The sequence below is a fragment of the Oreochromis aureus genome, linkage group 17 (genome assembly GCF_013358895.1).
Source record: "Oreochromis aureus strain Israel breed Guangdong linkage group 17, ZZ_aureus, whole genome shotgun sequence".
NCBI classification, from domain to species: domain Eukaryota; kingdom Metazoa; phylum Chordata; class Actinopteri; order Cichliformes; family Cichlidae; genus Oreochromis; species Oreochromis aureus.
The window spans coordinates 10,169,625-10,226,993 of NC_052958.1; the positions used below are offsets into that span (position 1 = coordinate 10,169,625).

The 57,369-nt window shown below is 39.6% G+C and overlaps 1 protein-coding gene across 6 annotated transcripts; it reads left to right on the plus strand.

Moving 5' to 3' along the window:
- The first annotated feature begins 1,293 nt into the window (after window positions 1–1,293).
- ptpn12 (protein tyrosine phosphatase non-receptor type 12) lies at window positions 1,294–55,012 on the plus strand. Of its 6 annotated transcripts, XM_039601124.1 has the most exons (19): window positions 1,294–1,592; window positions 1,739–1,887; window positions 25,212–25,320; window positions 26,839–26,915; window positions 27,062–27,157; window positions 28,773–28,811; window positions 29,108–29,179; window positions 29,341–29,400; window positions 30,231–30,373; window positions 31,144–31,210; window positions 31,289–31,366; window positions 33,072–33,170; window positions 35,917–35,999; window positions 42,972–43,161; window positions 44,290–45,247; window positions 48,347–48,418; window positions 49,410–49,460; window positions 51,272–51,355; window positions 51,687–55,012. In XM_039601124.1, the coding sequence occupies exons 2-19, from the start codon at window positions 1,786–1,788 to the stop codon at window positions 51,746–51,748; spliced, it is 2,442 nt and encodes an 813-aa protein (XP_039457058.1). In that variant the 5' UTR covers window positions 1,294–1,592; window positions 1,739–1,785; the 3' UTR covers window positions 51,749–55,012. The 6 variants fall into 6 exon arrangements, with proteins under 6 accessions (XP_039457058.1, XP_039457059.1, XP_039457057.1 ...); XM_039601125.1 differs by having other exon boundaries at window positions 1,294–1,887; window positions 51,272–51,359; XM_039601123.1 differs by having other exon boundaries at window positions 1,294–1,887.
- The last annotated feature ends 2,357 nt before the right edge of the window (window positions 55,013–57,369 follow it).

The following is a 57,369-nucleotide window of genomic DNA, read 5'->3' on the forward strand; positions in this document are numbered from 1 at the left end:
TATCTATCTATCTATCTATCTATCCATCTATCCATCTATCCATCCATCCATCCATCCATCCATCCATCCATCCTATGGCTTCATGGCAGGGTTATTTATTTGAGTTTTAGGATTATTTGTTATAGTTATTCTCTCTGATTTTAGACCACGGATAGTTAGATATTGAAAGCCAAGAGATTTCAATACACGTATGCAAATGTATGCAAACGTTTACTGATATACTCTATTTTTCTAAAAATGAATGTGATCACTGATTTAAGAAAGTGAAAAATTAAAAAAACATCCAGCAATGTTTTTCCACCGATGTGAAGAAACAGAAATGCACGAATATATACACACTCACCTCCACTTTATTAGGTACACCTGTTATAAAACAAATATCTAATTAGCCACTCATTTGGCATCAACTTAATGCATGACAGTCATATAGACATAGTCAAGACGACCTGCAAAAGTTCAAACTGAGGATTAGAATTGGGAGGAAGTTTGATTCCAGTGACTCTGAATTGTTGCTGGTGTCACATGAGCTGGTTTGAGTATTTCAGAAACTGATGATCTACTGAAATTTTCAAATGGGGTTTATGGAGAATGGCCTAAAAGAGAGAAAATATTCAGTGAGTGGTATTTTCTGAGAGCAGGTTATAGAGAAGGTTATAGTAATTCAAATTACCAGCACAGATCTAGAAAGGTGTATCTGTACATTTTGATAAACAGTTCCCATTAAATTAGTATTTGTTAAGTAGCGCTGACACGCAGTGAATTGCAATATATACCTATACTCGTAAAGTGCGAAGTACTACAATACTACTGTAGGATTGAGAAATAATTTGGTTACTAAAGTTTTAGACAAATGAAATTATGTAAAATTTACACTAGGGTAGGACTATATCGTTCACGAAGATATAAATAAGTTTGTTTTCCCAATTAAATGTAATCATACGGATGACCTATTTAGATATATATAATTTAGTTGTCAGACTGTAAGAAAAAACATTTTTTTATGTGAAGCAGCATATCATCGAATAAAAACAAATAATTTTTAAAGTATCGATAAAAAATTACAGCAAAACAGTAACGCCGTTTATTTAAACGTTACGGTTTTGGATCGTAATTTATCTCACCAATGACGATTAGCGTCAAAACGACAGGCACACATTCTATCCAATGAGAACACGCTACTGGGTAGAGCGACACCCAGTTTAGCCACTTGGATTTTAATTCCTGGTCAGCGTTAGTCAATCAGATATAAGTATATCCTGGAAGGGGCGGGCCTAATTGTTCCTTGGCTTTACCCAGTCCGGATGTTCCCCAGTAGCGAATAACGAGCAGCAGTGTGTGAATGTGGCAACCGAGGTAGACAGGGAGGGGTACATAGGCTGGCCAGACCCAGGCTCTTGTCTTTTTTCCTTTATTTTTCTTTTCTCGCATAGCCAAGTGTTTACAGTTCGTGCACCGCCGCGGTTGTGAAGTTCTTTACGGGGCAGAAAACCCGGCCGCTGCTGCTTTTCTCTGGGACTAACCGCTGTCGTTGTGAAAACAGTCCAGAAGAAGGAAAGGGAGAAACAACATGGGGCGATAATAAAAAAAAAAAGGTGTTGTTGTGAGCGGACGATGACTCTCTGGGAGGACCCGTGAAGCTTATTTATTTTTATTTATTCCCCTCCCTTCCTTCTTCCCTCTTTCCCTGTGTCCGTTTTTGTTTTATTTTTTTGTAACATTTCCCCTACCCCCCTGCCAGTTTGGGAGATTTTTTTTAAAGGAAAAGGCAACAAGAAGATTGAAGAAATGGACCAAGCCGGCATCCTGAGAAAGTTTATCCAGGGGGTGAAGGCCATGAGCGAGGGGAACGATGAGAGGGGAGAGGATAACTTCGGCAGCGACTTTATGGTGGGTCAAAATTAACAGGCGCCTCTACCTAGCCTCTTGTATCCTATATCTGTCTCACATGTACCCTCTTCCCTTTATAACCTCCACCTTTTCCTCCATACTGACCCTTCATATCACACCCAGCCCCCTCCCCGTCTCCTGATTCTCTGTGTATCCCCCAGGAGGTGAGGCAGGGGCGGCCACACTGCCCTCTTCCTTTTTCCTCCCATTTCCAGGCTTTACATGGCGGCCTAGCATTGTCTTCCATGCCACAGAAATACAACCGATTCCTGTTTCTTTAAAATTTAAAAAAAAGGGCAAATGACAAAGACGAGATATATTCTTGTCTCTCTAGCTCTTGGTTATTTATTTATTTTTTTAATGACGTTGCTGGAGCAGCTTGTAGGTATATCTTTTATTGTGGCTATATGCTTGATTGAGACACAGTGCAGTGATTCATTGTCCTCATAAGCAGTAAATATCCACAAACCTAAGCTTGATTGCATGCTTTATATCCTGTGGTTTTCCCTGTGTTTCAGTAATAAAAAAACAAAACAAAAAACAAAACTGTCAGCTATTTATAAAATGACTTCAATTTTAGTAGAAGTTTTAGCAGGTATCTATTGTGGTCATTCATAAATTTGGCCACTTGCAAACTTGTATTTACATTTCCAATTTAACGGAAGCAAATTACAAAGAGCTCCCCAAACACTGGACCCATATAAAAAATGACCATTTAAACAAGGGTTGTCAAACCTAAGACTTGGAGGCCAGGCAAAGACGCCAATCAGAACCTACTCCAAAGTTTGGAAGACATGATTGAGGGTATAAATTTTGGACTTTTAACAGTATTTTCAAATGTTTTACAGCTTTATCTTTACTTATAAAGGCACCCACATGGCGATTCAAGCTACGGCAAAGATTTTAAAAATTAAATGCTTGAAAGGTTCCAGTTTTGTCTATTATAGAAATTTATGGTTGTTATATTTGTTTATTTTTAGGTCATTTATGTGTGCAATGGATACACCTAATTGTAGCATGCCATTTTACAGGTTTTTGTCTTACTATTTAAGAGTCATGCTGACAGACTTCTTTCATTTACTACAAAAAATTATTTTTCTATCATGCAGTTTTTTTTTCTCCATCTATTAAGATCTCTCGGGTACAAACATGTAGTTAGGTCAAAGTGGGCTGTATCTGGCCCACAATGTTAAAATGAGTTTGACATCCCTGATTTAAACTAAACCTTACAACAGCATTACTTTTAATCTGGTAACTTTCTTACATGTGGAGAGGATCTTTTGAGATTAGAGATGCTTGCTGTTGAAGTAATTTTGATTACATATTTTGCGGTGACTGCTGACCCGCAGTCATTAGTTTGCCTTCACTACATAACTGGATGTCACTGTGTTGAAAGTCTGGACTCAAAATAGGACCAAGGCTTGTGAAATGGTTTAAAATGCCACAACAGGAATGTCACTCCTATAACAACATTTCTGTCATTGAGCCCACTTTAATTTAGATATGTTTAGAAATGTTCCGGTGGAAATTGATTTACTATCTTAATTTACAGCAAGTTTACGGTTTAACAGGTTTAGACTTTCCTTCATGAGCAGCCTTATCGTCCAGCTTAGTTTCATGTTAATCATGTTGCAGTTTGATTATGTGGGAATTAAGCTCCTCAGCACCAGAATGGTTAACTTTTCCCCCCACACACAGACTCTCCTCACTTCCCTACTTCATGCAAGCTGCTTGCTGGAGCTTGTAACATTCTTTCTTGGCCCATTTCATAACATTTTGTCCTGGCTTTAAAAATGCAACTCTTTGGCACACTTTGGATCGAGGCCTCTCTCTCTCGTTCAGATTAAGTACATAACAGTTTCTGTAATAAGCGAATCTGTGTCTAATTTTGTGCTCATGACTTAGCCTTCTATCTTGTCCTTTGAGTGAGAGTTGCAGAAAACAAGGAGCTGGGAGATGTTCGACAAAAAAAAAATTGAGTTCTCAGCTATGTGAGAGGCATTAAGGAAGTGCTTGGTAGACGAGAGTTACGGAGCTGGAACTAGTCTGCTTTTGGCTTATTTACAGAAGATTAATTTCACCATACATACCCTCTTTAGATGAATTTTTACGCAGTAGACTAAGTACAGTGTCCATATGTTTGTGATTTTATTGCCTGCCCGTTTTCTCTCGCCCTTAAATTCTGTTTGTAGACTCAACTGGTTAAATGCAGGTTCTTCTTTTAGCACCACTATACTTGTCATTCATAGGTTACACACGTCCACGCCTTGTCAAACTGCCTACAACAACCACACGTTGTACAGGAGGAGAACAATTTTAAAGCTTTTAAAGCTGAAAGTGTTTCTTCCCATCAGTTTTTCCAGCAAAACACCCCACCAAGCGTTTTTAGGCTATTAAATGTGGTGTTTTTCAGAAGTTGTAGGACACTACTGACTAGTTGTCAATCTTTAACTCTTGATTATTTGTGTGATGTCTGTGGTTTCCTTTCAAATGAACTTCATTGGCATGAAATACAATATATTTCCTGTTAGCCTTAGGCTATCACACATGTCTCTAGACAGTCCCTTGACAATCATGCAGCTCATATAAACTTAATCGCTGGGGCATTCAAGTGCTTCCATTAAATCAATTATCCTTTATCTCGTTAGTCATGGTAATCGGGGTTATTTTTGTACATGCAAAGTTACTGAATGAGGCTTATGAAAATTGGGCTTCAAGCTAAATTTTCTTCACAGCTGGCAGCAGCTTGTGAATGTTGAGATTCAGCTAAATTATTTAGCGAACGCACCAGCTTGCAGTCAAGAAAATTTGTCCTGATTGAGCACAGGTGGGTTGTGTGCCAGTGTACGAAGCATTGTTGACGCTCACAAGCCGCAGCAAACATGTAAGTAAATGTCTTAGCCAGTTGCTGCTAGTCTGTAGCGTTGATTTCAAGTCTTGTGTGAGGCTTTCAATTGCTGGAGTCAAGCTCGCAATACCACAAGCACATGGGGTGTGCTTCTCTATGAAGTGAGTCACCAGAACACCCTGACATAACACCCACTTTAACTGCCTATTGTTGTTTATATATAGAATGTGTTTTATTGACATAATTACAGGCTCTGGTGGGCCAAAGAGTCAGAGATTATACGTTTTCTTCAGTAGTTGTTTTGCTGTTTGATGCAGTGGGGAAGCTTCAGGTTTTTCTTCCACCTGGGACACTAATTGGAAACTATCGTGGGGTATCTTGCCATGTTTGACCTTATTAGAAAACTTTACAGTGAGCTGTTTCAGTGACAGCCTTATAGAGGCAGATTACATGGGATGTATGTCTGCATACTTATGAAGTGGAGGTTAAAGATGTACATTGAGAATTGAATGTTTGCTCCAAGGACCTACATTATTTGTAAATATGACTGAGCTCTTGAAGAGCATTTTATGTCAGCTCTGAAGCGATTCACCTTCCATCTGTCATATATAAACTATTGCAATGGTGAATACCCTACTTTTGGCTTTGTATGATGTCAAAGAAGTAGCACAGAGGCTCCACCTATCTGGTGTTCAAACCATCTGTTTGCTGAGGTACCCAATCAGAAGACTGTTGGCTGAAAGGGAGAGGAGCCAGTTAATAAGCTCAGACCAAGTATAGGATAAACAAGGTTGTTTTGTTTTTTTTTTGGTTTTTTTGAGTCATGGAAAGCTACTCTACTAGAGCCCAAGGAAAAAAAAAAAAATATGGAGGTGGTAATGAGCATGATTGGTCCATTTTAAGGTTAAGCAATGTCATCAGTAAAAGGTAGATACATTTTTACTGTAACCACTCTTGCTTTGTAATGGTGACTTAATCCAAAAAGTACAAATGCAAAAAAGGTCAAATATGTGCTTTTATTTGGACCATCTGTGCAGATGCAACAATGGCAATTGTAATTGTTTCACAAAAAGGGGGGTTATCAGCTGTTTCTCTCAACCCACGACTTTTCAAACCAGCTATTAGTGCTTATGTAAGAGAGCCAGATTTATTTATTTATTTACTTTTTTAATAGCCTGGTCAACCAGACACGAAGGGGAGGAATTAAGATGAACCATCAAGTTTACTTAAAAAAAGAGAAACATATTTAAATTGATTTATTTTTATAGTATAGGCTTTATGTGGGCATAAATTATGATTTAAAGTTTCTCTGTACAACTTTCTGAAAAGCCTTGTTGAAGTTGACCTGTTCTCATCATTTGCAGCTCAATATGTTTTTTTTCTTGGGCTCTACTTAAAAAGCTTTGCATGATTCACAACTCTAAATTAAAAAACAATATATATATATATATATATGAATAACATTATTTATATGGTGGTTCTCTACATGTACTTTAACTTACAAACCTTTTGTGTCATATAAATGACTAAATATTTTTAAAAGCTCCCTGCAGCAGCTCATAGGTTCTCTTCAGCTCCACCCTTTTCGACTGAAACTGGCAGTTCTTGTGAGCTCTGTTTGGGAATACAAAGTCATTTTCCACCTGCTACAGGTTCTCCTTAGAGTTATAGACCAGACCTGATCTTCAGAGCAACAGGGACTGCAGTTGCCAGCTACAGTCAAAGATGGGTGAATGGGTACGTTCAGCCACGGGCGCATGTCTCTGGGGAGTCCGGCGATCAGTATTGATCAGCACGATCATAAGTGAGCCTAGCTGGTTAGCTGTGACCTTTCAAAATAAGAAAGCAGGGATTTTCCACTTGTAAAGTGATCATGGAGTGGCATAGTTCTCTCATACAGATTGCAAAATGTAAAATGCCAAAATGAGTCTTCAGATTTATTTGGGCAGGTATTATTGCGTAGTGTACCTAAGTAAAGTTTCTGTGTGGGAAGCAGTAATTTGGATTTTCCCAGGGAAAAAAAATCATTTTAACTACAATGCAGAAAAGGCTTTTAAAAGGAACTGGAAAAAAATATGACAAAATGTTTTGCCTGAGTAGGCTGGAGAAGATCACAGACTTGCTGTGGTCTTGCTTTAACTCAAGGCTTAATATCACTCAATGCTAGCAAGCTGCTCATCTGTTGAACTAAAAGTGAATTGAAGATAGAGCTGGGTGATAGAACGATAACGATATGTATTGCGAAATAACTTTTTCTCGATAGAAAAATGAAACTATTGCGATAGACATCTCTCTCTCTTCCTGTCTTAAAAAAAAAAAAAAAGAACAGCCAATCCAAATTAAGTAGCGCATAGCCGAACCAATCACAGCCGCAGCATCACGTCACGTGACTTGTTACGTACAGCACAAGTGCCAAGCCGTACATGTGTATTTGTTTGGGAAGGAGCCAGCTGCCGTGCCGGCCGGTTAATGGAGAAAATGAGTTTGCCCGCTAGAGAAAAACCAACCGAGAGCTTGGGGGACCAGGTTACCGAAGAGAACACAGATGACGGTTCCAATGCCGGAGAGATTGTCGAAAGGAAGGGTCAGAGAAGTTCCGTAGACTAAAAGCGCTAATTCGTCATCGAAAACAACCAGGAGAATCCCTGCGAAGCAGCAACAGTCAATTGAGTCGGCTTTCTCTAGCGTCTTACCATATGACAAAAAAAGCTAAGAGACATAGCGACATAATGAATGCCATGGCCTACCGTCTTGCTAAAGACATGCTACCAATAAACACGGTCGAAAATGAAGGATTCAAGCAGCTAATTGAGGTAATAGCTAAGCTATACAACAAGGAGAGATTGAGAATTTCCTTTTAGTTCTCAGTTTATTTGATATTGACAAAAGTTAGTCAATTTTGTCTGTTCTTCTGTAAAACAAAGATTTATTTTTAGAATTAATATTTTGTTTCTAAGTGGAATTGACAATTTAGTAGTCTGTTTTGTTTGTTCTATTTTGAAACTTAAACGCTTTAGCGGCTACCTTTTGTGTAGTTTGCAATATTTGCCTTTATTTATCTGAAACTGAAGTCTCATGTTCTTTAAGTACATCTGCCCTGTTGAACTTATTATGGGAAATAAATATTTAAATCAAAACAAGCTGCTGATTATTTACTTGTGAGCAACGGCACATTTAAATCTTACAAATATAGTTATTTGGCTTATATCGTGATATATATATCGTTATCGCCTGAAATGAAAAAAAACATATTGTGATATGAAAAAATCTTAAATCGCCCAGCTCTAATTGAAGAGCACCTGCTTATCTTTTCTGGAATTATTTATTTATATTTTCTTTTACACCATGACAGCTCCCTTGACAGGGTCAATGTTTTAGTATTCACATTTAAAATCAGATCGGTTCTGTTTTGCTGCTATGACTTGATCCTTAGATTGTAATAATCACAGTCCCTTACCTGGAAATAGCTGTGTCATAAATAATTCTGTGACTAAAGTTGCATCACTGACTCACAAATCTGGCGTTGTGAAATGAGCTCAACTTCTACATGGCAAGCTCTCACTGGTTTCCTGGAGACGATTTAGTTTTTATATGTAACTTCCTGTGGGCAGAGGAAGGATCCTATTTAAAGTAGTGCCTCCACTTTACTTCCTATTTAATCGGCCAATCAAAACTTCTAATTGAAAGTATTTTTCATTTGGGCTTAAAGGGAAAGGAAGACATTTGAATGGGTTTTGCAGTCAGTAGCATTTTTTTTTTTTTTCAAGCGCATTTACCCATTACACGACCTCTGTACAGAGAACAGTTGCACTTTGACTACACTTGGTGAGGAAGTCTGATTATAGACTATAGAGTTTAGCTCAAGGCAGGTTGATTGACAAAGAAGCTGCAGGGGTTTTAGCTTGTGACCTCTGTGTTACAGGGCACTGGGCCACCATGCAGCCTGATAAAACATTTAGTGAACAGTTCGATCCAAATGCCTCATGGGGTCGTATGCATGGATTTTTGCAGAGCTTTCCTCTGTAACAGTGCATCTCCAAATGCTGTCAGACATCAGTTGTGCAGAATCAAACCAGAGCTTCTTACACTACTGGAAGTCTGTTACAGTCTCCACTCAGTACAAGGAAAAAGTTGAAGTGTGAGTTATGGACTGGGTTCGCGTGATATTATTTCTAAATACACTCTCATAAAAACACATGTACCTGTTTTGGGAACACTGGACTTAATTTTGTAGTCTAGACGGGGTTTAGAAATTGGAGTTCAGCCTCTCTCTGTGTGTTTTCTTTCCTGCAAGCAGATTACTCTGAAGGAGCACATCAAAGAAAGTGAAAAAGTGCAAACACACATGCTTCTCTATGGTGCTCATCAGGCCACAGACATTAAACGCTCAGCAAGGAGATGAAAAAAAAGGAGATGTGACAATGTGTGTGTGTTTGTGTGGGTTTATGATTGTGTGTGGCAACAATTTCCAGTGTCACCAGGGGGCTTTCCCTTATGTGAAGTGTGTATATGTCTGTTTGTGTGTGTTCGCATATTAAGTGCAGAATCTGAAAGCCTTTTTTGCTTATGTATAACCCCCACACACAAACACACAAATGCTTCAGCAGGGATTTGCACAGTGTGACTTCTTTTTGAGACCGAAAGAGGACACACTGGCCTGATAAGTTATATAAATGTTAACAAAAAATGACCCATCAGTCTTAACCAAGGGGTTACCTCGGTGAAAGTGGCAGAAACTCAGTTTCCTTAAGGTGCCATCCTGAGACTGGCAACACTTATTCAGTCTCCACAGACTCCCCCATTAATAAATATCCAACTGTATCCAATATCCAAGTGGGGTGGATTTTTTTTTTAAAACTAATTTTTTAAAGCTAATCCACCTGGATAATTGTGTTAGGAGTATGGCTATGCTGATTGCCAGGTGTCCTGCTCAGAGTCTGCAAGACCTCATCCACAACTATTAGACATTAAACGTTTCACTAAGTGTGTTTTGTTGGAGCCTTTCGACGCATTTTTAATGGAGTATCTCATTATTATGGGTTGTTGTGTGGTACAGAACATCCAAGAAATTTGCTTTAGTTTTATTGAGTGAAATTCAGGCATTTTAATAGTCTGTTACGTAGCACTATTTAGTCGATATGCGTGTCTCTGTGTTGCACCTGGATTGTGTATGAATGCACCAAGCTAACTAGTATTAGCTGATAAATTAGCACTCCCTCCATTTTATCCATTTAAGGTAACATCTGGCTTCTAGAAAGTGGTGGTGGTGGAAACGCTAGCAGGCGGCATTGCAGTGTCTATGTCCATCTTTTATGTCATCTGTGGTCTTAACCCAAGGTTTAGGGCTGGTGTCAATATTTTAAATGTTTATATATACATTTTTGGGGGGTTATTTGTAGCTTTTATGTTTGATCAGATGATGTAGAGAAGACAGGAAATCTGGGAGAAAGCCCTGGGGGCAGACGTGCAGTAAATAGCTATGGGGGAGAATCAAACCCAGACCAAACCCTGTGTGATAAAGTGCTTTTCTTTCTTTTTTTAAAAAAATTTGTTGAATACCAAAAAAATTTTTTTTTTCTCCTGGAAAACTTTTGGAAGTGAGGTCATTAAGCAGTCTCCATTTTGTACCAGTCTACTGCCGGTTCAATGTAGAGTATGCTGGGCTCCATCATGCAGGTACAGAGAATTTTAAATGATGTTTCTACCATTTAAAGCAGAAAAGAATGAGTGATAGAACTGGTTTATCTTATCAGGTGCTACTTTCTGATGCTGTTGTTTACGACGGCTGTTTAGCAGTGGTTTCTTAAACTTGCGTAAAAGAGCTTCTTTGTTATCTGACATGTGGTCTGTTTTTTGCTTTGATTATTATTTTGTCAGAAGGCATTTTTTGCCAATGTCGTCTCACCATTAACTGATAACCTGACTTCATTACCTTATAGATATGTTTACACAATCCAGTACACTTACTCTCTGCCTCTGGTTGAGCTCGATTGCTAGTCTTTCTAAGATAGTAGTTTAGTTTTCAAGTGCCTCTTTAATACTTTCTCTGAACAGGCTGAGGGCTGTTGACATCCCCAGTCTAACTATGACACAAGTAGCCTTCTTGATACAGTCTGCTTCATTCAGAACTTTCTGCACTTGTATATTGCAATTGCAATTACAGAGTATGGGTGTCACAGAATCTCATAAATTTTAATTTCACCTGCATAAAGCCAAGGCAATTTTCTTTTAATCCACAGAGTGCATGTACACTGTAAATCCTAAGTTTGGAGAAGTCAAAAATTAAGGAAGCTGATTATTTTTTAAATTTTACAATCTTAATGTTAATACTGAAACAATCATTCATTACTCTTGCATTAGAAATACAAGCGAGTGATTACTTGGGCTTGAGCATCAGCCATGCAAATTCTCCTCCAAGATCTTCCTCTTCTGTCAGTGAGCCGTCGCTAACCCAACTGTCCCGCGTCGCTCATAGTGTTACAGCTTTGCTATTTTAACTTGAATATAAATAAAATGCCACTGGAGCAACTGAGCTGTAAACATAATAAATATAGCACAGCACCAAATGACAGAACATGCATAATATTTTAAGTCCACAACTGGATACTGCAAATTCACAACTTCCCCAACAGGCAACAGAACAGAAACAGAAGTTGCACACTGGTGTTTATTTTTAATCAACAAATAGTCGATAATTAAAAGTTACAGGTACTTGGAGAGAAAATGTCACAAAAATCTCAAATATTTAAGTAAACATTTAACAGTTTTTTTTAAAAAGTAATTAACACATTTATAATGACTTCTTTGCACTTTTTTGGTAAGAAGTTTTCTAATGGCTGCTGTAAATTAACTTTTATAAGCCTGTTTGTGCGAATGGGTCCAGGGGGGTTACACAGCAGGGGTTTGCTGCTGTTTTTGTCTGTGTGGCAATCACCATCAGCCCGCCTCGTGTTATTACAACGAGAAACAAGACTTCCCAATTTCTTGTAGTGTCACAAGCCTCCTTCGTTCTCAACCGCCCTTTCCCGTCGCTTAACCCAAAAAAGAGCCTTTTGCCTCTAAGCCGGGTGTTTCTCAGAAGATGTAATGCAATATTTTTGCTTCGTAGTTGGTGTGTGTGTGGTATGTAAGGATAAAAGCTAGCTGACCCACCAATAACCCAGAACATCTTAATTAATCAAGATAAGTGACCCACACAGTGAAACATTCAGGAAATGATGACCTGGGTGTGCAATGTGTGACTAACGTGAAAGGAAATGGGGACGAGTCATATCGTTCATAGCACCTCACCCACATTCATTTACCTGCACTCACACTTATCCTGCTTCTGCCCTGCTGATGTATAGTGTATTATGGAAGAAAATAATCCCGCATTTCATTATCATTATTAATATCATATCCAAAATGTCATATTAATCCACAGAATCGCACAGCAAAGTGCAGATTTGGTCAGCAGCTTGACCTTTAATATAGAGAGTGAATACAGTATCTGAGTAGGGAGCTGATTAATACGTGCACATAGGCACCAATCGCACACGAAACACACAATGAGCCCCTGTCCCAGATGATTGGGATTATGAGGTCTGTTCACATCTGCTTCCTGCTGTAAGCTTTGATCCAGGGTGGGAAATTACCAACAAGCCGATACCGGTAAATGCTAACCATTTATGAGTGCATGCAGTTGTGTTGTACCTGATCTCATTGCTTTTTGGTGTGAATTATTTCAGTATCACCTTCCTTGGCAATGCTGTGTTGTTGTTTTTTTCTTTTAATTTTTTATTATCTAATAAGCTTAAGAATTGGGTTAAATTTCAGATTACTTTTAGAGAAATGGAATAGAGCAAAGGCAGAGGAGAGGTCATGCTGTGATAATTAAGTTCACTCTCACTCAGCTTCAGACCCTAATATGGTCATATATGTCAGGCACAAAACTGTGGCTGTGAGCACAAAAACCCCACCCACCTGCTGTTCAAATCTTGTTTGTGAGGGGCAGCCAATAAGAAGAAAGGATGGAGGAGCTAAAAGAGCCTGTTCAGGACAGAATATGAGCTGAGGAGGCCCTTAAGTGTTCATTTTGAATACACTTAACCAAGAGCTGAAAGTTGTAATTTAACCAGGTCATTCTGCTATGTTTTTCCTTTAATTACATATTTATTGAAGGTTTGTCTCCCAGGGTTTTTTTTTTTTTTTGTGCCATTAAAATGTGCATGAACCAGCTAAACATCTAAACACTATTACAGGAAATCTTTCTACATTCAAAAGTTGTCTTTAGACTATTTAATTTTCCACTTCCTTCATTGGGTTGTCCAACTGTATTCCAGTCTCTTTTCCTTCCGCTTCTGCTTTTATTTTGTTTGGCCACTTTTGTTTTGACTTTTGACATCACAAAGCCACTAACACGGTGACTCATTAAATCGGAGGAAGAAGTGTGAGTAGGTTTTGGTGCATGTCTGTCTACAATGTACTCTGTACTGTACATGCATGGGTGGCATTCGCGGTCCCAAAGGAAGTGGGCACTCAGGAGTAATAGCGGTTTAAAATGTGTGCTCAGTTCAGCACAGGTGCTTCCCGCAGTCCATTTCAATCATTTTAACTGCATATACAAGTTAAAATCGCATATAGAGTTACAAAATATTTACTTGAGATTACTTTTACATTACATGATGCTTGTGCATCGTCATGATGGACCTTTGAATTGCAAAGCACGGTATACCCCACTTATTCAGCCAGATACATTAGAACTGAAAATGAAAGTGACAGGAAAAAAGGAAGGCCTGATGGCTACAGAAAAAAATCATTCTGCTTTGTGTCCCTAAAAGTCACTCTTGTCGCACCACTGTTTTTCATTGTCTGATTGTTTATGCACTGATTCTGTCAGTGCTCCACTGACCTATATTGGCCAGTTGCCTTAAAGTGTAAACGAGTGCACAGTGCATATGAGCGTGTATGTTGAACTTGGTTTCTCATGCTAAGTTGGTTGACGTTATCTTTGTTGAGATCTTTGACATTGAGGTCCGAACCCCTGACTCATTCCAGTGCTCAGGGTGTGGTTTGATGTTATTTCCTCTGTTAATGAGCATGATTTATAAGCTCTGTTTAACTATACAACTAATTATATTTTTTACAATTATTATAGATGTTTATAGGCTGTAAAACCCCTCACTACACACTTTATACACTTTTCTCAGACAGGGATGAACATTTTCACACTTTTCTCTCTTGTTTAAACACCCTCAAAGTTCAAACCTTCGTAGAAAATAAGAATCAAAAATATAGAATCAAACCAAAGGCACCCACAGGTGCCTTTGACAGTGCAAAATGTTTCATCGACATTGTGTTTATTGGGGAGAAAACTTGCAAACATACAGTAATAGCACCTCAGAGTCACACTGCTAGCGATAGAAGATTTATGTAAATTTGACAAGCTGAATGCATTCTGTACTGTACAGGAGACACGGCACGAGATTGATTGACAATGGTCTTAAAAAAAAAAACAAGCTTTTGAAATATTGTTTTAATCTACTTATTTTCCTCTATGAATTGCCTAGAGTATAAAATGTTAAAAAATACCAATAGATAGTTTCTCTGAGATAAAGGTGGTGGTTGAATAAGCCCGTTTGAGCTTTTTAAACCAAAAGATAATCTGCATAAAAGCTGTATATTGTCAATTTTAAGACGATGAAACCAGGGAATAATTGATGTTTTTGCATTTGAAATGAAGAAATTGTTTTATCTGATCAACCACACAGTTAATAATTTGATTGTTGCAGTTTTGAAATGAGCTCATCTCATAGCAGCATAACAAACAGAAATAGGTTCTGGGTCTGGAAAGTGAAACCAGCACTGAAGCCATCCTTTTAATGGTGACTCCTGTGCTTGGAAAAAGACTGCTGATTACTTGATGCGCTCGTTCACTAATTTCAAGTAATGCTGAATACAACATAATGGGCACTGTGTAAATTATAGTCACTCAAGGAATGAGGGGGGGTTATCCAGAGTATGCTTGTTGGCTAATGACTTGTCAGTCACAAATCAGACAGTGAGCTTGCAGTTTCTCAGCCATTCGTCATCACGTATGGTTTCAAAATGGCAACGGCAAAAATGCTTATCTTGACAAGGATTGTTTAAAAAAAAAAAAAAAATCAATACTCATCAATACTAACAAATTAATAACAGTTAGACACTCATTTGTAACTGTGTCAACAGTGCCGTCTTTGCCTCCCACAGTAGATGCACAAGACATAGTAACACTGCAGATAGGCAGCCCCTCCCCTCACTTCCAGCTGAAGTTGTCATTTTCAACACTAAACATCTCAATATGAGATATTTTGAGAAGCCAGTAAAGGTCCTATCTCAACAACAGTGAAATTAACTAGCCATTTAACAATTAACAACTACGTGATAGCCACATTAGCCTTTTTGTTAAGTTGTCATTAAGGTAGCAGCTAGCGGCTGTAGCTAATAATGATTGATAATGTTCATGTTGGAGCTGAGTAGCAAACATTATAATTACTGTTGCTTTTTTATTAATGCAGTGTTAACAAGATAATGTAATTGTTTGTGTCTAAATCCCCTGATTAAAGCACAGAAAAGTCTGCTAAAACTAGACAGAAACCGTGGCGGCCTGCATGAAAACCATATGATTGGCATCACAAATATGGAGCCAAGCCATTAGAAGCATTGGACTACTTCAGACTCGTTTGTCTTTTTGTACTACCAAGCTAAATTATTTGTCATATTTAAATTTTTCTAAATTTTATTTTTTAAATGCCCCTTATGTTTTTTCCATTTAAAAGGAACAAAACCATTTGTTTAGCTTTGTGATGACCCTAATGTTGACACTCCATGGGACTCCACAAGCTAATTGTCGAAGTCACGCTGGCTGTGTCTGTCTTTTTACACCATCTGTCGCTTAGCATTAAGAAAACATTTCTTCTAAATAAGTTTAAAAACCTGTCAGACTACTTTTTCTTGATAACATAAGTCTTATGTGGCTCAGTTTTACGTTGATGTAACAGCATGCCATATTTTTGATTGTTAGTATTATTATTATTAACATGAAAAAAAAGTTGGAGCAAAACTCACTAAATGTTTTCTATTCATTTTTTTTAAATTCAAAGAAAAGCTTGAATATAAAACATCAACATGCTGTTTTATATGAGGGGTTGGCTTTCAGCTTCAGCTAAAGCCATTAGCTTAGTAATGATCTTCCCGGTAAGAAAGTCAGTGAGACGGAGACAGTATATTTTCACAAAATGTCAAGCTGTTCCTTTAATATTTCTGCTCTTACTGCTTTGTCTTAGCCACATCTTTCTTTATAACTGAATATGACTTTGCACTTATGCAGCCTTTTACTGATCGGGGACATTAATGTCACAGTGAAAGAAAGGCAGAGAGCGCACAGATCAGGCTGATTGAATTGTCTGAGTGAGGCAAGCACAGCAACAAACTCACACAGACCCTTTTAGTCTCCATGCTGTAGCAGTGCATCTTTTCCCCGCATGCTCGCAGCGCGGGAGATGGATTTTTCTGAGAACATTGTGAGGAGTGACCTATTTTGGCGTGTGTGTATGTGTGTCTGCATGGAAGGTGACCGTCAGTGCTGCCTCTCTGCCAGTAGCGCTCAATAACCGCACTTCCTGGCCACACACATTCAAAAACCTTCTCCCCAGTGCTGCAGCAGGAAGAGCTTATTTTCTGCCAATCAGCTGAAGAAGAGTTGAAGAAACAGAATGTGCTTGCCTCTATGTATGTGTGTGAATTATTCAGTGTACCAGGGAAGTACATTGATGCTGACTTGTTCAGCCAGGAGACAGAAAGTAGGTTAGATCCACTAACAACTACATCTAAAGCACTCTTTCCATCTCTGTCATGATCTCTGTTGGCATTTTTTTTTTAAATCATTTTTTCCTAATATTTATACTTCCTCAGTCTGCTTCTCATCCCACTAACTGCCCTGGCATCTTTAAGCCACTTTAGGCCAAGTCATTGTGAAGAAATGTGTCTGTGAGCACATGTGATTCAGTCACACCCTCAAGAGGGTCTGTGAAGTCAGCCCTGGGCTGCTGGGGGCACCGCCCTGCGTATGCATGGCAGTGGAAGTCAAGCGTTCACAGGAAATTGGCCAGCTCATTCACACTGTTTAACTTCTCAGACTGATGGGAAGTAAGAAAGTGATAGAAACAGACATTAACAGAAGGTAGAAACAGAGTACGGAAGGAAACTGAGCAACGTTAGACACGTGAATGCTGGGAAAAACTAGAAAAATAATGAGTAGTATGGTAACAATGATAAATGTGCAAAAAAAGAAAAAACAACCAAACATTTATTGCACTGAAGTTTATTTTATTGCACCAAAAGAACATGATAAAATGGAGGAAGTTGGAGCCCTGTAGAGTGCAAGCAAGCTGTAGATTCAATTCGACAATTGTCTTCAAATAGATGCTAGTGAGCTTTTGTTAGGTAAGGTTTCAAGATACATACATTTGCAGTCAGAGCCACAACCATCCAGTGGTTTCAGTGTGGTCTTGCCTAGAAATTGTTCATATTACTCACATGTATTCTGCCTGGGGTTTTCTTTCCTTTAATGTATAAGTGGTTTGGGTGGGATATTTTTTTTATTTATTTTTTTTGTGGTTAGGGCCATAAGTGTGTGGACACTTACACAATTTTGTAAATTTTTACCTCTGTACACCACCACAGTGAATTTAAAATGAAATGATAAAGATGTGATTAGTGCAAACTAATAACTTCGATTCAAGAGGTTTAATTACTGTTTAATTACTGTTAAATGCAGCTGAATAGCCCCATTTGCAGTGCTCTTTTCTCATGTGACTGATCTACATCATTTCTTAACAGATGTGCTTCATCCCCAAACAGTTTAACAAACAATAATGTTCAAGGCCAGAGGTGCTTTTCTAACTATAAACCAAAGTGCTGTTCAGATGTTCTGTTGTTGGCTGCCAGAGGAAACACAAGTTTCCATGCATCTCGAGCCTCCGAGAAGTCTACTACTGTTATTTTTTTATGGCAATCCCTCTAAAGTAGATTGCTGTAAAATTACTGTTAGATTGGGCTGGAGTTGTGCATAAACCCAAGTGTCAGTTATAGAAACCATTAAACATGCCCTAAGTGTGGGTTACTATGTTACTTGTGCATGCATCGCTTCTCAGTTTCATTAAGATCAAATTAGTAGCTTTTGAGTAATCTTGACAAATGCAACCCAGCCAACACCTGAGCTTTCGACTTGGCAGAGGTGCGAGCGATGACGAAGCATGTACTGTCAAAACGTAGCCTCGCTTTCTTCTGCTTCAAACATCTGCAGGTGAAGGTTTTGCTAGCTGGCACCTCTTGGTGAGTGGCGCCTACACAATCAGAGCCCTTAAATGTCATAGCAGGTGACCAATTTTTTTTTTTTAAAAGAAAAAGGCAGAAGCTAAAACAGAAATATATTGAAAGTATTACGTGATTTTAAAATTTCAACTTTGTACACGAGAATGATGTGATGACTTTAACGGTGTGAAAACCACAGGACCTGTCACAAGTTTTTCCGAGAACACAGCAGTTTCCTGTGGTGTTTGGTACCTGTGTTTTTTTTATTGTGCTGACATCTTTCATGAGGGTAGAAGAGTTATAGGCAGTTGTATTTCTTGGTTTAAAATTGGCACCAGTCATTGTTGTGATCAGCTGGGATGAAATCAGTACAGTAGTGCTGAAACTCTTAAGTTTGCATGAAGTTTATTTAACAGCTGATTCATTTTAAGGCATATATCAAATGGCGCTGTATCCTGGTTCTCATTTCTTTAAATGTGGTAGTAAATGTATTAGTCTATCTGTTGAATTTATATTTATTACTGTTACAATACATCAAAATCGGCTTTATTTATTTTTTCCTGCTTAATTTCTCCCACCCAGAGGTGCTCTTTGGCAGAAACGATACATCCACCGTCTGCTAGATAACAAACAAGACTTGAATAGAGGAGTGCACTTGAATCCCAATAGAAACAAGGATATTTACTTTTCTTCGCCCCCACCTTCTCCATTCAGAACAGACGCTAGTGTGAAGCGACGGTGTGCAACGGGAGCTTGTGAATAAACGTCGGGAACAACAAATAAAAGAACCCATTAGCTTAGTTATCACGAGCCTCTTGAAGGCCTCGACTCTCTCCTTGTCCTTTGCCTCCCCTTTCTCCCTCCATCTTTTCCTGCTGCCCCCGCTTTCTTTTTATATTTGACCTCGGATGACTTTTTCTCCTTTATCTGAAATACGCAAGCTCTGATCTCCTCTTTTTTTCACTCAAATTTTCTTACACTTCACTTCTCTTGTTGGTTTGTTTTATAAACGTCACACTCTGATTCTTCAATTCTTCAGAAATGGAAATCAAAGACAACATACACACATGTTTTGGTGTATGTCTGTGTTTTATGTAAGAATAATTGGAAATAAAATTTAGGACAAGGTAAAGCAGTATTTTATTTCGTTAATCTGTAATCATACTGAGTGACAAATGACAGTGAATAAACATTTGTCAAGAGAAAGATACATGCTTAGTTTGAACAACAAAAAGAAATATGTAAACAGTGCAAAAGCATATCTCTCACAATAAACATAAATCTTGGAGAGTTGTGGGTGTTTTGAAATTTCTGTTACCATAACCCCTAAACCTAAACTGTCACATCTGTAGTTTATGTGTACAAAAGAAACAAACAGCTCAAGAGTTGTTGGTTGTTTTTTTTTTTTCCAGCTAACTCCCTTTTCTGGGCTTAAATTTTTTGTTCACAAATTGTCTTTTGATTGAAATTGATTGAAATAATAATCGTTTATATGATTTTATGAGTGTCTCACATCATTGGTGGAAGAATTTTGGCTCATGCTCTTTTACAGTGTTGTAGTTCATTGAGGTTTACAGCCATTTATTTATGCACAGCTCTCTTAAGGTCCCACCACAGCATTTCAGTCAGGTTGAAGTCTTGACTTTGACTGGACGATTGAAACATCCTGATTCTTTTCTTTGTCAGCCATTCTGTTGTAGATTTGTTGATGTGCTTGAGAACGTTGTCCTGTTACATGATACAATCTTGACCTATGCTTTTGAACTGGTGTTCTCAGTTCAAAAGCATAGACTCTAGAATATTTTACAGAGGAGTTCAGTCGACAGAGTGACTGCAAGGTGCGCATGTTCTGTGGCTGGAAAAATAAGCCCAAATCATCACCCCTCCACCACCGTGCTCTATAGTTGGTATGAGTTGTTTGTGCAGATATGCTGCGTTTGTTTTTTACCAAACATGGAGCTGTGCAGTATGACCAAACATCTCCACTTTGGTCTTGTCTGTAAAAGGACATTGTTCCAGGAGTCTTGTGGTTTGTTCAGATGCAACTTTGCAAACCTAAACTGTGTTGCTATGTTTCGTTTTGTTTTTATAATAAGAGACTTCCCCTTTTCAACCCTTCCGAACAAGCTATTCTTGTTCAGTCTTTTTTTTAATTATACTGGGGTGGACTTCGACATTTAACAAGCTAATCAAGGCCTGCAGACTGTGAGTGTGAGATGTAGCACTTGGGGCTTTTTGTTTGTTTGTTTTCTTTTTTCCAATTTCTCTGAGCATTGTCAAATCTTGTGGGGAATATTCTGGGACATCTCCTCCTAGGAAGATTGTGGCAAGATGTTAACCCACCAGAATGCCCCAGACCTACAAACTGCAAATAAAACTTTTGCTTTAATTGACAAGTTTGTCAGTTAATCAGGTATATTTGGTTAGCAACACCTAGCTGCTACTTAACCTCTTAATTACTATGGAAGCCGTGAGGGTGAGCTTAGTTTTTCACAGGACTGATTGGAGTACTATTAACATTTTCTTTATCTAATCTTCTTCTAATATTATAGAGCTATCTTTTTACTCTGCTGTAAATCACATAGGCTTTCAATTAAACAAGTGCTTTTAACTGCTAATAATATTAGTAATTATAACTCAGGATTGATATTGAAACAAGTGCCTTTATAGGGTTGATCTTTAGTTGGTTGTTTCATTAATTCCTTTTCAGTTGTCTGTGTGGTGGAGAGGAAAAAAACCATGCAGAGTTTACATCCATTGTTGCACAACTTCCCAGGAAAACATGCTAGCGTTGATTAAAGGAACTGATACATTTAAAGACATATTCTGATGGAGTAGACAATTTGAAACCAGTTCCTAGTTGCCATTCCTGTAATTGTTGTAAGTGACACTCCACGGGCAAGTCAGCCCCGCTCTATCAGCAGATTAACAAGTGATAAATAAAGACACTGTCAGTGATGGTGAAGATAGCGCTCTATGGTGCATTCATGGCTTAGAACTACTGGTTTTGCATACATGCTTTTAATTATATTTAAGAACATCAGTATAATTTTACCTATTTGTTGTCAGTGACTGTGTGAAACCTGGGATAATAAAACATATCATTTACAAATGTTTATGATCGTTAATATAAGAAATTTGTGCGTTGCTAATCCTTGTTAGCCAAAAGCTCAAGTTTCAGATTGCTCTTGACACTTAGTTTCAGGCCGGTTTTACTACTTTTGGCTCTGCATTATGTCACTGAACAGATATCCTTAAAATGTAATCAAGAAGCCCCGCCCACTTGCTGTACAAAAAACACCTTTTTTGTGTCTATCATAAGAAGATTGCTTAACGGTAGGGTTGCCTTATAGCAGCATGGTAAACAGTGAGTGAACTAAGGACCTTTATCATGTCACAGAATAAGATTATGAGTTACGTCGAACTGTGAATGATGCAAAGCTATACACTGGAGTAAAAACTCAAAAAAAGTTTAACTACGCATTCTATCCCTCAGATATCTTAAAAGAAAAAGAAGACTTATAATTTCAACAGTACATCTCAGATTTTCTGCGTGATAAAGAAATGCTGCTGTAGTAAATAAAAGAAATCTATCAGCTTGTCTCCCTTGGCTTAAAGAGTAGGCACCTCATTTCCCAAACTCTCTTGTAACTATAAAACAGAAGATACCAGAAGTATCCACCTAAAAATAAAATAAAATCGAAATATAGCTCTTAAATAGTGAAACACTGGAACTTTTCTGTCATTTAATTATTTATCTCTTATTTAATTACTTTGGTGTGGTTTGAATGGCCATGGGGGAAGTACAAAATTGATGCTCTCCTTCACATTTTCCAAAGCCATACAGTTGGCCGATATTGAGTCTGTGCCAGGCCGATTCTGGCCCTTAGGCCTTATGCTGCACACCGCTGCCCTAGAGTTAATTTTGCAGAAATTTTGAGTGTAGCTGCTGTTACTGCTTGGTTTGTCCTAACTAACTGGCAGATAATATATTCTGTCATTCAAGATTAAAATGGGTGATTAAGGGGGCAAAAATCTATACGCCAGGTGCTGCCGAATGTCTAAATCCACAGGATTTAATGGGGAAAATGAATTTGATTCCCCGGGTTTCCTGTAAATGAAACAAAAGGGGCTACAAAGGGAAGCTACTTATCATCATTACTGCCTGCCTTCTCTACTCGTTTTGTGTATGTCTGTGTGAGAGTGTGTTTGTGTGCATGTTACCCGGGCTGTGGCCCAACACAGAAGCAGACCTCTGTTGCAAATGTAATTCACATGAGGCCAGAGGAGCTCTAACGCTATTACCACACACACATACAGTCTCGCACACATGCACAGCTGTGTTGCCGCCCACGGTCTCTGTTTCGCGCTCCTTTTCTCTCCCTCAGTTCGTAAAATGAAATTTGAAAAGCTCATCATGTCTTTGGGGGGGATTCTTGGGTGCTGTGCTCAGAAAATATAAAAAGATTCAAAAGTCAACTTTATGAAAGTCAGAAGTGTTTTAATTATTTATGAATGAAGAAAAAACTGATGCACAGAAACCACTATCTAATACTTATGTAAGCATTGTACATTTTGAAAACTCAAGTGTAGTCTTTTTTTGAAATGTCACATTTATTCCATGCTAATATGTCCACTAGCACTGAAGTTGTTACAAAAGTGAAACGAGGAAGAAAGTGTGAGAAACACAAGGAGTTGGGGTGTGCAGTGCCGTGCTACAGTAACAGGAGGAAAGCCAGAGAGAAGAGGTGGGACCATTTTTCACACGAGGCTCCAGAAGCCTGAACGCCCACGCCGACTTTCTCAGACTTACAGAGAGAGAGAGAGAGAGAGGGGCAGGAAAAGTGGAGAGATTCCTAATTTCCTCAATGTCTGAATAACTGAGAGGAAAGAGATTAAACCGACTTCAGAAATATCTTTTTTTTTTTTTTAATGCCCTTGAGAGTGACACCATGCAAATGCTATCTAAGTTCAGCAGCAGGAGTTTTATAATGGTACAAAAGTTTTGCTGTGCTTTTGAAGTTTCTTTAGACTTTCACTGTTAAGCTCGACAGCAGAATGAAGATTTTTTTTAAAAAAAAAAGGAGGATTCAGAATAGGCTTAATAAAATGTGGTTCTTTAAATGAAAATATTTTGTCCTCTTCCTGATGTCATTTTCTATCACAGTAGCAATTGTCTTGATAATAAAGAGACTCATTGAAAAGTCATTTTATAGTGTATTAAGCTGCTTTTTTTTTTTTTTTTTTTTTTTTTTTTTTTCAGCTCTTTGCCTACGCTGTCAGATTCAGTCTTCTGTGGCCACAAATGGCGCTTTTGGTGTTGAGTGTAGGTCACCTTCATTTTGCAAACGCCCTAAACCCAACACATAATGACTGTAGTTACACGAGTAAACAGAAGAAAATATGGCCCCTGTATAGTGTTCTCTCTTTGTAAAGAGATCCTCATCCTTGCCTGCAGTGTTCAAGGACAGCTAGCTAAGCTCTGGCCTGCTGTCACACAAGAGACCCACGTACTTGTGCTCTTCCCATTTCCCATTAACTGAGTGTGTCTTCATCAGTGTCAGCCACTATTAGATTTGGCCACACTTAACTTTATGCACTGTCACACAGAGAGGACTGGGAGTTTGTGTGTGAGACTGTGGTGTAATGGTATTAATAGTGATGTCAGTGTAGACGGATTGATGAAATAGCGTTTCTGTGTTATATATGGGAATAACCTGCTTGTATCTAAGCTAAGACTCTGAGTAAATGTTTGAAGTGAAAGATGTTTCCCACAGATTTAGTTTCCGTCTGGCGCGGGTGGATGCAATCAAAGGAGGCACACATGCTTTCTTAAATGAACGAGGATGCACGGATCCAACCTTTTCAGCTCCTTACACGCACTCGGGCTTGGAGTGGAGCTGACGGAAACAAGTTGTGGACAAAAAAGCTTGCAGTAAAGTTTAAAATACATGGCCGAATATACTGCAGTGTTTACAAGTGCTCGATGTGTACCCCTCTGGACGCATGGCATATGTCCATATGATAGTCGACCCATACTTCTGCGAGCGTGTCTGAGGTCACTGCAGCCTCTGCTGTTGTTATGCTACCTACCGGCAACCACAGGAAACTCACGAATCCCTTCTTTGCAAAAGTATGTGCCTTGATCATTACTGGTGAACACCTGGGGAATTAATTGGGGTTAGAAATTGATTCCTAAATCCACAATAAAGGAAAAGAGATCTGTATTCCCTAAGTGGTTTTTAAATTCACTCACAGTCTTATGTAAAATTGGTCACAAAGAGATATGCTGGTACACCGAGAACCTCTTTGCAATTGCTTTGGTTGCTGCCGTTGCCTGTAGTTTGCATGAAAAATGCAGACTTGTCCCCAATGACTTGCCAACTACTTGTCAAGTGGTGGTGAGAATGTGAAAAATGTGACATGTGATGGTTAGCCTTCAGAATAAAAGTTGAAATGTGTTGATTGCAGCGTTAAGGCGAGACTTTTTTACTTTGAAGGCCTGGTTTAGTATTAGTAGGCAAGTAGAAGGCAAGCATTTACAGACAGCTCAGCGTCTTACATACAAACTACAGGCAATGTGCTAGCAAACAAGTTTTTGGTGCCTTGATCTGGAATGTGGGCTGGTTATCAAAAATTAAACTTTCACAAGAGCCAGGTTATTTCCCACGTATATGTGAATTGTGGGTGATCTTCTCTCAGACAGATAAAAACTAAAAATGAAACTGCTGAAATGAGTTGCTGGATATATACCCTGGTGGACAGCCTAAAGAAAGAGTATGTTGGGAGCACTGAACACTGTCTATTAACCATCATCTATAAGTTTTATTTTATTGTTTTGTGTTGGGGGGTTTTAGCGCTTTTGTCTAATGCTTGCTTTCTCATTCGAGCTCACCAGTTTTCTCTCTTGAGTGATACTGATGTTGATAGGCTGGCTTGTGTCTGACTTGTATCACAGATTGACCCTGCTGTCTTATCATATTTCCTCTCAAAGGCGCACCAGTCATTTCTATAATCAGTGTTTGAGTTCTTCTGTTTGAAGACCAGTTTATACTTTTAACCACTTCACATGCGAAATCTCTAAACTGCTAAAGAGAAAAGCAGTGTTTTACAGTCTGTGTCTTGTTTTCTTGTTTGTTTTTAGCGGTTACGACGGTTATCTACCAAATACCGGACAGAGAAGATCTACCCGACCAACATAGGGGAGAGAGAGGAGAATGTGAAGAAGAACAGATATAAAGATATACTGCCATGTAAGTCATATTCCACAGATGAAAGATTCTTTCCCACAGGACACATTTGAACTTATCAGAAACAGGTGAAACTAATAAAAATTTATGGCCATGTTACTTTTCCATGTACTTTTGTTGTATGTCATACTGCCAACTCAGTTGAATGGAACCACTGCTCATTTATCCACTTTCTTTTAAGAAAACAGGATAAAAGTTGAGGTTGGCATGTAAAGATGTCAACTTTTTTCTTTAGCTTATAGTGGCAGAATTTATCTCATAGCTTCCACATGATTTAGTTTGTTCAAATTTCTGTTGTTTTTTTAACTTTCAATGTAGCCAATCAAAAATCAATAGATGAGGCTTCTTCATACTAAGAAGACATGGGGAAGAAAAGGGGGACAAATTGGGCAAATTCTGGTAATTTGCAACGCCCAAACCTTCAGAGACGCTACTTACCTAGTTAATTCTGAAAAGTGGGAGGAGAATTGTAGGTGCACAAGAAATTAACTTTTGATTTTTATGGAAACTTTTTGGTAACACCTGGCCTTTGCATTAATGCGCCCTCTCTGCTACGCTACAATGCTTCTATAAACAAGGATTTAAATGGAGCCTAATGTTTAGCATTGTTGTGGGTTTTGGTGGTTGTGTGCTGCCTATGAGTAGGTAAAAATATCTTAGGATGATTCTTGCTTTACTCCTTCCGGTTGCCGTCTTGTTTATCAAAATGCACATCTGGCCTTTATGTATGCGCACATATACGCATAGATCAAGGCCAAATGTGCTGCACTAGTTTATCATTCTGTCTGTTTCATGACTGTAGTTGATTCACAGCAATAAACGCACCGTGCTTTCACTTGGCGTTTTGATCAGAAGTGTTGCCTGACAAGATAATCTATATGAAACTTTGCTCCCTGCACGACGAGCAGCTTATAAGCGTCACGCACATATCAGCTCTGCTTTAAAGGTCACTGTACACCAGAGAAAACGGTGTTCAGTTAAAGGTGGTAACAGCCCCGACAAATGTCAAATATCTTTTTAAATATTGTCACCTGCTCGTGTTTACTTTGAGGATTTTATTCTAACTACTTGGTTAAATGAATGAAATTTAGAAAATAAGAGAAAGTATATTTAGAGATCCATTTATAACAGCTACAGCTACGGTAGGTCATGCAATGGTCTCCTACACAGAGGTCTTGCGGTACTTAATAATAACCTCAGGGGGAAGCTTACGTGACCCAACATCTGTCCTACTTTTTATACCTTTATCCTGCTTTTCTCCTCTGTCCATCCATCCATTCATTCATTAAGGCTTTTAGTGAATGACTTGCTGACAAGGCAAAGGAAAAACTGGTTCATCCGTGACAGATGTGTACCCACACACACGCACTGTACATAAAAATGGAGGATAATACTGTGTCCGTTATATCACATATTTTACGTGTTCCCACCTATATCCTCATTCATTTTTTTGTTTATTTTTGTTTCAATAAGAAGAAAATGTTTTAACAGAGAAAATATTTCTTTCCATTTCCTCCCCAGTTGATCACAGTAGAGTGAAGCTGAAGCTAAAAACAACCAATCAGGACACAGATTACATCAATGCTAACTTCATTAAGGTAAATGTCAAGTTGCTTTACCATGTTCTCTGGCATGTTGTTTACTGTTTAGTGGAAAAATTCTCATAGTGTACTGAGTCATGTGATTAATCCTCGCTGAATGTATCAATATAATTGATCGGTGAACATGTTTTCTCTGCTTTCAGGGTATGGATGGCCCAGAGGCCTATATTGCAACTCAGGGTCCACTGCAGAACACTGTCATCGACTTCTGGAGGATGATCTGGGAGTACAACGTAGCTGTGAGTATTCCTTACTAGAAGATGGGAAATCAATGGATGGAGAGATTTTTTTTTGTTTTTCTCATTGTGAATGATTGAATCGTGTATCTAAGTGCTGTTTTTGCGCTAAAACACTGAAGGTAAAGAGAGCAGGAAAAGTCTATGTAAATCTTTACAGTTTGGATGTACTCGATGGGTTTTTTTTCTTCCCGTCTTCATTAATAGACTGGATATCTGATTATTGGCTTCTTTGCAGTGATTTGATCCAATTTCAGCGACGTAAACTTTTATCTACTGAGGACTTAAATGGAATTAAAAAGCATTGATTTGATCTTTAAAACTAGAACCTGGCTATGTGCCAATTTATAAATAATGGCATTTATAATATATATTAAATAAAATATTTTTAAAAAAGTAATGAAGAGATCAAAGAAACACCCTTCAACCTTCTTGTTGAATAGTTTGTCCACCAGAGGGCGGAATTGTCTGAGCAGAGCATAAACAAGCAAAAAAATAACTACACATATCACACATAAATACAAAATATCAGCTGGTATATCAGAATGTTGGATTCTTAAATCAGTAAATAGTACTGTCGATGTTGATGCTATACTAGTCTCTGAGAGAGTCGGTCGGTTTTGTTGTAACGGCTTGCTCGAAATTTTACTTTACATTAACACACTGCCAGTAAAACAAACCTTTGTAGGCTCTGTAAGGGTTACGATGTATGAAAGGTTATATTCTATAACAGAAACAGTAAAGCAGTTCAGTTCAATAGTTTACAGATGTCTTTTTAGTAAGCGAGCTCTATGAGGGGGGGAAAAATGCTTTGGGGTGTTGCGTTGACTGTTTTGTTGCAGTACTGCGAGTGACCACTAGAAGAGCACGATAGCAAGGGTGAGAGGTGGTGCTGCAAGAGCTGGAAATGGCACCTTAACAGTGCAAATATTTGGCAAGCTAGCCACAAAAAGCATAAAGATCTTCTGTTAGCAGGGTGGTTGAAGAGGAAGAGAGGGCTTATTACCTAATGTGTTTTTGCAAAATGCTGCAAGAACTAGCCACAGCTAACAGAAGACTTTTTTTTTTTTGAAATGTAAAATTTAATTCTCCTTTTTTTTTTTTTTTTTTTTTTTTTTAAATCTTTTAAGTGAGCGCTTACTCTTTCCAAGAGTGCAGATTTGGAAGAACAAAAGGTTTGCGTCATTACACAAATTGGAGAAAAAATGTTGACATTAGTGGCGGTTAAATAAATTAAGTGTACGAAGTAAGACTGTAATAATGAAGATACTCAAAATAAATATTTAATTGTGTCGTCAGGAATTAAGAGGCAGATGGAGAGTGCTTATGCTGTAACCAGATGGACAAAAATGAGAAGAGGGAGGAGGGCTATGATTAGGTTTAACTAGTGCTATGAAGAGGGATGAGTCTGCAGCTTTGATAATTACTCCTGTAGGATCAAAGGGAATGACCTGAAATGCAGCTGCATGGAAATGTGCGATCAAACGTGAAGGATGCTCTGCTTAGTTTCTCTAACTCTTTTAAATCTGAGCACACAGGAATGAATAAAAATCTGCTCTTTTAGTTTTGAGAGCTTAAATGTTGATATTGTAATCCTTCCTTTTTTGTGTCTTCGCAGGTTATTGTGATGGCTTGTCGAGAGTTTGAGATGGGAAGAGTAAGTGTGCACATATTTGCACATGTAAAATCACAACTGCTTTTCTTTTTTCTAATAAAAAATGTTTGGGGAAAGAGACAATGTGAATTCACACTGATCACTTATTTTGAGCTCTATATTGCATGCACATATGGCTATAGTAAGCACATAATTAGTCACTTATATTTGTCACCGTCTATGTTCTACATGTCACATTAATTGTTTATTTTGAATGTGAAAGTGTGTGTTCACAGGAAGCTGTGGTGTCTGTCTCGTATTTTGTTCTCAGCCAAAGCTAACTTTTCTTTTCTGGTTAGAAAAAGTGTGAGCGGTATTTCCCGATGCAGGGGGAGCAGCCTATGAGCTTTGGCCCTTTCAGAATCTCCTATGTAAGTAGACAAATCTGTGATGATACAGCTGTGAGTGTGTGTGTGTGTGTGTGTGTGTGTGTGTGTGTGTGTGTGTGACAAGTGTCTAAAAACAAAAAGGAGGCACGTAGGAGGTCTGGGTTTTGGGACTGCCTCTTTTCTCACGTGTTTTTGTTTTCTAGGAATCGGAGCAGGCCAGAACAGACTACTTCATCAGGACTTTGACGGCACAGTATGAAAATGTAAGTGCTTTATCTCGAGGCCTCTTCATTAATACCTAATGTAGTTTATCAAGAAACCAGTCTAAAGTAAGTGTTAACTTTCAGATAACGCTACAGCCTATCACAATGGCGACTAGATTGCATACAAATAAACTTCATATCCACGTTTTCCAACAAATAAAAGCTGTATATAAGTCAAATTAGGCTTTCTTTGTGCAACCATAAATCCAAGGTCCCCCTTCAACTGCTTGTATGCATTTAAACGGCAACCTTTAAATTTCAGTTTGAGGAAAAAGGAGCCATTTGACCAGGAGCCAAATGTTGCACGCAGGACGATCGGTGCATTAAAAAGCTCCCGTTTGTGCTGAATGACCACAAACATCCTTCAGACGTCTCAGGATGTTGCAGTGCAATGTCCTGACAGGTCTGCATAGGCAGTCACGCTGCACTCTTGTTTTTGTTTTGTTTTTTTTGTTTGTGGGGGTTTTTTGTGTGTGAGGGTTTTTTGTTGTTGTTGTTGTTGTTTTTTTTTTAACATCCAAACAAAAATAAAACAACTGGTCATGCTCCAGATCTGATGCACCGTCTTCAGGCTTGAATACTGCAGACTACAGATGCATCTGGAGAGAGCTGTTTGGGTTAGTTTGAAAAACCATTTGTTTCCTGTATGGGCAAGTTGGAGGTCCATGGGGTGGGATTATACTTAACTTTATTGACACACAGAGTTTTTTGTTTGTTTTAAGATTCAGTTTGGCAACATTGTTCATGGCATATCATAGTTTGACTCTTTCACCACTGAACCAGCTTTCATCTGACTCTCCACTCAGTTATCAACGTTTGTTTTCCTGCAGGAATCCCGTAGGATAACGCAGTTCCATTATATGAACTGGCCGGATCATGACGTCCCCTCATCATTTGATTCCATTCTGGATATGATCGGGCTGATGAGAGAATATCAAGAGAACAATGATGTCCCCATATGTGTACACTGCAGGTAGCTATGCGTGCACCTACTCTGAGCTGAAATTGAGTTTGTGTTTTTTGTTGTTTTGGTTAAATTCAGCATGTACCGACTTTGTTGAAATTTGTAAAAAAAAAAAAAAAATGGATTAATGTAAAATGCTTAATTGCTTTAAACAAAGCAGGTTGTACCCAATTTACTGAAGCTGGAGACTTGACAGAAAGTTCTAGGCTACAAATGTAAATATTATCAGTACAGTACAGTAAGAAGCTTAAATGGTAAAGTTATCAACTTGAGTGTAAACAAAAGCAGAATAATTACAAGCCCACAGTTTCTAGTTTTCTGCTGCGCACATGCATGGGTACACACACAAACAACGCACACACTCGTCTCCATGTGTGTGTAATCAGCTATAATGAGCAGCCTGAGGACATTTCCTGGTTCCTCTGTTACACAGCAGGACTTAAAGCTGCATCTCTGCATCTGTTAAGATGCTTTGTGTGGGTTGATGTGCGCTGTTTGTGTGGAGAAACGGTATTCTTTATAGTAGCTGAATGCTTGCTGACAGCGTGAGATCACTTTTTATGATTTTTTTTGTGTGTGTGTGTGTGTGTGTGTGTGTGTGTGTGTATGCTTCTGTGAGGCTCCTGTCTCCTTCCTGTCTGGATGAGGTGTTATTACATACATGCAAACAACATACAAAAAGACCAGATGCTTCTCAGTGATAGAAATCTAGTTATCTAGTGCACTGATACAACAAAAGCTTATGTGTGTGTATATGTGTGTGTTTCCACTAATCACAGTGCAGGGTGTGGGAGGACAGGAGCTATCTGTGCTATTGACTACACATGGAACCTCCTCAAAGCCGGGGTATGTCAACACACACTTACCTGTGCAAATGTACACATTAGATCGATTTTAACGTTTCTTTTAATTCTCTTTGTAAAGAAAATTCCAGAAGATTTTAATGTGTTCCGGTTGATCCAAGAGATGAGGACACAGCGACACTCGGCTGTTCAAACCAAGGTTTGTTGTCTTAGCTTTCATTACACATGTAAATTAATGAAACGGATGTTTATACGGAGCGATAATTTATTTACTAGTTCCATACTAGCACAGAAATGCTAATCAGTCCTCAGAAGCTTTACTGCTGCCACGCACAAACTACTGCTCTGAGGTCATGAACTCTAGACGTCGTCATATATAACACCCTTTTTATATATAGGTTTTTCTGTATTAGATGTGTTCTCGTTACTGGAAATTACGAAGAAGTATTAGAGCCACTTTAAGAAAAACATTAGATTTACATTTTGAGAATAAAGTCAAAATATGGAGCTTACAGGTGTTGTTTCAAGACAAACTGCCACGGCTGCTATACCCTCTACAGAATGCCTTGTGTCGATGAGTTAGTGAGATCGTACTTGGTTTCATTTAAAAGGAAGTCATTTCTCTTTTAGCACATAAACACAGTGGTGTGATAAGTACAAGAACACTGAAGAAAAAAAAGCAAACACAAACTTGGAGGAGTTGGCCAGATTTGTCCAAAATGAAATAGGCAGGTGCAAGGATACTAGTGGAATCACAAGAGGCGATAGGACAGCTGATCAGTTAGTTTCACTGACTCATCTACACAAGGTGTTTCGTAGAGTGTATATGAGCTGTGGCAATGGCAACTGTAATCTCCACATTTTGACTTTTTTCTCAAAATGCACACAATTTTTAAAAAATTTTCTTAATGTGGCCCTAATACACGGTCGTGGGAAATAATCTGTTCGGTTTAGACGAGAAGTGGCACTTAGGTAGAGTGCCGCAGGCAGGAGGTAATTAAAATCAGCACGAACACTCCCTCACTGGGAATTCTTTGGACAGTCTTCTGTTCCTTTGTCACATGGGTTCAATCAGACAGACACCACACAGTTTGTTCTGTGTCTGCAGGATAAAGTTTATTTAATGTCGATGTGAACCTTGATCGGCTGGCTGTAATGTATGTGTGGTAATGGTTGCCAAGTAGATTTTCATTTCCTTCATTGTAATTTTTTTTTAAAAAGGCACGTTATCATATAACTGAAGTGTTAAACTGTATTTCTGCAAGACTTGGAAAAGATATCTTGTTAACCTTCTGTTCTTTTAAGGTTATAATGTTCAAATGCACAGCTGTGATAATAAAGCTTATTTCCTGCTAAGGGTCACCCCCTTCATTCTCATCTCGTTTTGCTACATACCTGGTTGAAAAGGGTCTTTCATTGTCACGCATTCCCATCGCTGCGTGTAACTGGTTGAGGTTGTTTTGCCACAATTTTTTAACATGGGTGTGTTTTCATGTTTACTTTCTGTAGTTGATGTGTGATTTTCACCTGGAAGCATTTTGCACTTTACATAGAGTCAAATTTGTACCTTTAGTCCGAGCTGTTTCTTTTTCTCTCCCAGGAGTGAAAATGAGCTCCGTTAATTGAATTACAGAATTGATTTGCCAAACGCTGACACAGGTTTGAGTTCAAAGTCTCAGACCGCCATCCTGTAGGAAGCTTGTAACTGTAATGAAATCTGTTTTGATAGAGTGGAAAGTATATTTGATTTGATATTGATTTGCTGAAACTTGTTTTTTCCCCCTCCTCTACTTCTCTCTTTCCTCTCACACCTCGTGCATTTAACCCTTATCTCTGGCTTCATGCACCACTTTTTTTTCTCTCCCTCCTGCCTCATCATGTGTCTGTTTTCTTTCTATCTATAGGAGCAGTATGAGCTGGTTCATAGAGCCATCGCTCAACTGTTCGAGAAACAGCTACAGCAGCTGGAGAGTCCCACCAGCACACAGATCCATGATGGCATGGTATGACACACACACACACACACACACACACACACACACACACACACACACACACACACACACACACACACACACACACACACACACACACACACACACACACACACACACACACACACACACACAGTGCATGCTTTGTAGTGTTAAAGGAAGACAGGATGTCGCTGAGTAACTTACTGGGAGTGGAGGGGAAAAAAATACAGATAATTAGTCACAGGGGAGAAGATGGTGTGGAGAGGTCTAAAGAAAACTTTTGTTTACAGGCAGAAAAAGAAGAGTCATTGTGATTGTGCTTAAAAAGAGATATCTCTGTACAGAGTACTCTGAGGACTGAAGACAATTTCAGCTATTTAAAAAGAACTGGAAGCACTTTGCTCTGTCACTTACCACTGACCTCATTTCAGATTGCTTTATGTTATCCTCTATTGCCCCCAAATACACAAGCACTCTATACAAAGTGTCCTGAATTGTCTCTGATCCTCCTCCCATGGCCAAAAAGATTTTTCTCGTATGATCAAAGTTTGTTGCAAATCACACTGTACAACGTAGGTCTAATAAACTGAAACTAAAGCTTGATGTATGTAGACTGTATTCTGTCTTCTGTGTTTCATCCTCAAGTTTAAATAAGGCTGCTACAACTCGGAATGGATTTATTTTTTATTTTTTATTTTCTTTCTCTACTTGGCTCATAGATATGGACACTTTGATATGAACTGATGCCACCAGTTTTATCACAATGGCCGTCTTTCATTTAGGACACTGCTCAGCATTACCCAGCCTAAAGAACAAAACAACACAAAAAAGAGGGACAAATATTATTTACCAAACTTAAGAGACACCAAAACTTTGTGTTTTAAATATTCATGCTCTAATCTGGTTTTGGAACACCAATTATCATTTAACTATAGGTCCTTCCTGTCATCCCATCAAGCAGCCTTAAAGAGACTACAAGCTGCTCTATATTTGGACAGCTAGACCATAGAAAGACTGCACAAGCTTCACTGTAAGAGGCTGTAATCAGTACAGCACATTAAGTGATATAAACAGAAACTGTTACTGTAAGTGAAGAATAATAGCAAGTAATAGTAAATGTATTGTGAGCAGATAAAATACCAGACCATAAAACTGCTGCCTCTTTCTGAGGCATGTTTGCTTCAGTTGCTTTTTAAGAGAAACAAGCTCACAAATGCAAGTTAAAGTGCAGCATATGCAACATGATACACAAATACCCATCAGCATTTAAAACCAGTGGCCTGAAGAAACGCAACAGTTTCTGTGTCAAACATTTCTGCCTGAAGAAGATGGGAAGCTTTAGGTGCTAGCTTTGTTGAGGTGGTGCCATTTCGTAGCCTTTTAATCCTAAAGAGAAATTAAAATGATGCAAAGCTGCATCAGGTGAGGTAACATCAAGAAATCAGTGCTCCACCTGACCTGTTAAAACATAGACATGGTGGAAATGGGAATCAATGAGAGAGCTTTTAAGATTGGCAAATCTTAAGACTGTGGGAGGGGTGGGGGGGATGCAGAGCTGATGAGACAGTGTGCTGGCAGCAATCCAGAAGCTCACTTCCTGCTTAGGAAGCTTTGGTGACATCACTTCTCTCCCATAATGCACTCTGAGTCTGAGAATAGAAAAACACATCCGTTGGGAAAGGGGGACCCTTGCAAGACACGGTCACACAGACGGACACAGCTGTTTTTGACATTAGAAAAGAATCTGCTGACATACTTTCTGAAGTGGAGCTCAATATATCTTTGAGCGGCTCTAAAATGGGGACAAACTGTATCACAACTTCCCTTGTTTTAAAATTTGTGCTATTAATCATTTAAGGATAAGGTGTGGTTTGCACCAAGCGTGACATAAACTGCAGCACAAGTCTATAGCTGCTGATCGTGACCCTGTTGTTATCTTGCTTAGTTGCAAGTCTAAGAAGAGCGCTGCACTCACGCACAGCAAATCAGTATTGCTGTGCTGTACTGACTCAGTCCATATACGCATTGAGTCATGTCCAGTCAGCCATTGTTGGTGACTAAAACACCCACATAGGTGATCTCCGTGGCAGTGGGAACAATAAGCCTCCACATACACGCATCCCACATGTTTCTCCGCACGCTCACGCCCGCCTTTGTTCACAGGAAACGGTCCCACTAGATCGTTTCTCACAACATACGTGGACATGCATACAGCGCCAAAGAAGCTGCGTTCCTGCCCTATTTTCTTAGATCAGAATTTAGTTCCTCGGCAGACTAGAGCGTTCAAATGGCCCGGTTTGCCCCTGTGTCATGAATTTGACAACTGAAGTTGGCCTGTCATCTTCTCATTACCAGAGTCAAACTAATGAGTCACAGGGGAGGAGAGGAAAGATGAGAGCTGAGAGGAAGAGAGAGAAAAATTGTTGTTGGGGGGAGGGCTTCTTTCAGAATAGTCTTTTATCATTTGGTGAAGCAACTTTGTAGCAACTTGTTACCTCTGCTTCAGGAACATTTAAGTGAGAAGAAAAAGGGTTAGTCCAGAGGCCTTGCTGAAAAATATGCTTCATCTTTCATGTAAATATACAAACCCATATACAAAAAACAAAATATATTGATTAACTGAAAGTAGGGGTGTGTGTAGTTGCTTTCCAGCAGCTACCATCATCCACATATCTAAATATGACAGGAAAGAAAAATAAGAGGGTTTCCCTTATTTTCCTCTTTTCACAAATGTCACGTCCAACAATTTTGTTACTCTTGTGTGTTTGTCCAGGATGAAAGCAGTCCTGACAAAGCAAGCCACCACTCATCGGATACATGGGACACTCCACCTCCAAAACCTCCCCGCATTCGCAGGTAGGACATTTGTCTGACATTTATTTATTTTTTCAGTTTGTCTCCTTATATCGTTAAATCGTTCCAGCCTGTTTTTCATTAAGGATGTTTGCAACTGTTCGACTCTGCGTTTTAGTTTTCACCTGCTTTACCTCGTCCTCAACACAGATTAGTTAACAAGCCCGCACAGGCGTTCACACCGGGCGAGAGATGGCCTGTTGGAGAACACTGTGAACACACAAAACACAGAGAAAACATAATTAAAAAAAATAAAAAATAAAATTCCAGTATTTTGTGACAGTGTAGCTCCCCATCAGCCCAAAGTTACAAACAGCCTCCACTTTACCAAAGTTAACTTCTGTTTGGCTGCTGCTCCTCCTGGAGGAGGAGCTGTATTTATAGATCATTTTGCAACACTTTGCAATACTCTGCAACACAACATGGCATTGAACACACCACAACCCAAGGCTAGTTAAAGCAGAACTGTTACATTTTTCATCTCCTTCTCTTTGAGAACAAACAGTCCTTTATGCAAATGCAGGCAAATTATTTCAAACACATACACACACTTTATCTGCCACATTCATAAACACAGATTTCTTTTCTCTTATTCTTTGTCATTCAGTCTTATGCATTTTTCCTCCATCTTATTACCCAATTATTTTAATATTATTATTTTAAATCTTGCTTCTCTGCTGTCTTTCATCTCTTCCTTTTGATATTTGATGTTGTTGTAAAGTTTGGGGCCTGCAGGGGTGTACACTTTTCTTACAGCCCCCTCTCTCTTTCTACTCATGATGTATCCACACCTGAAAATATCCTCTCCCCATTAACACAGCAAAACACTTCATAACTTTTTAACAGGGCTGATGCGTACATGTGGGGTTTTTTCAGTCCTGAAGCTTTAATGTCAGAGGGGACGTCTTGTTGCCAGGAGACGTTGTCTCATTTAATTACCTGTTGCTAGAAGCATTTTCTAAAGATTGCCGTTTTGACAGCATATTTTTGTGCTAATGTAAGAAACAATGGCTCTGTGATTATCAGCGTGATTACATTTATAGTGGCAAGAAAGTGATCTGCTTCTTTTTGTTTTCTTTTTTTTTCCTGAATAAATAATTATCAACTGATAAACTCCACTTTAATAACGCGGCTGATGCTGCTGTTCTTTTCTGCATGCAATGCATAATTTAACCATTCACAGCAAAGATTGGAAAAAGTGTATCTACCTGTAGGCTAATTATATCAACAATTTATCAGGCAATTTATTACACTGAGGAACTGGTTGAGCTATCTTTTTCAAAACACACAAATATTTTGCTAAAGACAATAAAAATCAAACCTCAAAGGGTTGTCTTTGTGAACACGTAATTTGCATAAAGCTGGAGTGGGTTCTCAAGTCATGCATCAGTTAGTAGGTAGGTAAGCCTTAATGCACGTGAAGATGATTTAGTGCTCTCTCTCTCTCTTTCCAAAGAAATGACATGCTAGGATAATTCTCCTGTCACTGTGTCCTTGATTGAAACGCACTGGCTTACAGCTGGAATTAATCCCTGGGCACCACACAGTGGCTACCCATGTCTCCTTAGAATGGGTAGGATTGGAGAGAAGGAATTTCCCTTCTCTGGTAATCAGTAGGGATATGTTAAAGTCCCCCAGCATAAATGAACTGGTCTCTATCTGTGTTTATAACTGTACCATGTCATTAAATAGGCGTATTCAAGCCTGATGCATAGTGGAGATATCATCAAAGTGAATCTTGATGATGTTTATGGACATCTGCTCTCTCATTGATAGTGAAATAATTTCCCAAGTTTGTAAAGTTTTCTTTAGGGGTGATGGAGCAGAACAATGACTGTAAGTAAACATTAAAGCAGATCTACTACAGGAGGATTTTAGATAAAGAAAATCTGCCCTTTGAAGGGCACAGAACAAGCCCAAATTTCTGCAGAAGAGCTGCTATGCCTGCAGAGTATCTTCTAGACAGCCTAACAAAATACCTGAGCTAAATCACATGAAAAAGGATCCACCAAAGCCCCTCTAGACATTATGCAGATTGAGCTGCACCTCGAGGAAAGCACTCATTTGGGGTTATTACATTTTTTTAAGAGCCAATGTATCGTTTTTACTGCACTAAATTTCTCATTTTCTTTAATTCGTCTCCTGCACAAGGCAGTTTTATGAGAGAGCAGACATTTTTAGCTCATTCTAATCTTAGTGTGTACCTACAAGTGATCTGTTTACTGGACGGTTTCTTTCCTGTTCTTAGTAAAACATACAAATGTGAATTTGCAGAAGCTGCCAAAGTAGAAACACTTCCTTGAAGCAGGACACCCTGTGAGGAGTGTATGCCGTCTCCCCCTCTCTCTTTCTTATCAGTATGTTCCTTTCTTTCTCTGCATCATCCCTGTGTTTATAAAGAAATGATGTCAAGGCCTAGTTTAAGCCTGAGAGTGTTCTATTGATGGCGAGAGCTATTTTTACAGGCATAAACCACACTCTGCCGGCCACACTCCCAGTGGGTCCTGCAGTGGTGTAAATGTGTAGAAGAATCTTTGGTTGTGAGAGAGAAGGGAGGAGGTGAGATGCTGCAGGAACTCCAGGGAGTCATGGCTTTTACTCATGCTCTGCCATTAGGGATGGGTTTAAAACCTCAATACTTCTGGGCTTCTGGCTAAAATGTGTCAGTAGCATCTTGATGATGTAACCTATGACGTACCAAAACTGACATCTGTGTTTTTGAGGTAGTAAAATGTGAGCAATTGTATGATACTCAAGTGTTAAACATTATATCATACAAATTTTTAGTTGTCCCTGTGGAGCAAAAGATGATGATGCTGTTTAGTGAGTCCTCTAATTGCTTCTAATTTTACAAAGCATCCTCTACCTTCTGTTTTCTGCTGAGGAAGGTGAGGCAGGCACAGAGCTCTGGCTGTGACCACAAAAGCCGCAACCACCTGCTGCTCCAACTTGTTTTTGCGTTTCTGTGGATTTATTTATGAGTGAAAATGAAGGATTTCAAGGTTTACAGGAGAAATGTATGCATTAGCGACCTATGAGCCACGATAATCACTATTAAGCAACAAGTGAAGAGTTCTTGAAGTTGATGTGTTGGAAGCTAAAGTGAGTGACTTTGACAAGGTAGTGCCCAGACAACTAGATTACAGCATCTCCAAAACATTGTGTCATGCGTTCCCAGTAAGCAATGATTAGTACTTACCAAAACAGGACAACTGGGCATGACTCAATGATGCCACAAGACATGAAGGGTGGCTTAACCAAAATTCTGAAAACTCTACTGCTGGTTATGATGGAAGGTTGCTAAAACACATCGGACTTCCGCTTTTACCTTGTGTCTGTAGCTACGTGCATGTTGGGGGAAAGATGGCAAAAGATTATAGAAAGAACACAAGCCAGTGGAAGCAGCTGTGGGACTGATGTGACTGTTACACCGACCTAAACTTGCAAACATGCTACATACACTCCTTAGTCTTCAGCAGGAATGTTTGAGGTCCATGACAAGAGTTCAGGGTGTTGAAATGGCCTTCAAATTCCCCAGATCTCATTCCGATTGAGCATCTGTGGGATTTGCTGGAAAAACAAGTCTGATCCATTGACCTCCCACTTTACACCCTGCACGACTGGATCTGCTGTTCATGTGTCGCTCCCAGTCACTATAGGACATCTTTAAAGGACTCAATGGGGAAGCGGTTGTTTAACAGGCGAAAAAGGAGCTACCTACACAATATGAAGAACACTGTGGGCGGATCCTGGTATGTTCACAATGAACTCTTCTGGATTGCGTCACCAGTGTCCTGACATGATAGGACTGATTTTTGACATTGTGCTGGTTGATAACGTGACACTAATCATTTTTAGTATACTGACATTGTTGCAGGATAGTTTTAGCAGTTTTTAGAAAAAGTTAGAGTGAGCTGAATTGAAGTGTTGTTGCTTCTGTTGAACAAAAAGAGAGAAATCTTGATCTTTTTCATCTTTTATCATTCAACAGAATAATTTGGGCTTTTTTTATTTAATCATTTTATCCCTCAGGAAAGCAGCAGTACTAGCACTTTCTGCACTTGATGTAAACTCTTATATTTTTGTAATACATGTTTACATTTCGTCATACATGCTGCAGTTGTCACTGAGTTGCCTGCAGCTTCCTTTTTTCTTTATTCTCCTCTCTTTACTGCCTGTTTGTTTTTCAGTGACTTATTAGTGTTTGCTCCTGTAACAGCTCAACCTCCCCTTAGGAATCATTAAAATTTCATCTCATCTCATCTTATAGGGCCTGAAAAAAAATCTTTGTGGCATCCGAATGTCTATAATCCCCCATGGAAATAACCGGATCCAGTTGGGAATCTGTGTTGTTAAATATCTCATGCTTGCTCAGGCAACAAAGATGACATAGAAGAAGAAATTCTCATGGGTAATTAAAGTTTTCATTAAAGAAAACAAAGAGATAGTGGTGTCTGGTTTAAGTTATGTTGAGCCTGAAAGCCAAATATGCTGTTGTTCTGGAACAGCCCACCCTTCCAAGAATTAGAGGAAAAGTTATGCACACGAGTTGTAGTTTTACAATACAATCAACTTAGTTTGGCTTTATTCAGTGGCCAATATTATTAGCTGATATTGGCCCGTCATATTGGGATACTGGGGGTTTGTGTGTCCATAGCCTTCTTGTTAGGAAATGTCAAGTAGTCATATTTTTGTGGATGTGGTCATTTTGACACGAGCCCAAGTTTCTAACTAGTTTGTGAAATACACAGTTTAGCCACAAAGGCTACTTGATTTAAGGAAGCAAATGCAAACAACCTTCCAATGGATAATTGCTACAGTGATTAATATGTTTCAGCTGACAGCGGGTTATCTCTAAAAACATGTCGGAAGACATGTCTCGGGGTCGTGGAAAAGATGTTTCAGAAAGGTCACATTATTTGCATCAAGCAAAGGAAGCTGAAACTACTGATACTACATTAAGAAGTGTCCAATTAAAGTGTCCATTAAACTATGGAAGGATCTTTGAATAAGAAGTGTGGTCAGGAATAAATCTATAAGGAAAGTGATTTGAGATTACTGTGTTTAGTATTAGTATGTTTATTAGTGAAAATAAGATCATTTCTAAATCCAAAATGTGAAGAGAACCCAAGAGTTTGTGACTAAACAGCTGTGTAGCTGTCAGTTTGCTTGGGAGTGTAAAGCGTGGATTCTAGATGCACATCAGGGTCGTGCCTACTGAGGTTGTGAGGTCAGTTTTAAGATTTTGGGGTTGATTCTATTGGTCAGCTGATTACTTGAATATACTGCATACATTTTGCATCAGTGTTTTTTTTTGTTTTTTTTTTTCTTGTCTTGGTAGTACGGGCATAGGCCAAGATGACAATGCCAGGATTCATTGGGTTCACACTGTGAAACTGTGGTTCAGGGTGCGTGAGACATAATTTTTGCACATGAATCGATCACCAGAGTTCAGAATTTAACCCATCTGAGAATCCTTTGGGATGTGCTGCAAAAGACTTTACACGGTGGTCCAAATCCTCTAACACTCCCTAAGTTTGTTGAAACAATGCCACATCACAGCTAAAGGCAGTCCACTGAAATATTAGTGTGTGAGACTCTTTGGGTTGGGAAGTGTACATTTCTGGAGAACATCAAAACTGCACCGGCCTTAAGAATCCATTATCAGCTGGGCTCTTTAATCCAGTGTGCATCCTAGCCTGTTATTATTAAAAAATGTGAATAAATGTTTGTCTGGAAGAGCAAGTAAACAAGAATACACACGGCAGATCTCAGCCTCTGTGAAAGAACGTCTTCTGTGCTGCAATTCTGAGGCTTAATGAGGAAGGCTTTTATGGTTTGACTGCAACTCCAAAGTTGCTCAATGAAAGGAAATCCCCCGAGCTTCTAGCTTGCGACTTCAGTGTCTGACTTTGTGTCTGCCTGCCTCTGATCCACACACAGCATCATGTGCTGTCAGCCTGTATGCTGGCTCTTGCCTCGGTCATGTGCTCCTAAATTGGTACACCACCACTTCCTTTGACTGCTTTTCTGTATCTATATTTTTGCATGCGTACAGCATATAAATGTATTGAACAATATTTGCTTGTGTCACTTTCCATCTCTCTGTGGCTAGCTTTGTCATAACCGCTGTATCCTGTATGCAACTCACACACCTACACTGCGAGCTTTACAGAACTATTTATTAGTAGGCTACATTGCTAAAATACTGTACATGTGGTAAAGTTATGTGGGACGGTGAAGTAATCATTCACAATTTATTTTGAATAGCCATAGATGCTGTCATGTTACTGACACTTGGCTTTTTCTGCTTCTGTGCTCTGAGGAAGCTGCACGGAAGAGAATGAAATACTTTCAATACTTTAAGAAGAAGCCTATCTTAGACTGTTGGTTACAGCACCATTTATATTTTAAGAAATGAAACTCTTTAGCACTGATCTGTTTTCACTATGTCACATAGGCAGGTTATGTCACTGTTAAAGCCACATAATATGGGTGAGAGCAGAAGTCTTAAAATATCCCAGAAGAAATGTAATTTGTCTCTACAGGGCTAAAAGTATAGACTTTTTTTCAAATTCTGCCATCTAGTGGTGAACAAAACATAGCACAGACCTACATTTAGTTTTATACGTACATGAGATTAAAAGTTCGTTTCATCATATAAGTCTTGTAATTCGCCTTTCTTAGGATGTCAGAATTTCTGGGCGTTTCCTGATCAGCAGGATGAATTTCTTGCCATTGCATCATTTTGATTTTCTTACCCACAGCACAAAACTTTAACTTTTTATCCAGACTAGAAAATCCAGGGTTCAGTTTAACAGTAAAAACTAATTTTTATGAATTTTGGGCTCTGTAGAATGTCTCATTAAAGATCATCAAAAGCCCATCACTCTCACTGTCAACTGTAATGTCTATTCAGTAACAAACTCTTGTGGGCTTTTCTTTTTTTCTCTCCCTCTCTTTCTCTCGGTCTAGTACGCAGGTAGAAGGCGATGTAAAGGAAGAGATCCTCCAACCCCCAGAAGCTCACCCCGTACCACCCATTCTGACCCCATCTCCTCCGTCAGCCTTCCCGACTGTCACGAACGTGCGACAGGACAATGACCGCTACCATCCCAAACCCGTCATCCATGTCCTCGCTACTACGCAGCACAACGTGACAGAGGTGAGCTGGACATGCGCTAAAAAATTGGCAACTTATAGGTTACTATTGTGTATAGAACTGCATGGTATGTATCTACAGGGTTTTATTGTACATGGGAAGTTGCACGGATATAAGAATAGTAATTGGTCTGGTAAAACCTGTTATATAGTAAGTCATTAAATGGTTATGGAATTTCCTAGACTGAATGATGAGGAAGCTGTGATTTAGCAACGATAGTGCGTGGGCAGTCTGTTGGCAGCTATAGATTGTTCATATACTTGCAGGGACTGCTGATAGAGGGGCAGTATTAAAAATATGTGGTACATCCTGTCTGTGGGCTACTCGAGCTTTTTCTGTTGTCGATCCATCGCTTTTGTTTGCTTTGGGGGTTTTTTGTGTGTCGTGCCACCTCTCGTTTATGCTCACGGGCCATCAGTTACATAGTTGTGATGACATCACAGATGGGGCAGGACGCAGCCAGTACGTAGACCATAAAGTAGGAGTTAGCCCTCTGACATGGGTACTCCCTGTTATTACAGTGGTCCTGGTTTAGGAGCACGTAATTACACATTTAAGTGGAAAATTAAGTTCATTACCAAGTTGAGTTGTGTAAGTTGTTTTTGTTCAAACGAAAAGTTCCCATCATGTAGGCATAGGTGTAACTTTACAGGAAGTATCAAAATGAGATGCTGTAAAAGGGAAATCTTTATCTTTTAGCATTGGAAAAAGTTGCATTTTTGTCTTTTGACATTATTTATGTTCTAAACAAACCATAGCATCACTAAAGAACTGCAGCTGATGCCATTATCCATGTGTCTGTTATGATGATTTCTTTTGTTTTTGTGCAAGTAAAATGTAGTAAATTATTATTTCAAAAAGAATTAAGCTTCAGTCTAGAATGGAAAACAACCAGCTCACAGTCGATAATAACAGCAGAAGTCTGAAAATGCATGAATATAAATAAGGTTGTTTTGTTCTCCTACATCTCATGTTTGTTTTTTGTGTGGGGGGCCTGCTTAATCAGCTTTTTCTGAACTCTAACTTGAACATCAAAGATTTCTGGTGGCGTGTGAATGTTTTGCTTTTTGTGAAGGGGGGGGGGGGGGGGAGATTACATGTCTCATTTGTTCTACTTTACTTTTATTTCAGGATAAGAACACAGACCAGCAGCAGAACCAGCTAGAGCCCAGTCCAAACAAACAGACCAGTCCCTCAGAGCAGAAAGATCAAGAGCTACTAAGCCGAAAACAGCAGAGTCAGGTCTCAAATCTGGATCTCAATGACAACTACAACAACAAATTGTCTTCAAAGTCAGAATCAGGCCAAAGCCAGACTCAGACCCCATCCTCGCCCCTCTCCCCAGCTGTTGATTGTTCTGGTGCTCCTCGAATTGAGAGGAAGCTCAGCATTGAGATTAAAAAGGTGCCACTGCAGGAAGGACCTCGCAGCTTTGACACCTCCTCGTCGATGGGAGTAGCTGGCGGACAAGGCTCCAGTTCTAGTAACAACAGCTGCGCACTGCAAAGAAGTCACGCATTTAAAGCTCGCACTGGTCAGTCCCTTCTGACGTCCAGCTCCTCTCTGTCAGAGGACTCTGGCACAGAGGGAGGAGCTTGTGGATGTGGAGAGAGTCAAGCAGATGGAGGCAGCCTCGCCAGGCCGAACCACCTTCCTGTAAAGAGTGGAGAGAAGGTGGAGAAGCAGGGAGGGGATTTGAAAGCCGGCCACGCAGCGTGGACTCAACCCAGCAACAGCCCGGACAAACAGTACCCCAAGACCACCTCCTCTTCTTCCTCCTCAGACCGTGTGGCTCCATCCTCATCCTCCTCCTCCCACCTCTCCTCTTCCTCCTCCTCCTCCTCCTCCACACCTGTTAGGACTGCCCTGAGTTTCACCAACCCCCTGCACTCTGACAACTCGGACGAGGAGGGGAAGATGTCTGAGGAGATGTCCGGAGGAGGAAAGGAGGCTTTCCGTACAAGTGTATCCACAGCGACTGCCACCGTAACGGCATCCTCTCAACATGGAGACCAGCAGCCGGTCAGAAAGGTGTCGCCGATGTCAATTGCAGGGCAGATCACACCAACGGTCTCTCCATCAATAGCAAGTAGGTCGATCAGTTGCTTGAACTGCTTTCCTTCTCAATTCTTTAAAATATGTGAAATTAACCAAGAAATTATGAAAACTAAACACCAAACAATGAGGTTTAGCAGTCAAATAGTCAAGAGCAATCTCTCTGAAATGCACATGAAGGCACCAAGTAAGCTTGCGCTCACCTACTGTATACTCAGGAAATAAAAAACAACACACAGTAGAGTAATTTTCTGGGTCGGTAAGGAGCCAGAGGTCTCAGACAGACCACAAGCTAATGACAAGCTGTATCTGTCAACACACACACTGTGTTCTCACTGCTGAGGAGTTCGAGGCCAGGAGAGGGAAAAACAGGAGGCATGGAAGAAAGGAGTAAGAGGAAATGACAACAAAAACGGAGAGAGATAGTTTCCAGTGAGTCTCACACAAAGCATGACTGTTTGACTAATTGGTTGGTTTGCGAGGAATGCTGCAAATATGGACGTGTGGAAACAACTCTTCCTCCTTCAGCTTGTTTATGTGTGTTTGTCTAAGCGAGGGAATTTGTGAATGGGAGAAAGGATGAAGGAAATTGTTTTGTGTGTGTTTGCGAGCAGAAAACTGCGTGTGCATGTTGGATGGGGAAAGATCAACACTGCATGATACTGATGAATGCACTTACGCCACTTTGGTGCACGTTGGGTCGAACAGACAGTGTCACGCTGTTTGGGATTGATGTGATTGTGACAAGGAGAAGTGGGTTTTAATCTCCTGGTGGGGTGTGAGGACTGAGACTTCCCCTGCTGCTCTTCTTTCTTTGATCTGAGCTCACGTGAAATTGAGTGGACTGGGCTGAAATCATCTGTGCAGTTTAAATTCAAAATATACTGACATGCCATTGAATCTCTGGCATTATACCTGATGTCATGCTCTCCTTGAGTATTTCCAATATTTAAAATCGGATGCGAAAATGTCTCTGTTTTGACGTCGACTGTTTCAGTCTGCTTGGCTTCCTCTCACACTCTGTCTGGGCTGCAGCAGTGCTTCAGTTATGAAAAGCTAACGGCTGCTGTTTGATTGGTTGCAAGCATCTAATGGCTGCTTTGTTGATGAGTTGCACTGAGCAAATTGCTGCTTTGTGTTGGTCAATAGAAAGCTGGTGGCTGCCTGTTTTGCTGACTGCATTGCCAATGAATCACTCACAGCTTTTGCAATTGCCCATTTTAGAGAGATTAGTGCGGCTCACAGTGCTTTACAAGCCTGTAACAAACAAAGAAGAATTAAGTAAAATGAGCAGGAAATTATGGAGGGATCAAATATGTACAGCTAATGTTTTAATTTATATTTATAAAAATAATCAAAACAATGTTTTTAATTCTGAAATATAATTATCACGTTATTCGTGAGTTTTTATATGTACAGTTTACAGAAAAACAGTAAATCAGTTTTTGATCGATTTCTAATACAAAATGTTTTTCATATTTTTACCACAGGTGGTCTAATAAATTTATTATCCTTTTGCGTTTTTGACTGTGATTGGACTGTCTGCAAACAAGATGACATTTACCAGAGCATACAGTTTATGCTGAGGTGGTGGTGTGTCCCATCTACACCTAAAAACTCTCAGACAACATTTGGGATTTTTTAAAATTAATTTATTTGTGTATTTTCATTTTGCCAGAAACAAAAGTGTGAATAAAAGACGATAAATTCAAAATAAACTTAAAATTTTTTTTATCTGCATTGGCTAATGACAACACTCTTTTAAAATTAAAATACACAGTCACTGTGCTTAGTTGTCTCTACCTCATTATTTACAGCAGGGGTGCCCAATCCCAGTCCTCGAGAGCTACTGTCCTGCAGCTTTTAGATGCATCCCTACTCCAACACGGCTGAATCATATAGTTGGATTACCAATTCGGCATGCCATCAAGTCTGGCAAAGGCCTGATAACGAGCCATTCATTTGATTCAGGTGTGCTGGAACAAGGACGCATCTAAAAGCTGCAGGGCAGTAGCTCTCGAGGACTGGGATTGGGCACCCCTGATTTACAGTGATATTAACATGCTGTAGTATCGCCTAATATCCATCCATCTATTCTCCCCCACTTATCCTTATCAGGTTCGCGGGGGTGCTGGAGCCTATCCCAGCTACCATAGGGCAAGAGGGGGGGGTACATCCTGGACAGGTCACCAATCTGATGCAGGGTTAATGCAGAGAGACAACCATTCACACTCACATTCACACCTATAGGCAATTTAGAATCACCAATTAACCTAATTACACTAATTGCATGTCTTTGGACTCTGGGAGGAAGCTGGAGTATCCACAGAAAGGCGGTCGGCCTTGGTCAGATGGTGGAATATTAGATGAAGGGAACATCACCTAATATTTAACTTGAGATTTTGACTATGAGACTCTTTTTGCCAACCAAGAAAGTCAGCTGATTTCTTTTTTTAACTTTCTTGGTTAGCATATGAGAAGGGTTTAATTTATAATTCATAGTAAGGATAACTGCTGGCTTTGTGTAAAGCAGAAATATCTTAACCAGCCAAACTTTAAAGTGTCATATTTTCCCCTTCATATGTCACACTAACTTAACTGTAACTGGGTAATGATGATGCTGAAATTCAAGAAGAGATTTTTAAGAAACTGTAGCTATGACAGATTGGCCATTGTGGATATTGTTTTTATTTTCATTTATTCATCGTTTCTTGTCAGACAGTCAGAGAAATTAACAGATTATTAACAGTTTTAAAATCTTTAAGCACACATGTAACTTTGCTGAACTGAAACTGGATCCCGGATCATTTAAGGACAAAATGAGCACAACACTAAGCGACACTACCAAGGGTCAATGTCATCTTATCTGCCAGTAGTCCAGTGGCAGCCAGCATGGCAAATATGAGACTAAATGGACATTTCTCTGATCCCTAAAATGAAGTAATGATAATACAATATACACCAAATAGAGCCAATGAATATCTGTATAAAAAAAGTAACAATATGCAGACAAATTATATAACATTTAACATTCTTGCCTTTTTGTCTCCATATGACTGTCGATCTTTTTGCCTTTCTTCTCGGCCAGTAGTTAACCTTGCTTCTCATTTGACCTCTGACCTTTTTAACCCAGACTGCTGGGACAGCGATGACTCCCCTCCCCCTCTCCCCGAGCGAACCCCTGAGTCCTTCATACTGGCCACAGGTGCGTTTGCATTGGTCAAGTTCCACAGGTGTGTACCCAGTGGTGTGGATTGACTGGGCGGCCACGTTATTGTGTTGTCCTTCTTTTAACAAAAGGGGGGAAAAACGAGGCGGTTGGATCAAAGATTCATGTGTTGCTGTGTGGTTTTGCCATATTTTCGCAAACTTGGTAGTGAGAGTAAAGCCAGGCAGCAGTGGTTGTTTGATGCAGTCGGCAGCCTCTGATGTGAGCTGAAACGGGAGGAAACTGGTTTTCTGTGGTCTGCTTCTCTTGCCTAGTACAGCGTATGAACAGGTAGGGGCCTCAGTCTCTGTCATCCTCACTTCAAACAACCAGATGGACTCGCATATTGCAGGTAGGAGGCCTCTCGTTCACAGGATTGACTCGCCATTAGCGCGACCATCCTGCTGCCTTCTGCTGTTCTTCTTCTTTTTTTTTTTTCCTTCCTCCCTGCACAGCTCCTCTGATAGTGGAAGAAAACGGTATTAAAAATATTCCACCACGAGGGAGCACATGAGATGAAAAGGAGATGTTTGTGTTAAAAATGAACCCACTGCTGAGAGGTACTTTAGCAGTTTTGGAACACTAGAGGTCAGCATTGCTTATTTCAGCCATGCGGAGATGGAGACGGTCATAATTACAGCTTTGGGAGGCGAGTTACAAATAGAAACATAGATACAAAAGGGCAGAACGATGAAGTTAATCTAAAGAAAAGCAGGTTAAGAGGCTTTAAAGTCTTTTGTTGTATTGAAAAGAGTGTGGCTGTCAGCTGTGTGCGACAGGATCATTACGGTTCAATTAATTATTTCAAATGTTTTACATAAATGGAGGCGCAACTTGGGAGCACCTTTTGAGGATTGACTGTGATTTTTAAGCGTGTCTGAATGTGGGAATGTGTGTGCGTTTGTGCTGTATTGTGTGTGTTTTTTGATCATTTGTCCTCAAACGCCCATCCTGTGTTAAATTCACCGATTGTCTTCCTCTCCGCCAGACCCTTTGGAAGCAAAAACATCAGCTTCAGCCGAGTGGAGTTCACATAAAGGTGCGGACGTGCAAATCATTAGTGCACTCTAATTCTCTTCCTTCATCTCTCACCTCTGTTTGAACTCTCCGTCCCTGCCTCTCTGCATGTTCCCCGATATTTTTTGTGCTCACAGTAGTCGGCCAGCAGAGCGGAGCAGGAAAGGGACCTTTGGTGATTTACAAATTAGCCTGCCGATGATAACACTGACAGCGTTGGTCAGAAAAACCGCTGCGAGGATGAGAGAGTAACAGAGATACAGGAGGAGGGGGAAAAGGGGGTGAAAAAGATAAAACATGTCTAGAGAGAGCTGCAATTAAAATGAGTGCATATGCTTATCTGTGCTATGAGGATTGTGTGATGGTGGTTAATGCCAATTTATTGCTTCAGTAGTTTTGCTGTGGCTATGACAGCTTATTTGACTTTAATTCAGTGGGGATATTTTTTTTACCTTTTTATGAGTATAACTCACTAGGAGCATTTCTTAAGTATAAAAAGGCTGCGTTGCAAGCCGGGCTTTTAGCATCAAACTTTCATGGCAGAGAAATGTTTGAATTTTTACACAGATGTAACACTACATAGTGAATCAGATGTTGTCTCATGGGACGTGTTGATACATAAACATTTAAAGCCCTCGTCAAAAAAACAAACAAAACACTTTGTGTGTTCGTCTTTGTCTTAAATCTGTTTCTCTCTACAACATTTTAACCTGGCAGGCTGTTTTTTGCATCTGTGGTATTTGGTGTGTTTAAATTATACTCTGGTTCGCCCCCCACTTGGTGTGCAGGTGTGAACGCAGTAATCAGACTCGGGTGCACACCAAAGCAACCCCACCGAGACCCTGGGGTGGTCTCAGAACGCCAGAGCAGTTTGTTTATGGTGTGAACTCAATCCGAGCAAACTACATACACGTGTATGCTGCAGGTTTGAGCTAAGTCCTTCTTGTAGTCAGGTGTGCTTTGCATTCTGGGATACAGCTGGGTACCACAGATGTGCAGAGTACACAAACAGTTATTATGGACTAGCAGCTAGCTGTAACAATAATGTAGATTCTCCACTAGACCAGAACACAACATCTTCTTACTGCATTTACTTTTGTTGGTCATGATTGTTTACCAGATACCAATGACCTCTCTTGTGGAGTTTGTTAAATTTTCTGCATTCTCAAGCCGGTGGCCCTGCTATATCTCCTGTTGAACATACCTGGGAGATGCTGGGTTAATGTGTTCATCAGAGGCATCCACAATCAATGATCTTTGCACAGCAGGTGGCTGCACTCATTCAGGAATGGAGAGCAGCTCCTCAACAGCAAATCGAAACACTTGTGTGGTTCGTGAGCAGACAAGTGACTTCTTGAATCACGTCCAGAGGTCATAGCTCATAAAAAGTCTTTTTCAAACTAAAATCTGTTTAAAACACAAAACTTAAGTTTCTGTTTTTGACTAGTATATTTTTAACTTGAACAAAAAATGCTGTAAGCTATCATATCTACTTTCACTTACGCTTTCTACAACTGTTACTAGTTTTTAATGATTATGCTATTTCAACATTTAAGATTTCACTGTAATTCATTTTGTTTCATGTCATTTTCAGTTATTTTAAGAGTCTTGTGTTTATCCTGTTCTGTGTTGTTGTTTAGCATGTTTTCTGTCTTCTTGACTTCATTTTTTTAATATTATCTGACATGATCTATATCACTCTAATTAACTCGTTTTAAAATCTGCTTTATAATATAATTGACTTGAATTGTGAGTAGCATATACACCACTGTTATTACAAGAATACTTCCACCCCATTAATCTGTGTTTCTGGTTGCATTTGATTATGTGTAGATGCGTCTGACTGTGGGACGACTTCTCCAGCCAACCTTTCATCTGCTGGCACCACAACAAGCAACAACAGCAAGCCAGAGCTGGGTGGGTAAGTCTACTGTCTCACTTGTTGTAGACGACTTTTATTTGGTAATTGTGACTGGATATTATTGTTGTTCAAATCTCTACTAGTCGAGCCTTTGAAGGAACAGAAATAGTAGTGAGTCTGGGCAGGAAATGTTGCTGACAAACGTGGTTTCTATTAAGGTCATCATTTTTTGATTTGTGCCGCTGATTTTGCTGATCAGAAAGCTCGCTTTGGGCTGCATGTGCAGAAAACGTTTGATGGTTCTTGAGGACAGGCAGGACTCGGAGGCAGGTTTTCCCTCTGGTCTTGAGGTAAAACAAACTGAGCTAAGACATTTTCTCCTTCCAGGGTTCGGTAACCGCTGCATTCAGCCCAAAGGTCCTCGACGACCCCCCCTGGAGTGGACATGATGGAATAATCCAGCTGCCCGTCCACCACCACTGTCCTCCCTTGTCAGGAGATGGGGTCTACCGACCTCACCTGGCTGGTCCAAAAACCAAGATGATAGATGCTACGCATTTCATAGAAACACCTTCTGAGTGACTGTTTGCCAGTACCCTCCTCTTCCTCCTCCTCCTCCTCAGTCCTCCCTGCAAAGTGCCACTGTGCTGAGCAGGGACAGTCAAGAGGCTAGAATGTTCTCCTCCTCAGCTTGCTGATGTTGGCAGGTTTGACTACTCTAGATGCTGACCTGGGATCAGTTTGGTTATTTCCCTGTTTATGATTAAAGGATAATTCCTGTTTTGTTTTTTTTGTTTTTTTTCCTCACCTTTTTTGTTTTTGTGTTTTTGTTTTTTTGGGGGGGTGGGGGGTGACTGGAGAGAAGACTAAGAGCGGGCATGTTTTTCCTCCATGAGCTGTAGACACCTCACTTTTAAGGCTGTTACATGTCAAATATAAATAAAGTGTTCAGGCTGAGCGCTTTGTTTAAAGCCAAATGAATTTTTTTTTCCTCCTATATCAGGAATTACCTTAAATTAGAAAAACTACTGTGGGAGGCTGAACTCCCGGAAGTTGTCTGTTGCCTCCTACTGAATGAACAACAATCTTGAAAGCGAACTTAGATAATCTGTTACCCATGATGCAACCTTTTCTGTTGGGTATGCACAGGTTGCCAGGTTGCTCTCTCTTTGTCTCTCTCTCCCTCTATCAAAGTGCTGGTGCTACATTACAAAGGATCGTCACGGAAACAAAAGCACTAGAGCTCACTGTTACCTGTTTCTCACCGCTGTTGTTAGCTCTGCTATTTTACGCGTCCATGCTTCTCTGCCAGAGTGACAGGTTAACAAAGTTTGGCCATTGTGGTGTTCATTTAAGACATTTCACTTAAAGTGAAGTGCCGCTGGTGATTTTATGGCAGCGGGCAGTAATAGTTATGTCAGTGTCTCAGTGGCAACTTCCTGAGCTTAAAAAAAAAAAAAAAATAAAAAAAAAATTAAGAACGAACTAGCAAAAACTGCAGTTTCTGTAGTGGCGACTTGAGGCTTCATAGAGTCCATAGTCCCATATTAAAATCTCTGAATTTCCAGCCTTTTTAGGGACTATAGCTTATTTGCCCCTTTATATCAAGAATATATGGTGGGTGGGTTTTTACATTACTTATTCACATGGCTACTGGTGAGGCTTAAAGTTGGGGTGGGGGGGGCGCTGTTTTGATTGACAGGTGTACCCAAACAGGAAGCATTTTTGTGATGTTGGTGATTTATGGGCCATTTTTGTATCTGACTTGTTGCACAGACATATCAAAGAAGTTTGTGCTTCAGTGTCAGTGAGTGAAATTCTAGCGTTTTATTAATCTATTACTAAGCACTTATGGATCATATGACCTGTCTAAAAAAAAAAAAAAAAAAAAAAAAAAAAACCCCAAACACGAAAAATTGAGGTTTTAAAAACGGAAATCAAAAACGGTAAGATTAAAGCCAATGAATTTGTGTAAAGTGTAGTATATATGTGTGAGCTCCAAGCAGCTGAACCAAAGAGTACAGTTCCACCTTAAATTAATAAATTGGAGAATTTTTTTTTCTATGCTACCCACGTCTGAGATAAAATGACATTAAACACAGAAAAAGCCGAACTTGTTAGCTCTGTGACTCTGACTCTCACAACTGGGACCATGAGCCTGCCTTAGTCCACCTTTCAGAGAAGACAGCCCTCCTTTATTTGCTCTTTTCTTCTTTCTGTGTTTCTGGCTCATCTACTCGGGACTCATATTTCTTCCATTTATTTGCTGTTCTTCTGTCGGGTTTCTCTCCTTCTGCCAAACCTCAACTGAACGACCATGAAAGTTTCTTTCCTTTCAGCTGCCAGTTTGCTCACGACAAACCTCGGTGTTTCGGAGTCTGAATGTTACACATCGCCTGAAACGCTTGAACCTTTGACTCGACAGATTGAAATTAAACCTCCAAGCCTTCTCTACAAGTCAGACTTGTTTGGTTTCTCATCTGACGGCATGTTGTTCTTTACCTGCTTCTGAGACAATGATCCAATAAGACAACAGCAGCCAGGGACCCAGGACTACTACTGTTTACTCCTTTTTTTTTTTTTTTTTTTTTTTTTTTTTTTGTTCTCTTTCATTAGCTGCCATAACTATACAGTATATGCATTGTTTTATAAAGAGCTGTACAGGACAGTTTAGGTATAAAATACTTCAGATTTCCTTTTTTTCTATCTCCTAAATGTTCCTATTAACAGAAGATGTAAGAAAATCAGTGCATGATGATGAATCCTCCCTCTACACAATGTTTTTCTTTAAACTGTAAATTATTCTGCTACCCTCTTGTTTTTGCTTCTGGCAAATATTTCAGGGTTTTTTTTCTTTGTTTTTTTGGAATTATATGCTTAGATTAAAAACAAAGTTTTAATTGGTTGGCAGAGGAAAAGCAGAGGCTGCCAGCCCAGCCCCCTTTGAGATAACTACAACGGGCTCTGAACAAGATTGTAATAATAATATTAATAATGATGATGATGATAATATTGGTTGTTTGTTTTTGTAAATGGTATTTGAAAAGTTATTTTTGTATATGCAGTTGTTTGTTGTGACACAAGTCCACTGCCCCCCCTCCCCACCCAAACATCGTTTCTCACTCGCTCTCCTCTCCATCGTTTCTTATTCTTTTTGAACTTTTTTTTTTCTTTTTTAAAACACACAACTGAGATGAATGTCCTGTTCTCTACAAGGAGCATTTCATTATTTTTCCTCCTCCGTTTCCTGCTTACTTCCCATCCTGTTTTTGCTTCTTTAATCTTCCTCCACTCCTGCCTTTCTTTCCGCCTTTTCCCATTTTTTTTGAGAAAGGCTGTCATTTCCAACACGTGTGCCCACGCACAACAGAATAGACTGTCTTTTTAACTTTATTGATTCTCTTATAATTCGTTATCCTCATTTTTCTGTTTACTTCCACTCCACACACATGCACACGCCTCGATCTCAGTAAAGAGCCCACCTGTGCCTTTAAGAGAGAGCCCGCCTGCCCGCACTCACCCTTTCCCTCTGCCCTCCAATCATCATTAGCGGCATGAACATAAGCGATGTGATTCGCTGCTGCTTGCTCATCGCCTCCTGTGGGACTCTCATTCAGCCACGCCCCCTCAGCCCCATCCTGTCTCACACACACACACATACACACACGTTTGTATGTTGCAGAAATCAATCAGTAAAAATGACCTTAAGTAAAGATGTGCCTCTTTCGCCTTCATTCATGTAAATATTCCTGAATAATTGTGAATTTGAATGTGTGCGTCCCAGCAGGAGGCATTATTTTATACTATAGACCAGTCAAATGGCTAATGCATCACTTTGACTTAGTCGCCTCCCAACTTGTAATCTGTTTTCAGACGTGACTGACTTCAAAATGAACTCGTGAACTTTCAGTCAGTGTGAGTTTTGTGTGTCTGTGTGTATGCTGTCACAGCAGGAAACGCTCACACACCTTGTGGAGCTGCCGAGACGACTGTATTCACTCAAGCACGCACACAGACTAATATGACAATTAATCACAGCAGGGGTCATAAACACACACTGGCTTTCTCACAGACCTTGAGGGCTTTGCATTTGTATTCACTTTACACACAGAGAAGCACAGCAGGGGAGCACTCATACTGTAATTATTCGCTGGTGCTCACAGGTAGTCAATGCTCATTTTAAATTAATTATGCAATCATGGACAGTACAACTTTCGTGGTTCAGGCACTGATGGGTTTTTTCAGTCCTCCTAGGTTAGGTTTATGGTTAAAAACACTTTACATTGATCCACATGCAGTACATGAATCCTTGTAGCTGTGTGATACTCACCAGCTGCTTTTATACCTGTACATCCGCCTTTTAATGCATATCTAATCAACCAATTACATGGCACTAACTCAATGCATTTAGATGTGGTCAAAGCTACCTGCTGAAGTTCAATGTCAGAATGTAGGAGAAAGGTGATTTAAGAACAGAATGTGACGTGGTTGTTCACACCGTCTGAGTATTTCAGAAACTGCTGATCTCTTGGCATTTCCCCACACAATCATCTGTAGGGTTTACAGAGAATGCTCTGGAAATGAAAAAATATCCAGTGAGCGGCACTTCACTGGGTAAAAATGCCTTGTTAATATCGGATGTTAGAGAATAATGGCCAGACTGCTTTGAGCTGCTGGGAAGGCAACAGCAGCTCAAATTACCACTCCTTACGACCAAAGTATGTAGAAGTCCATATAGATTCAGTAAACCAGGTCATGGTAGTCTTGAGAGCATGTGTGAAGGCACCTGGACCGCTGTAGCTTCTACTTGGCTGACCACCTTAAAAGGGGTCCCAGGTAACAAACACAGCATTCGAGTGGTTTACGCAGAGTTTTGCATAAACAACAGAAACTCATAGATCCATCCTGCCATCACTTCAGAATGGTGGTGGGGGTTCAATTGTAGCACTTTAGTGTCAATGGAGCATTCTTTTAACAACATCCATCCCTTTATAACCACAGTGTAGCTGCTTCCAGCAGGTTAACGCATCATGTCATCATCATGGATGGGCAGATGACAAATGTGCAGCAACATCAATGTGGGCTAAAATCTTGGAGGAACGTTTCCAGAAACTTGTTGATCTCTATGCTATGAAGGCAGTTCTGGAGGTGAAAAGGAGTGCAACCTGGTAGAAGCAAGGTGTATATAATAAAGTGGCTGGTGAGTATATCTCATGCATGAACATGTTTCCTGTATATATTCATAGAATACAAATGTAAAAAAAAAAAAAACAAAACAAGTTGCTTTCAGTTCCACCTTGACTTCCATTCACATATTTAAAAAGTTACTTTGAAAAGATTACACAGCACAGCATACAAGTACGTCCTTCACCCTTTTTAAATGTTTGTGGCTCACGTGCACGATATTTGTGTAGACAGCATAATAAAGTGCACATGTCTCTCACCCCCAGTGTTTATTTACTTTATGCACACTTTCTATTACCACCTGATTATCTGTGCAAAGTTTACCTCTCGGCTGCACACTAACACAGTATGAATGCACCATGCACCCTTCTTTCTCTCTCTGTTTCTATGAGTATTAATATTAAGCCAGGTTGCTGTCTTAACTGGGTCACCTCAGTTTTCCCAATGAGCAGTTTAACATGTTATGTAATGGCTTATAAATATAGCCAGTCAGTGTTGGATATGTGAGCAGCAGACTGCACAGAAGAAACTGTGTCAGCTCTCTTTTAAAGCCTGTAATATTAAAATACAGATTTACTGTTGCTATATGAGTCACATAAAGTCGATGCTGGACTCAGTACATGCTTACACACATCTCTTCTGTCGCTGCATGCACAGATATCAAATCTCTGCTCGTGACTTGCATCATGCAATAATCTTGTCACAATATTTATAGCCAGCTGTAACTTTACAATTCCCCTCGTGCAGCTGCTAATCATGTTTACTATTCATGGCTGATTGTCACACGCTGACAGGCCTTGTACTGAGAACTCTGCCAGTCTGATTGAAGAAAATGTTTTCATCTCAGTAAATCAAAGTGTAAACAACGCCAGAGGATTCATGCCAC

Excerpts from the sequence above, each read along its gene's own strand:
- ptpn12 (XM_039601123.1), top strand. The coding sequence starts at position 1,786 with ATGGACCAAGCCGGCATCCTGAGAAAGTTTATCCAGGGGGTGAAGGCC. Across the intron at positions 25,321-26,838 it reads ATATAAAGATATACTGCCAT|TTGATCACAGTAGAGTGAAG; the intron begins GTAAGTCATATT and ends TTTCCTCCCCAG. Across the intron at positions 48,419-49,409 it reads GTCCTTCATACTGGCCACAG|ACCCTTTGGAAGCAAAAACA; the intron begins GTGCGTTTGCAT and ends CCTCTCCGCCAG.